Source organism: Mustela nigripes, chromosome 10, assembly GCF_022355385.1.
Source record: "Mustela nigripes isolate SB6536 chromosome 10, MUSNIG.SB6536, whole genome shotgun sequence".
In the NCBI taxonomy this organism is placed as follows: domain Eukaryota; kingdom Metazoa; phylum Chordata; class Mammalia; order Carnivora; family Mustelidae; genus Mustela; species Mustela nigripes.
Genome location: NC_081566.1, coordinates 65,042,457 through 65,108,449, shown reverse-complemented (window position 1 = coordinate 65,108,449; position 65,993 = coordinate 65,042,457). Strand labels below are relative to the sequence as shown.

Here is a 65,993-nt window from a genome sequence, read left to right as displayed (position 1 = left end):
CGGGGACACCGACTAGCGTGTTCAGAGGGAAGACGGAGGGGTGGTGCGGGAGTGGACGTGGGAGCGGGGAGCGTGGGCCGGTGCCCCCTCCCTGAGCTCGTCGATGACAGGAGGGACTCCAAGTTCTCTTCTTCAGGATGGTGGGGCTGTGAATGTGGCGGGGAGGGAGCCTGCCCGGGAGAGGCCCCCAGTTCCAACCAAGGGTGACCGCTGGACCCAAGATTCGAGGCACAGCGTGGGGTACGGGTGGCTGGGACTGGGTGAGGACAGGGACCAAAATGCAGGCTGCCCTGGAGGCGGCGGTTCGCCTCCTTCCTGCACCCCGTTACCTGGCCTCCGGGGACGGGCCTGGACCTGCACTTGCGTAGGGCCGGGTGCCGGAGGACGCAGGGCGCGCCCCCAGCGCCCGGCGGCGCCTCCGCCTCCACCTCCGCGTAAACATTGCCGGGGGCTTCGCCGGGGCTGCCGCGCCCCATGGCGTAGAAGGCGATGGCTTCGTCGGGCTCCTGGTAGATGGGGTTGGAGGGCTTGGGGGGCGGGGTCGGGCGGGGCCTCGGGGCCGGGGTCGTGTAGACTTCGGGGGGCAGCTGAGGCTTGGCGGGCACGGGAGGCTTGGGCCTGGGCGGCTGCGCAGACGCGGAGAGAAGGGCCGGGCAGGGGGTGGGGGCAGGGGGTGGGGGGCGGGGGGTGGGGTTGGGGGGAGGGGGCGTCAGAGCGACCCAGGCGGGGCGGAGGCTGCGGCTGCGGCGCCCGGGCCCCGCCCACCCCCGGGCCCCTCCCCTCCCGCAGGCCCCGCCCCCGAGCGGGACCCTTCCTTTGCCGCGCACCCCCTTCCCCTCCCTCGGCCCCTCCCGCCCAATACCTCCTTCTGCTCCCGGGTCCCCTCCTTCTGCGTGGGGGTCACGTTCTGCAACTTCTTGACGATCGGGCTGTACTGAGGGGGTGGGTCCTTGCTTCCAGGGTCTGACCCTTCCGTGCTCAGGGAAAGTCCTGCTGGCTCCGGCGTCTGATGGCACAGAACGAGGCCTCAGGGAATGGGTGCAGGACGGGTGGGGTGGGGGCGGCCGGGGGATCCAGGAGGACAGAGCAAGCTGGTGCTGCTGGAGGATGTGCTGGGGAGAGGCACAGAAATGTGGACTGGTGGGGCTCCTGGGTGAGGAGCAGGGGTGGAGAGGAGAACCGGGGACCAAGGTGGGGGGGGGGGGGGCGGTTCAAGCAGCTCTGCTCACAGCTGTGGCTAGCATTGGCCTTCAATTGCGCCAGGAACACAAGCCCGACCAGTCTCCATTTGTGCCTGTGGTTGTAAAAATGCAACAAGGCTTGACAAGCCTTTAGCCTAACAACGTTCTGCATGGGGACAGATGTCCCGACTGCCGTGCCCGTGTTTCGTTCTGCAGGAGCCAGAGGAGTACTTTGTGGGGGCTTAAGCTATATATTTTCAGGGCTGGGAGACTGCCTCCAGGAAGATGAACCTTACAGTGGGAGGGTGCCTTCCCACGGGAGCTGGGCTGGAGCCCAGGGTTTGGCTGTCTGCAGGCCCCGGCTTCCGGTCTGCTCACGCCACGGGGCTTTCCTTGTGCTTCAGTGACCCACCCGGTGCACGTCCACACCCCGAGCTGTGTGAGCACTGCAGGCTTCACGGAACCACAGAATTCTCCTTCCCTGCGCCTCCCGCTCCTGCCACCGCAGTCCGTTTATGACGAAAAAGCGGCACCCCACCCTGCTGCAGAGGCAGCCCCTTAGGAACCCTCCGGTCCCCCACGCCCCAGTGAGGTCTCGTGGCCTGCAGGCCGTGCTCCTTCCGCTGCCTCAACAACCTGACATCCGCACACTTCTCTGGGGGTCACTGCTGCCACTCCAGCCCAGGGTTCCCCAGTCCTCTCCTGCCGCATCTTGCCTTGCAACCCAGCCTTCACTCTGCGCCCAGAGTGCGCCGGAGAAATGCCCCCGGTGGCCCTTCGGTGGCTGCCTGTCCTTCAGGGGGACGTCCGAACTCCGGAGGAGTGCGGTGACAAGACCCCTGGGCACCTGATCTGACAGCTGGCCCCTGACTGCTCTGCCTCCAGACGTCCCTGCCCCCTGTTCCCACCGCTGGGGGATCTCTGTGTCCACAGTTCCTCGTGAAGGTCCATGCGAGACTTGTCCACAGGCGCGCTTCCTTGAACTGACGCAGGATCCCTCCCCACCGCGGAGGTCAGAGGTCAGCCGTCAGTGTCAGTGCAGGAAACCACCCACCCACCCCCGCACTGTCTGTGCTGGGCTTCCAGAAAGAACACCACATACTGCTGGTTTTTCTCCTTTCCCTCTGGCTGATCCTTCTCAATTTTCTTTGTAGGTTTGCCCTAGTTTCTGGACGCTCTAAATGCTGAAGACTTAGTATTCCTTTCTTTTCCAGCGACGCTTCCTCGCAGCCCTCCTGAAGGCTTTACAGTCAGTCCTTCTACATGCAGATGACCTCTGGCCCAGACCTCTGGCCCAGACCCCAGACCCACGTGTTTCAGCCTGGTCACTCCCTGTCTTCTTAGCACTGGACATATTACGGACAATCTGTTTCTCTGTCTTATCGCGGTCTCCGCACTAGAATGTAAGCTCCAGAAAGCAAGGCTGTTTTGGTCAGTTGTCTCTGCTGTGTCCCTGCGCCCAGACCGCCGGCTCGTGCATGGTTTTGGCACTGCCTGACCAGCCTCAGGGAGGCCCGCCCGGACCCGCTCCCTGGCCCGCGGGCCCAGTGGCGCTCACACTGCGTTTCCTCTCTCAGGCCCCTTGATTGCTCTTATCTGCCTTTGCTGCTGGTGAGCGAGCTCTGTGTGTTTGCCGCCCCGCGGTCCTGTCCATGGTCTAGTTCCAGGCCCTGCTGGGTGCTCAGTAGATAGTCCTTACTTGAAAACACAAATGGCCACATGTGCCTGTCCTGGTTCCTGGAGGACCCCTCCCCCAGCACGTATCCCTGTCGAAGGGATTCCTGAGGGCACAGGGTGGACAAGGGACCTATGGCTGGGTGGCAGGCCAGGATGAGAAGGCGGCTGTTGCAGCCGGGCTCCCTGGGGCTGGGGGCTGGGCGTACCTGGCGGAGGAGGGGCTCGGTGAGCGTCTCCCCGTAGGGGCTGAGCGGGCACGCTGTGTAGTGTCGCAGCAGGTCCTGGAGCCGCGCGTGGGCGCTGTCCTCGCCCAGCACCACGTGGCGCCCGTCCTGGAGCTGGGCCAGCAGGAAGTGGCGGCAGCGAGTCCGGCTCCTGGAGGGTGCCCGTGGGATCAGAGACCCTCGAGTGGAGCCAGGCTCTCCCTCCAAGCCGAAGCTCTGCCCCCGGGCCCCCCACGGGGAGGGGCATGGCCCCTGCTCCAGCCCCTCACCTGTAGGTTAGCACGAAGGTCACAGCGCTCTCACTGAACCGCACCAAGTAGCATCCCTCAGGCTTGGGCTCCAGCAGCCTCTCTGCCTCCCTGTGGGCAAGGAAGACTTCCAGCCTTGGGTCTGTGGCTCTGAGGAGGACCCCAAGCCCCAGCCAAGGGGCTCAAGTGGCAGAGGAGGGTGGGGATGGCAGAGAGGACCGGGTCTGCTGTCCCTGGCGGGGACTGGAGAGCGCGGTGGGGGGCAGGGGGCAGGGGTCCCACCCAGGAGCTCTCCCAGCCTGCAGCCTCCTCCTGGAGGGCAGCCTGGTGGAGGTGCCCTGGGGTGGTGATAGACTTGTAGGTTTCCGAAGTCACAGGCTGAGCTGGAAGAGGGGAATCTAAGCTGAGAAATACAGGAGGGACAGCCTGCCGGGGGAACGGGGAAGCGCAGAGGCCCGAGAGGGAGGGAGGCTGGGAGGCCTGGGAAGCCCTGAGGACTGCCGAGAGACAGGAATGGAAGCAGAAGCCCCAGAACGGGCGGGCCCGGGCCGTGGCCTCCGCAGGGACCTCGCCCAGGACAGACGGCTCCGAGACCGGCCTGGGAGCCTCCAGGACTCAGGGCTGGACTTGCAGCCTCCACACCCTATTGCTGGGCCCAGGGGCCCAGGGCTGGCCCTGCCCCTCTCTGGGCCCCTTTCCGCTGCTGTGACTCACGCCCGGGTGATGAAGCCGTGGAACCAGGCAGGGGCCGCCCCGTGCTGCAGAAGCCAGTGGGCCTGGGTCTTCTGGAACCAGGCCCGGGTCTCGGCCTGCAGGGACTGGCCTCCTTCCTCTGGGCCCTCCTCGGCCTTCCCAGCATCCTCTGGGCTGGAGGCAGCCCCCGGGGGTTGAGGAGGTGCCTGGAACGGGAAAATAGCCATGACTCGGGGGCTTCCTCCTGACGCCAGCCAGCTGCCGCCTCCTCGGCCTCACCCCTGCTCCCCATCCCAGTTGCCCATTTTAGGCTATAACTGCCCAGAAAGTGCTTCTCAGTGCTTAAAAGTGCTTAAAACCCCTTCTTCAGGGGCGCCTGGGTGGCTCAGTGGGTGAAGCCGCTGCCTTCGGCTCAGGTCATGATCTCAGGGTCCTGGGATCCAGCCCCGCATCGGGCTCTCTGCTCAGCGGGGAGCCTGCTTCCCTCTCTCTCTCTCTGCCTGCCTCTCTGCCTACTTGTGATCTCTGTCTGTCAAATGAATAAATAAAATCTTTAAAAAACAAAAAACAAAAAACCTTCTTCAGCTCCAACTGCTTTGGTTTCCAGAGAATTTCTGCCCACTTTCCTCTGGGCCTGAGGGCCTTTAACCCAGTAGCCGTGTGCTCTTAGCCTGAGCCTTCCAGAAGGACAGGAACTCCTTCCTGGCCTGCAGGTTGAGAGACGCGATGCTCCCTGTCACCCCAGAGGGCAGAATGAGGAGGACTCACCCTCCCACAGGAGGGGCTGGGCTGGATCCGAAGGAGGACTTCCTTGTGGCCGGCTGGGTGACAGGGACTGAGGCCCAGATGCACTGGGCCGGGAAGGCCACAGACAGCGATGCAGACACCTGCTTCTGGGACCTGGTACCCTGTACCTGGTCGCCTGCGGACTCAGCCCCAGTGCCGCAGGGACCGGAGGGACGCGACGGCGAAGGAAGATGCTCCCCACGCCCTCTCCCGCTCTCCTCCTGGCCCCAGCCCTGTGGGCAGCCCCGGCTCATGCCCGGGTCCCCCCTGTCGGCCTTGGTCCATTTGCCGATCCTCACCGGGTGGGGGATGGGAGCCGAGGAGGACGCTGTGCCGGCCGGGGTCCCGCTCACCGCAGTGTGGACAGCCGTGACCCTGGGGTTGGGCTGGTCCTCCTCAGCCTCTGGGGCCTGGAGCAAGGCCACTTCCCGGCAACCCCTGCGGGGCTGGAAGGTGCTGAAGGTTGGGGGAGGGGCTCTGCTGGTCCCTGTTCGGGCAAAGAGGACAGCTGGGGTCTCTCGGGTAGGGACTGCCTCTCCCCGAGGCTCCCGCGCCCCCACCCCGTCCCCTGCAGGCCTCTGACCAGGCACCTGGAGGAGAGGGACAGTCAGGAGAGGAGAAAGGCAGGGGGGAGCCCAAGGAGTCTCTCAAGGGGGAGCTGAGGAGGCCCTGGGTGGCCAGGGAGACAGGTGTTGGGGGGCAGAGAGTCCCCCCCGTGCGGGGTGGGGGGAGGGTGCATGACCTCTCTTTAGGGCCAAGATCTCTGCCTCCCGGGCCTCGCTCTCCTGTTTCCTCTCCTCAGGAAGCACTCAGCAGACCCAGCCACCTATGTCCCCAGGGCTGAGCAGCCTGCGCCCCAGAGAAGAGGCGGATCTGCGGGCACCCTGCCAGTCAGCCGGGCTGGCTCGGGCTGGGATGGGGCCTTCCCCTCCACGAAGTGGGAGCTCAGGCCTGGAGCCAGCAGGGGTGATGGGGTCTGGACATCCCTCCACCCTCGGTCTCCAACCTCACACTTACCTTGGGGGCATAGCTGGGTCAGGGGGAACTCCATGGGGCCCGGGCTGAGAACAGAGCCCCTGGGACTGGGCGCTTGCTTGCTTGTGTGTGTGTGTGTGTGAGTCTGTGTGCGTGCACGCGCGCGCTCTGAACAATGTGCACACTCAGCAACTCCTCTCTCTCACCCCGGCCCCCAAGGGCAGGAAATGTCGCCTTACCCACAGCCCCAGCCCTGGCAGAGGACCCACGTCATGGAAAGCCGTAAGACACTTGTCCCTCCCCCGGAAGCCAGACAGCTGAAGGTGGTGGTGGTGGAGGGGGGGTGGTATTTGTGTCAGTCTGTCTTTGGGTTTGGGGAAGTCCTGACTGCCATCTGACCTCGAGCCGTGCTGTTTCTCCCTCGGCTCCCTTGCTCTGGACCGGGACTCCCTTTTCTCTCTCTGCCTCCTTCCCTGTCTCTCCCTTAGCTTCTGCTCTAAGCAGGGGCCATAGGGGATGTCAGCCTCAAAAGGATAAGCCCCAGCAAGGTGCCTGGGTTTGGGGCTCCTGGGAGATTCCAACACAGAATTATGCTCTTAGGACACATGAGGAGTGAGGGGGGCAGGGCTGTAGCAGGGAGGGCGTGGGGCAGACTCTGGAAGGACTTTCTGAGGTCACATGAGATCTGTGAGATAAGGGGGTGGCTTCACCTTCAGCAGATAACGAAGCTGGGTTAAGGCAAAACCCCGCAATCCTGGGGGAAGGAGGGACAGTCCTGGGGGAAGCAGGTCGGGATCAGAAGCGACATTATTAGCAGTTACTGTAACATCGATGCTGACTTCTTTAAAGATTTCATTTATTCATTTGACAGACAGAGATCACAAGCAGGCAGAGAGGCAGGCAGAGAGAGAGGAGGAAGCAGGCTCCCCGCCGAGCAGGGAGCCGGTTGGGTTGCGGGGCTCGATCCCAGGACCCTGAGATCATGACCTGAGTTGAAGGCAGAGGTTTAACCCACCGAGCCGCCCGGGTGCCCCCAGCAGATCCTTCTTACGAGGGCCCAGCGGGCGGTGGGGCGGGTGGGGGCTGGTGCCGTGGGGCTGGGCTGGCGCGTCGCGCCCGCATGTGGGGAGCATTGGGCCCCCAGAGGAGGCAGTTGAGTGGAGTCAGGGAGGGCGAGCAGCGTGGAAGGAGGTAGGCGAAGGAGGTTCTAGAAGAGGCACCAGCGTTGCACACATGTGTAAGAAGGAACGGGCGTGGCGTGCGGGCTCCGGCAGGGGAATGCTGGCTGGGGCCGGGCTGGCTTGGGGGCTGCAGCAAAAGTCCCCGAACCTGGGCTATCCGCTGCCCTGCATCCTGGAGGGAGATGGACACCAGGCTTGCAGCCCGAAGAGCTCGGGGCAGGGGAGCGCTTCGCCCAGGGTCACAGCCGGCCACCCCGTCCATACCCCAGGGCCTTACCTCCCCAGTTGCCTGCTCCCTCTTCCTGAAACACTGTCACCTTCCCCTGGTCCCTGCCCCCAGGGGTTGGCGATGAGACAGAGAGGTGCCCACACGCCCTCCCCAAACCCCTCACTATATGTTCTGGAAACCAGCCCCCCATTGCCCGCCACATTGATGCACGTCATGATGATTGCAACAGATGCATTTCTCGCCTTTCACATGGACTCACTCCCACGGCTCTTCATCGGGAGGCCTGGGCCCAGGCCCGCAGCCCGGCGCATGGAGGGGACCCGGAGACCAGGCGCAGCTCACCCTCGCACCACAGCTCTGTGCAGATGCAGACCGGCCTCTCGTCCGATGGAGGTCGCTGGGACAGGCTTAGTCTCTCTGAGGCCGCGACTATTCCTTTACCTGTGTCTTCGCCCCTCTACCCTCCTGCCGGGGTCAGCCTGGGCCACCGTCCACCCCTCCAAGCTTCCGGTGCCCCATCGGGAAAATGGGGCGAGAAGACCCTCCAGAAGGGCGGCTGTGAGGGTTCCACCGGGAAGGGGGCGCCAAGCAGCCGAGGGGTGGTCTGACCCGGAGGAGTGGGTTGGTGTGGGTCCCTTTTGACCTGCCAGCTCCCGGCACCGTGAAGGGCACTGGTGACCTCTGTCTCCTCATGGCTGGGGCGAAGTCCAGACCGCACATCTACCCCTGGCTGGGCTTGTGGAGGCCGGGGTCTGGGAGCCCCTCAGCCCTACACACGGCCGGGCAGGGACCAGGAAGGGCTCGAGAACACGAGTGCTATGGTGCCTGGAGGGCTCAGTCGTTAAGCCTCTGCCTTCGGCTCAGGTCATGATCTCAGGGTCCTGGGATCAAGCCCTGCATCAGGCTCTCTGCTCAGCAGGGAGCCTGCTTCTCCCTCTCCCTCTGCCTGCTTCTCCCCCTGCTTGGGATCTCTCTCTGTCAAATAAACAAAATCTTAAAAAAAAAAAAAAAAAAAAGAGCCTGTGTGTTCGACCGCTGCTGCGGGGTCCCCCCCCCCCGACCCTGAGATGCTTTCCTTGAGGCTCCACTCGTGTTAGTGTGAATGGCCGTGAGGGAACACCGCAGACTGGGTCGGGGCAGGGTGGATCCCCACTACAGGAATTTATTTTCTCACTGTTCTGGAGTCTGGGATTCCAAGGTCAAGGTGCCAGCAGGACTGGTTTCTGCTGAGAACTCTCTTTTTGGCTCACAGATGGTCGCCTTCTTGCTGTGTCCTCACATGGCCCTTCCTCTGTGCTGCTGCAGGGCAGGCTGGGGCACATGCTGCAGGTCTCCTCCTCCTCCTACAAGGACCCCCGTCCTAGCCATCAGGACCCCACCTTTGTGACCTCATTGAGCCTTCATTACTTTTTTTTTTAAATTTTATTTGTCAGAGAGAGAGAGCACAAGCAGGGGGAGCGGCAGAGGGGGAAGCAGGCTCCCCACTGAGTAGGGAGCCTGACACAGGGCTCGATCCCAGGACCCTGAGATCATGACCAGAGCCGGCAGCAGACGCCCAGCCACTGAGCCACCCAAGCGCCCCCTCCCCGTAATTCCTTCTTTAAAGCCGCTCTCTCTCCAGACAGTCACACGGGGGGTCAGGGCTTTAACATCTGAGTTTTAAGGAGACATGATACAGCTCACACACCAAATGTCAAAGCCCGTCCTCTCCACTCAAAGAGCTCGAATCCTAAGGCAGGCGGAGTCCGCTTGGCAATTCAAAGCTGTTGTGCCCAGAGCCCCGTGCATCCTCTGGGAAGCTGCGGAGAGAGCTGTCCTGTGATGGGGGGGGGGGCCGGGCGGAGGCGAGGGCCGGAGTGCAGGGCGAGGGGCGTCTGGGTTGGGCCGTGATAAGAAGCCGCGGGTGAATATCCGTCCTCCCCAAGGCAATCTCTAGGCTCAGTGTGGTCCCCACCAAAGTTCCAACGGCCCTTGTCACAGAAGCAGAACAAACCTGAATGTGTGTGGAATCATGGAGAGGCAGAAGGGCCGGAACAGTCTCAAGAAAGGTCAAAGCCACAGGCATCGGGCTTCCTGGGCTTAAACCGAATCACAAATCAGTAGTTACCGAGGCAGGATGGCACTGGTATGAGACAGACCCACAGATGGACGGGACGGAAGAGAGAGCCCGAAACCACCCACCACGCATGGTCAGTCACTTCATGACCGAGGGGCCGAGAATACACAGGGGGGACGGGTGTTCCCTTCGGTAGATGATGTCGCGGAAACTGGACGGCCCCGTGCAGGAGAATGAGACCCAACTCCGATCTCACACCAGGAACAAAAATTAACTGAAAATAGGTTAAAGAGGGGCGCCTCGGCAGCTCGTCGGTGAAGCGGCTAAGGTCTGCTTTCGACTCAGGTCATGGCCTTGGGGTCCTGGGAGGGATCCCCGTGTCGGGCTCCCTGCTCGGTGGGGAGCCCGCTTCTCCCTCTCCCTCTGCTGCTCCCCATGCCCCTGCTTGTGCGCGCGCGCGCTCTCTCTCTCAAATAAATACAGTCTTTTAAAAAAATGGATGAAAGACCCAAGATTAACAGAACAGGACCCGAAAGCATCGAGCTCCCAGAAGAAAAGGAAGGTGGAAGCCCCTCGACATCAGTCGTGGTGATGACTTTACGGGTTTCACACCCAAAACAGAGGTGACAACAGCAAAAACAAACACGTGCGACTCCATCACGCTGAAAAGCTTCTGGACAGTCGGAAACCACCACCAACATTTTCAGGTAACCTACCGCATCGGAGAAAATAGTTGCAAATCCTATCTCCGGTAAAGGATTAAGCTCCAAAATACGTAAAGAAGTCGTAAAACACCATAGCAAAAAGCCCACAAACAACGTGATTCACAGAGGGGCAGAGGGTCTGGATGGACAACTTCCCAAAGAAGACAGTGTTGGCCGGCTGGTGCCAGGCAGGGCCTCCGGCTCCCGGAGCATCGGGGAAACGCCGCTGGAAACCGCTGGAGGGGGCGGCTGGCTCCGTGGATGTCTGGCCTTAGGCCTCCTGCGCGGCCGTGGACTTGGCCTTGGACTTGACTGATGAGTTGAGCGGAGGCTCAAAGTCAGCTCTTGGAAACTTCCCGGAGCACATTAGTATGTTCAGTTGACATTCAGTTCGGGTCTGGCTCCCAAGGCCGTGTTGCATCTCCAGGTCTCTGCCCTTAGCGGCTGTCCTGAGGTCGTCCGGGGCGTGTGTTGAAAACATGTTCGGTGCTGGAGCCCCTGCGTTTTAAGGGCTACAGGGTTAAGGAAGCCCCGAGGAGGGGAGACCCACAGGGAAACCAACCCAGGTAATTCCGATTGATGGGAATTAACTGGGTGGGGGTGGGGAGCGGGACACTCTGCCTGGAGCCAGGTTGCACAAGGCCAAGAAAGCCTTTGGAGGGGAGGTGGTCCCCGAGAGAGCAGGTTTGGGAGGTCTGGTGATGCTCAGCATGAAGGAGCACAGATGGGTGGGGGAGGGTGTGGGGCTCAGCGGTCCTCCGGGCAGGAGTGAGCCTGAAGGGCAGGCAGCCCCAGACACAATGCCCAGGGCACCTGCCGCCTGGGAGCCCCGGGGAGCTTCCAGCAGGGAAGCGGTGAGGTGGGACTAGACCCTGGCTCCCCACCTTGGCAGCTGTCCTGGGGCGCTGGCCCCCCCACGGCTCAGGGCGTGGCTTCTGCTCCTTGCTGTGACTCTGTCCCCCATGGCCGAGACTCTGGGGTGTGAATTCCACGTGTCACCGTGTGCTCAGGGTGGTTTGGTGTCGGGGCCGGGCGTTTGTACCCAGTGCCTTCCTGCCCTTTGGGGCTTTCTCGCAGTCCCCGCCCAGGGTCCCCCAGCACCGCTAGGGGCAGCCATCAGTCATTCGGCAGTGGGTCGCGGTGGGGAAACGCCAGGACAGCTCCGACGTTGAATCCCAGCTCTGCCGCTTATTTAGTTGTGGGACTTTCTCAGGCTCCCGTGTCCTGATCTGTCAGCCACAGCAGGACACATGACACACTGTTCCCTGAGTTGAGAGCGCGGGCCGCGCGCACGCATGTCGTCGGTGCTCCGTGCGTTTTAGGAACGGATGATCCCGGTGGACGACAACCACCACCAGCGCCTGTCACCCGCCTCTCGCCTCCCAGCCCCCACCCTGCCTTGTTTACTCAATCGCTGCTGCCGCGGGGCCTGGACTGCAAACTGCATTTCACACACGCCCCTGCTAGCGGGTCTCTGTTAGGTTCTGCCGAGGGATATTTGGGGCCGTGGGGCGCGAGGGGCCATCGGGGCACGACCGGGCTTCCTCCTGTTGGCTTCCTCTTCGCGGCGCTCCAGCTTCAGCCGCCACCCGGGAGCTGGACCCGCTCGGAGTTTCTGGCCTACTCGCTCTCCCAGCCTACAGGTGGGAGCATCTACCTGCCGCGATCGGGGTTACTTGGTGTGTTCCTTGTTGGCTTCCAGCACCCCCCACCCCATACCACTGAGGTCAACCCCTTATCTTCAGCCCCGTGTGTGGAAATACCCAGCGTGGTTTCCGTTTTCCCGAGGCCACTCCTGACCCCAGCGCCGCGGCTGGCCGGCAGCAGGTGCAGGACCAGAAGGGCCTCGGCCCAGATGTGGGGTCAGGGGATGGGTCCCACGTGGAGGCGAGTCCCAGGGGAGTCCCAGGCCACCGGCGGCGTGCTGGAAGGAATGGAAGAGTCCAGACGGATCGAAAGGAGCTCGGAGGGTCGGGATGGTGGGCAGGCGGCTCACGGCGAGAACTGGAAGGCCTCCCCTCCAGGGAAGAGGCAATGGAGAGACAGAGATGGCGACCAGGCATGGAGAAGACGCTGGCTCTCGGCCCCCGGCGGGGTGGGGGTTGAAGAGGCCGGACCCCCAGGAACGGGCTGTGTGATGTCGAGCTGGTGATTTGGCCGCTCAGATCACTGTTTTTATTTATTTATTTTTTAATTTTTAAAAAGATTTTATTTATTTATTTGACAGGCAGAGATCACAAGCAGGCAGAGAGGCAGGCAGAGAGAGGGGGAAGCAGGCTTCCCGCTGAGCCGAGAGCCCACTGCTCAGGACCCTGGGATCCTGACCTGAGCTGAAGGCACAGGCTTGACCCACCAAGCCCCCCGGACGCCCCTATAATGTCCTTTAACAAACACATGGAGAGGATGGCGGGAAGCAAACAGAGCCCCCCCCCCCCCCGCCCCCGCAGCCCCGGCTCCCAGCTGCGCACGAACACTTCCAGGCATCTGTCTGAGTTAGCCCAGGGAAACGCAAGACGGGGCTCCCGGATCGCTTGTCACCTGGGCTCTTCCCTCTGCCCTCACCGCGGCCACCCTTCCCTATGCTTCTGCTGCAGCTTCCAAGGGACACCGCGGTGAGGCTGCAAGGGTCGAGGGTGCCGGGCTGTCCCGCTCATGGAGCGCTCGGCCTTCAGGACGCGATTTCAGCCCCTGACCTTCCTTCACCGGGGACTCTCCCTTAGGTAAGGCTGCTTCCAAGGGGCCCCGCGCTTCCCGCGCCCCCGGTCTGGTCTTTCACACGGCCCCACCTTCTTTCCTCCTGTGTCAGGGGCGCCGCTGGCCGCACCCCGAGCTCCAGCTGCCCGTCTCTCTCTTTCCTCCGCCTGCCAGAGCGGAAGGGCCTGGTCTAGTTTTCTGGAGGGTCCTTCTTCCTAGTCTCAGGGTTTCTTCCCGCGTCTTCTGGGGACCCTCCAACCCCCCATCTCCCTGCACCTCTGCCTACTTGCCCCTCCTGCAGCTCGGCAGGACCAGCCTGACCCCCCCCCCCCCGAAGGCTGGGGACCCAAGAGGTCCCTTCATCCTCTGCCCCTTCATATCTGGAAGTGACCAAGCGGAAAGTGTCCCTGTTGTGGTCACAAGTGGAGGGGGAGGTAAGATGTCGGTGGGGGGGGGGGTGAGCGTCCAAGCTTCCACTGCGTGGGGAACAGGTTCTGGGCTCCCATCCCCCGCTGGTCTGCGCATCTCCCCTCCCCACCTCCCAGCACCCAGCCTTCCCCATTCTTCCCCATCCTGACAGCGGAGAAGGCCTCTGTGGTTCAGAGCCGCAGCCGCAGGGGGTCATTGCTGGGAGAGAGGCAGGAAGGACTATCTTGTGCCCTCTAAGGGATCCCCCGCTTCCTCCTAGGATTTCAGTCACCATCTTTGTGCTGCTGGTGAAGAAGCACTTCCTTCTTCCCAGGCCCCCCCCTTCTCTCCCCTCCTGTGGTGGGAGCCATGCAGGTGGGGGGGGAGTGGCTCCTGGCCTGCTCAGTGCTGGAAGCCCAACTGTTCCGATGTCCTGCCTTCCCAGGAACCGAATGAGGGGACATCTGATACCCAATATTGGGGGCCAAGATTCCTACAATACTGTTGCCCACGATTCTGGGCCAAGGGCTAGTGTCCTGGCTTTGGAGAAGGGCAAATACCCCCGAGTTAGGGCGGCGTGCTCCCCCCACTCCTCCCCACACCCACTCAGAACCCCCCCCCATCCCACAGCCACAGCAGGGACCTTGGAACTCTGCCATGCAGCCCCTCTGAGACCCCTACTCTGTCAGTCATCAGGGGTGGCTGAAGCCTTGTTCTCAAGCTCCGGACCGTGCCCCGCGGGCTCATCAAGAGCCGCCACCTACTCAGCTCTTTCTTCCTTTCCTCAGTCCGTCCCCATCCAGACCACCCTGCGTGTGGGACAGGCCGTGTGCAGGACTCTGCAGGTTAGGGGTATGGGTGGCGGGGAGAGGGCTTGAGCCCACTGCTGCTGTCGGGCCGTGTGCTCCGTGGGAGGCTGTGGGTGTCCCCGCGGGGCTCCTGTGTGGAGCGTCCTCCCTCCTAGTCCCCGGGAGGCCGTCAGAGACCAGCCCCCCCCGGGAGAGAACCTCCCGCGCTCCCGGCTCGCTACGCTGTGGTTCCACCAGCAACCATTGGGGGTCACTGTTGCCTCAGCGACCCGTGACGGGCAGGGTCAGGGCAGGGGTCCAGGGGACCGGGGGTCCTTGCCGCCCATCTTGACCCCGGCAGGGCAGGGCACAGGAGCTGTACGCGCTCGGGCAGACACGGTCTCCGCAGACTCTCCCCAGGCTCCGCGTGTGCGGCGGCGCGTGGCCACCTGGGAGCGCGGCCCCGAGGCCGGACCCGGAGAGGCCGGTACAGAACCCGAGCCCCGCCAGCCCTTCTGCCGCCGGCCTCCTCCCCGAGACTTCAGTCCTTTATCTGCTGCTCCTCCCCGCAAATGTCCCGCCGGCCTTGGCATCGGAGCCCGGAAAGAGACTCCGCTGGGCTCCTGCCGCATGCCCGGGGGCATCTCTGTTCCGGCGCACGGGGCGGCGGGGAGCGGACGCGCAGGCTCCGAGCGGACGCGCCTCCCTGCCCGGCTGCGGCTGGGGGCGTCCAGCGCCCACCGGGCATCAGGGCCCCTCCCCCGCTCTGTCCGCCCCCGGAACCGCGAGGGGCCCCCCAGAGATGAGGGCGGGGGGGGCGCGGCTCGGCCGCGGGGGGGCCTGCTTGAGCGGCAGATAACAGCGAGGTCGTCCTGCGCCACCGCCACGGGGCCGCTGGCAGGTCAGGTCCTGGCGGAGCTGCGGACAGCCGCGCTTATCCTGTATCCCCACCTCAGGGTCAAGTCCCCAAGGAGGAGGGAGGAAGTTCAGCCCGTGTTAGCACCAGATAGACAGAGAGGTAATGGGCTGCCCGGGGCCAGGGCACAAAGAGACCCGCATTTATTGTGTTTTCTCCAGCCTTCCCTTGAGAGGCAGGGGTGCCGCGCAGGACCGAGGGCAGGGAGGAAGCAAGGCTCTTGAAGCCCCAATCACCCAAGGGTAGGAGGGAGGTGGAGGGGAAGGGCCTGCGGGAAGGGGGGAAACTGCACCGAGGCATATGCCTGGGGACGAGGGAGGAGGAGCACCAATCTGGGGGGTTCCTGGGTTCAGCGAAGGAGAGGAAGGCGGCGGGGAAGCTACCCGGGTGGGCTGGGACCTCTGCTCATCCAGGTCTCTGGGTTCCCCCCACAGCACCTGGGGCAGAGGGGGGCCGTGAGACACCCACCCCCAGCATTCCAGACAAGGACAGGGAGGCCTGAAGCGGGCTGCTCTGCTGGTTTCCAGTGTGCGGAGGGCGCCACATGTCCACAGGAGGCTGGGGTTCTCTGGACCCCAAAGCTGAGGCTGGGGTTCTCTGGACCCCACCTTCCGGGTGGGTGAGCCCCGTCTGAGTAGGGCCCCCTCTCTGAGGGCCGGGGCCTCTCCTCCACTCGGGCTGGGACCTTGTTCACTTTCTCGTGGAGAACTCAGACTCCCGAAGAAATCTTGAAAGTCTCTGGACTCCTTAAGGGCGAGTCTGCTCTGAGCCCCCCACCCCATCTTTCCTCTCCCGCCCCCTGGTGCAGCCTGGGCACCCCCTGGCCTTTCTGACCATGGGATGGGGTGTGAGTGTCTGCACACTTCATGGCCACAAAGGTCAGGACCCTTCCTCTCCGCCAGTCATCCGGGGAATACGGTGCCCCTCAGTGCCCCGGACCCCCATTTTGGGGGTGGCAGCCTGAGGAAGCCTCTTCTGGGGTGGGCAGAGAGTCAGGTTTGACATCAGGCAGCAGCGCCCCGCGGGCCGCCCGGCACTCTGGACTGTAGTAGAAGGAAAAGAGACGGAAGGAGGGCCGCAGCTCGCCCCGGATGCTGTCCAGGATGTGGGTGAAGGCGGGTCGCAGGCGCGGGCTCTGCTGCCAACAGCGGCGCATCAGCTCCTGCCTGGTGGGGCGGGGACAGCATGAGAGCCGGCCGGCTGCTGCAAGGGGCCGTGGGAGCCTGCCTCTGGGAGGACCCCAGGAGAGTAAGCAGGGCTGCAGTGGGGAAGACTCCGCTGGGGACCGGCGGACAGGAGCGCATCAGAAGAGGCGGGCCAGAGTCATGGGGGCAGGGTGGGTAGACAGAGCAGGGATGAGGAAGGGGTGGGGTGGGGGGTGACTTACAGCTGAAGGGGACAGCTCTCCAGCTCCTCCAGGACCCCACCATCCATGACAAACTTGAGCACCTGCTCGTTGGATAAGCCCTGGTAGGGCTGTTCGGCCAAGGTCACGATCTCCCAGAGCACCACCCCGAAGGACCTGGAGGACATGCAGAAGGGCTTGAGCCCAGCACCTTGCACGCTGCTCAGCACATCCAGGCCTCATCCCGGACCCCACCTCCACATCCCCCAAACCCTCTGCTCCAGCCAGCCCCCACCAGACATCCGAGTGCGTGGTGAAGATTCCATCTTTGAGGGACTCGGGGGCCATCCAGCGCACGGGCAGCAGCCCCTTCCCACCCTTGCGGTAATAGTCAGTTTCGTACACGTCTCGAGTCATCCCAAAGTCTGGAAAGTGAGGGTGGACAGGGATGGGGGCAGCAGAAGCACATGCCAGCCCCTGGCCCAGGGGTACCTCTCCTGGCCTTCTCCCCCTCCATAGCTTCCAAGAATTCTGGAATGTGAGCGCTCAAAGAACCTGAGATCATCCCGCCCCAGGACCTCTGGCCTTGGACGGAGAGGCTGTGAGGGACAGGCTGTCGGGTGGGCCTGAGTCTCCCAGCCCAGCTTAGGGAGAGTCCCTGTGTTCCTCAGGCTGCCCCATGCCCGCCCAGCACCGTCTGTACCCCCAATCTTGACAGTGAAGTCCTGGGACACCATGCAGTTCCGGGCCGCCAGATCTCGGTGCACAAACTTGTTGGCAGCAAGGTAGGCCATGCCATCTGCAATCTCACCAGCCATCTGGATCATATCTCCCAGCGCTGGCCGTGGGAGCCCCGGGTTGTTCTAGGGCCAAGAGAGGGGGCTGATGAAGAAGGAACCTAGAGGTTGGACTCCTGCCCAACCATCTCCCCACAATTGTGCCCATGTCTTCTCTAACTCCCCAGCCCCGTGGCCAGGGTCTTCTGGGTCTCCACCTCTGACTCGGGCCGCAGAGATCGAAGATGGCTCTTGAGGTCCCCCCGGGTCATTAACTCCATGATGACCAGAGTTGGCTGGCCCTGGGACACCACACCCAGGAGACGTACCTGGGACGGACAAAGAGCCTGGTTGCTGGTCCACCCAACACCCTGACCCTTTACTCACCTGGCCAAAATGTTGCCCTACTGTGACCACCAGCTGACCTTGACACCAACCCTGACCCTAAACCCAACCATGACCGTAATCCTAATTCTAATCTGCCAATGATACTGACCCTAACCCATGACTTTGATCGTATCTGTCATTCCAATCTTCAGGATTCACCCAATTCTGACCTTGATCCCAATCATGACCCTCATAATGATCTAGACGCTCAATATTGAACCCCATTGATGACGGATCACAGCCCTAGCCATGATTCTGCCATGGCCCCACCATGACTCTAACCTAACCACTCTAACTCTAACCCTAACCATGACTTTTACCTCAGTCCCAACCTTGACCTTGATGGCACCCTGACCTCATCCTTGACCCTATCCTTCTTATCATGTGACTTTCACCGTAATTATGGACCCTACCCTGGCAGTGTCCCCGATCCTTCCTTACCACATGGTGACACTTGAATGCCTTCATGACAGAGGCTTCCTTGAGGAACTCGATGCGTTCTCGTGGACTGGCCAGCTCATTGACGGTCTTCAGGGCCACCGGTGTGGACTCCTCTCCGGCCTCCAGCCCTTGTGCCAGCCCCTCGTATACCATCCCAAAGGAGCCCTGACCCAGTTCCCGGATTATGGAGATCTGCTCCCGAGGCACCTCCCACTCATCAGGGACGTACACTGAGAGGAGGTGCGAGTCATGGGGCAGGAACACGGCCTCTGCCGCGCCCCCACCCGCCTCTCTCCTCTTCGGAAAGGCTTGGGTCCCAAGGCGGCCTTGTCTAAGAAAGTCTCCCGGAGCGTGCCCCTCCTCTCCCACACCCCTGTCCCGCCACTCCCGGACCTACTCTCAGAGGCGCTGAAGTACTCCGGATTCACAGAGGCATACAGGGTGCTGCTTCTGCAAGGGGGGTGGGGGGGGGTCAGGCTGGAAGGGTCCTCAGGAAGGAGCAATGTCAGAGAACGCGAACGAGGGTACTGCCAGGAGGACCGAAGCCCCTTCCTCCCGTCCTCCCGTCCCAGGCCAGGCCGTCCCTGGGGAGCCCCAGACAGTTTCCAAGCGGGTCTTTGTCGTAGGCCCGGGGTCTGGGATCTGACGGACTGCGGACAGGGAGGACAGGAGGAGGGCGGCTCCTGCCTCCTCCGCTCATCCTTAAAAGCCGGCCAATCAAAATTCTGCCTCCATTTCCCTCTTGTGTTCAGCCCCAGGGCATCTGGCACCAACCAACCCAGGGCACTTGGTGGGGTCTCCTGTCTCTTCCCCTGCTTCCTTGGCTGAGAACACGGTGACCAAATGAACACTCCCAGTGCGCCCAGACTGGGGAGTCCCCGGAGGGAAGACCTGCACTGGTAACATCAGGGAAACTTGGTCCCTCAGACTGAAAGGGGGTCTCCCCCATGCTGCCCTCAGGGGATGTTATTGCTTCTAAGGAATGTTCTCTTCCGGTCTCATATACCACCTTTCAGGGACCGACCCTGTCATGAGGGCTGGAGGCGGGGGGGGGGGGGGGGGGGGGAGGGGGGGATGGGAACCGGTGGGACCGGGCGTCGTCACCTCTTCCTGCCGTAGAAGAAACCAAGGGCAGCAAGAATGATGAGCAGCATGAGCCCCACGGGGGTGACAGTGAGAAGGACGTGCAGCCCCCCGGAGTCTTCCTCCTCTGGTGGTCAGAGGGCAGCAGATGGTAGGGTCAAAGATGGAGAAGTCAGAGGGTAGAGGACACTTCTGTTTTCACCGTGGGAAGTGAGAACAGGGACCCGGTGGAGTGGCCACCACGTTCCTGTGGTAGAAACCACAGGAGACGTGGCTGGGGACCCAGCTGGGGCTGTGGGGGTGCATGTCTGGGACCAAGGCCACCCCTACCTGGGCCGGGGACATAGAAAGCGATGCTTTCTGTCCAGGAGCCATTGCCTGCCAGCGAGGTGGCCCGGACTCTGGCAGAGTAGTTTCCAGGGGGGAGCAGGGCCAGCTGGACGCCCCCAAACTTGGCGTACCGCAGTCGGGACACACACAGCACGGTGGCCTCCTGAGGGCAGGGCAGAACAGCTGGCTGGGAACAGGGCGGACATGCCGTCTGGGTCCGGGTTTGGGGGTTCCCGCGGGTACCTACCTCTCCCAAGCGGCGGTACTTGATTTCGTATTTGAGGATGAGTCCGTTGGGGTCCGGTGGCTCCAGCCAGCGCAGGAGGACACTGCTTTTGCTGGCCGCCTCCCAGGCCACCTTCCCTGGGATGCCATCGGCTTCTCCTGCGGGAGAGGGCAGCAGCAGCCCCGCCCCTCAGCTTCACGTCCGGGCGCCTGGGGGCTAATCTCGAGGGTCCAGGAACCTCAGGGCTTGTGGGGACTGGGGACGTGGGGACGTGGAACGTTGGGGCACTACCTGGGTAGAGTCCCGCGGGTGGGGGCGGGGCGGGGGGAGAACCTACTGTGGGGCATGGTGCGCGCGAAGACGAAGGTGGCGGCGCTGCAGCCCACGGTGTGCGCCGCGTGGTTGCAGGCGTGGATGTCGATGCGATATTCCGTGAAGTGACGCAGGCCACTCAACACTGCGCGCTCCCGGGGCACTTTGTCCTCCTGGATCTCGAAATCCGAGGTGTTTCCCCCAAGCCGGAGGGTCCCGGCGGCCCGGCGCTGCCTCCCCGAGTCCCTGGGGAGGGCGCGAGTCAGAGCCGCGGCCGCGCCCCGGGACCGCCACCCCTCAATCCCGCCCGGCTCACCTGTGAGGGTTCTTATGGATGGACGTCACCTTCCAGGGGGATCTGGGGAGACCAGGGAGGGCTGCGTCAGGCCCCGCCCCCGCCCCCGCCCCGCCCCGCCCCCGCCCCGCCCCCGCCGCCCCCGCCAGGCCCACCAGGCCCGCCCCGCCCCCGCCCCCGGCGCCGGACGCACTTGGGGATGGTGATGGCGTTGTGCAGAAAGTTTTCGAACTTCTTCTGGAAGGAGGCCTCCTGCGCCTCCAGCGGCGGCAGGACCTGCCCGGGAGGGGGGTGCTGGCAGGGGCAGCAGCCGGGCTCCGTCTCGGCTTCCGGCTCCTCGTCTTCGCGGTCGAAGCGGGGGTCGCTGTGGCTGGTGGGCAGCCGCAAGCCTGGTGCGGCGCGGGGGAGAGGCGCGGTCAGACGGACAGCCCCCCGGCGCCGCCGCCCCGACCCTCCGGCCTGCGCCGCTGCCCTGCGCACCGCGGTGGCAGTAGTCGTTGAGGTAGAGGTCGCCGTCCTCCGCCAGACGCTGCCACAGCACCAGGTAGTAGGTGATGTTCCCGTTGCGCTGAGTCGGCGGCTTCCAGCGCACCAGCAGGTGGGAGGAGGAGTTGGACGTGGAGATGACGTCCTGGGGCACCGTGGGCGCTGGGGACGCAGGTAGGTGCGACTGAGGCGCCGCGGATTCCCCTTTCTGGTACTGTCTGGTACTGGCCCTTCTCTGGGGTCCAAGCCCTTCGCATTCTCCCAAGGAACCTCCCCTTCCTGGAACGCAGAATCCTGGCCTTCCCACAGCCCTGGAAGGCCCTTGAATTGGCTCAAGTATTCCCCCAGCCCTCTCCCACCCACAGCGTCTCTAGGACCGTAGGCCGATGCCCTCTGTTCTCTCCAGGACTCAAACATCTGGCTTCCCAGTCCCTAGGGGCCTGGTGTTGAAAGACCCAGCTTCCCTATTTCTGGTGCCTGGGTTCCCGCGTTCCCAACAGGGCTCAGGTATCCAGCTCCCACCCCCTTCAAAGTCTTCCGCATACCCGCCGGCAGGGTTCGGAGGTAGACGATGGGGCTCTGGGCTCCTTGGTGGGGGCTGTCCTCAGCGGTGGTCAGTGTGATGGCCCTTACAAACACTGCATATTGTGTCCAAGGCTTGAGGGGTGCAAGAGTCACCCCGGGTTCCTGGGTGCGGCTTAAGGGCAGCTCCACATCCAGCAGGTTCCAGCTCTGGGTCCCGCAGGCGTCTGGACCTATGTGCTCTGTGGCGTTCTGGAATGGGCTGAACACCCCATCCCTAGAGCTGAGGGGCGGCTCAGCCCCAGCCCAGTTTCTAGCACTCCCGCCCTTTCTGAACCACCATAAGAAGGTCACTGTCATTCTTCCAGTGTGTGTGAAGGCATCCCGCTCCTTGGGAGCACCCAGTGGGTGGGTGTGCTGAGAGCTGGGACTGGGCCAGGACCCACAGCAGGTCTGAGCCAGCAAAGCCACAGTCAGGCTGTGAGGCCATGATGCTAGGGGAGCTTCCTGAAGGACACTTAGGATTCTCTACCTTCTGAGCCCAGAGGCAGCTGGGTACAGCTGTGTGGACTGTGAGCCGCACGAGCCAGGCAGGGGGTGCTGTGCACACGTCCAGCCCACTTTAGTGTTCTTCGAAGTGTGATCTATGGACCAGGATTACCTGGGAGCTTGTTAGAAATGTGGATTCTCGGGCTCTCCCCATGACTAACTGACTCGGAATCTGTGGGGAGGGGGCCCAGGAGTCTGTATTTAGCAAACCCTCCAGCTCCCCATGCTGGGGACCGTCACCTCCCAATGAGGCCCAGGAGAGCCTTGGCCATTTGAGCCGGCCTGGCGCCATTGCCAGGCCCTCCTTCCTCCCCCAGGCCCTGTGCTAGTGGGAAACGAAGACCCCCCCCCATCTGAATCCACAGGAAGGCTTCCGAGCTAGGTGTCTCCCTCTTCTGTCGACTGTAGACATGGAAACACTCCCACGCCGCCCTCCCGGCCTGCCATCCCGAACCCACTTTTCTCCTCTAAGAATTCTTGTTTTGATTCCTAGCCATGCTTTTGGAGCGATCCTTCCTGTGGTCTAGCCACGGTCCCTCCTACTACGGTCAGTCCGCTCTCTCCAAAGCAAAACCAGCCCGTCCTCGGCTGTCCCGCCTCCCTCCCTTCCTTAGGTTTTAATGAAATGCTGGCAGAGCTCTGCATAAACCTGGCCAAATTAGTGGGTGCTCCCCAAACCGCTGCTGGGGCAGGAGCCTGTGGTCAGCACAGAACATTAACATAGTGAATTGAAGTTTAATTATCCGAGCCTTCCCAGCGGGGCGCCTCTCCTGGTCTCTCAGAAGTCCTGACTGTCCTCTCCATTTCACTGCTGAGGAGAAACTGAGGCACGGAGGGGTGAATAAGGTGAAGGGAGAGACAGGCGTGGGCCCTACAAGGGAGTGAGACTTAGGGGTCCTGGCTCCTTGCCTCTCTGCACCCCAGCGCTCTGTCCTCACCCCTCACCTGGCTGCATTTGGGAACAGATGGGCGGGACCAGGTCTGACCCCGCCCACAGAGGGGGGACTCTGGCCCCGCCCCTCTAGCCCCACCCCCGGCACTCACGACTCCTTGTAGTACACGATGAAGCTGAGCAGGTCGCGAGCCTCCAGCGGCTCGTAGCGCTCCCAGCGCAGCAAGATGCTGTCGGCCTGCGTCACGTTGGACACGAAGCGCAGGGTGCGAGTCTGGCCTGGGGGGGGCGAGGGGCCAACACCTGCTGTCAGCCGCGTCTGCCTCGGCCCGAGTCGCCTGCTCCGAGCCCCCACCCTGACCCGGCGGAGGCCACCCGCGGCGCGGCCCCCGAAGAGAACCTATCACGTCGTCCGGGGCAAACGCCCCCCACCCCCACCCCGGGGTCGTGTCTGGTGTGTTTCGGTGCGCGTGCGCGCGTCGGGGTTTCTGGGGGTCCTTAGCTGTGGGGTTGCGGTGTCGGGCCTCACAGGCGGCGCGGTCTCCATTGGTGCGGGGGTTGATCTCGGCCTTGTTTTGCCGTCCCCGAGTGCCGGTCACCTCCTCCAGGCGGTAGATGTGCTCCAAGCAGAGGCGAGGGTTGAAGGCGAAGTAGATCTTGCCCACGGGAATGGTGAGCCCCGCAGCCACCCAGGACCCCAGCTGTTGTAGGTTCTGGTTGTCCAGCACGTACAGAGTGTAGTTCCTGGGCGGGGGGGTGGGGGTGGGGGAGAGACCTTGCGCTGCAGGGGAGGTGGAGGCAAAGGGTGGGGAACCCGAGCGCCTTGTGGGCCCCTCCTGCAGGGGCTGAGCTGGGGGCACAGGAGAGAAGGGGCCCTCAGCCTGGGGCTATGTCTCTCCAGCTGGAGTGTGGGTACCCCTGGGGGTCCACAGCAGTTTAGGAGAGACATGAGAAACCACTCAGCTGGATGATAATGTAAAAATTCTCTGGGGGTGCCTGGGGGGCTCAGTGGGTTGAACGCCCTCTTGACTTTGGCTCCAGGTGGTGATCTCAAGGTCATGATCTCAGGCTGGTGATTTCAAAACCCCTCTAGAGCTCTACTCTGGTGTGAAGCCTCTCTCTTCCTCTGCTGGCCCCCAACTCCCGGCCCACGAACAGGTGCGTGCTCTCTCATTCTCTCTCTCTCTGTCTCTCTTGTAAATAAGTAAAATAAAACAAAACAAAATAAAATAAAACAGGGACGCCTGGGTGACTCAGTCAGTTAAGCATCTGCCTCTGGCTTAGGTTGTCATCCCAGGCAGGAAGTCTGCCTCTCCCTCTGCTTCTCTCTCTGTCTCTCGTGAATAAACAAACAAACAAACAAATAAATAAATAAAGTCTAAATAAATAAATAAAATAAAACAAAACATTCTCCGCGTTTTGAAAACTCCTAGCTATGCTATAGGTAGGTCTTGACTGGTAGGTGGCGGGGATGGGTTTCAAACCCAGGTGGTCTCGCTCTGCTGTTGAGAGCGTCAGAAAGCAGTGGTGACCTATGTGGAGTCTGATGTCACCATAAACGATATAGAATATATGTGTTCCCTGCACTGTTTTAAGTGCTTTGCACACAACAATGTAAGTAATATTCACAACAACCCTAAGAAAGAAGTAGTGTTAGGGGCGCCTGCGTGGCTCAGTGGGTTAAGCCTCTGCCTTTGGCTCAGGTCAGGATCTCAGGATCCTGGGGTCGAGCCCCATGTCTGGCTCTCTGCTCAGCAGGGAGCCTGCTTCCTCCTCTTTCTCTGCCTGCCTCTCTGCCTACTTGTGATCTCTGTCTGTCAGATAAATAAATAAAAAATCTTAAAAAAGAAAGAAAGAAAGAAGTAGTGTTATATTAAACCCATTTTACAGATGAGAAAATTGAGGACCACAGAAGTTAAGTAACCTACCCAGTGTCACACATACGCCACAGAGCTGACTCCAGAGCCCATGCTCTCTCCCCCTGTTTGGGGAATGTTAGGGAGGACATGTGATAGCGGGAGCTGGTCAGAGGCTGTTTCTGACCCCTTACCCATCCACCATGGCGTCCCCTCGGATTAGTTTGAGGTTCCTGAAAAAGCCCAGGGACACGAGGGCAAAGGAGTGCTTGATTTTGAGGAAGCCAGTGATGGTCTCGATGAGCCCCAGGCTTTGCTGTAGCTCCGGCTCTAGGTTATCTGGAACCGGGGAAGACAGGGCTGGAGCCGGGTTGGGGAGGTGTATGGCTGGCAGGGGGAGTGGGGGGGAAGGTGCTGATGGCAGGGGTAGCAGGGAGGGGGCCCTGAGGACTGGGACCAAGGGTGACAGAAAGCAGGGCTTTATCTGGGTCACTGTCAGGGGCATGGCCAGGGGCAGAGGTGTGCCCCGAGGAAGGTACTGACAGCCTTGGCGAAGGTTGACGATGAGGCTCCCCTCCACATGGGTGCAGCCCGCCAGGTCCTGTGCCACCTGGATGGAGTCGATGGTCTTGGTGCCCACCTTGCACTCTTTGGGGCACAGCCCCTCACACTTGTGGCAGAATATGCTAGCAGGGGCAAGCGGAGGTGTGGAGTGAGCCCCGGACCAGTGGGGACCCCCTCACTGATCCAAGAGTGCCCCCATGCCCTACACTCACCTGCTGCTGTTGCGGGTGAAGCCCGGGGGGCACTGGGCCAGGCAGCTGCCCTCGTGGATGCCGAAGGTGGAGGCGCGGCCGGGCACAGAGCGCAGGCTGGCACAGCGCTCTGCCGTGACACAGCGCCAGGACTCATGCTGGTAGGTGCCTGGAGGGCAGGCCCGGTGACAGGCACCCTGGAAGTAGAGGTGACGACAGGCCAGGCAGGCCCGGGGGTCCTCTGGTCGGCTGCAGCCCCCCAGGCATTCGGAGTGGCAGCACTCCCCCCAAGCTGTGCAGGCCAGCCCATGGGGACAGGGACACACTGTGGACAGAGTGCGGAGTTAGGCCTCCCCCCGACACCCCCGTCCCGGTGCCAACCCCTCCCCTGGGATAACACTGAAGGGTGGCATCCAGATTCCTCCAGTGCAGATGACAGTGGCTGCTGGCTTGCTTTTCCCCAGATGGGGCTCTTGAGGACCAGGATCATGGCCCCTCTCTGTGGCTTCCCATTGCCCACAGCACCTGGTGGGGGTTCAGAGCTCAGGATGGAGCAATGACCTTGTCTACCTGGACTGCTTCTTCCCAGCCTGCTGTCCTGTCTGGGCCCGGTGCTCAGCTCGTCACTGGGCATGGTGCCGGGGGAACCCGCCCCCTCTCCTGGGCAGTGAGGCCTGGGGCCGGTGGGCCTGTGAGTGTGTGTGCAGGGAGGGGGCACCCCCCCTCATCTCACCTGTCCACACCTCCACCCTCCCTGGCTCTGTGCCCTAGGTGGGGGCCACCCAAAGCGGCCGCCGTTGGGGGTGGGGGGTGGGGGCCCAAGGTGTGCGAAGTGTGCGGGTGGCAGCCTGCTGTCTGGGAGCGGGTGTGTGGTGGGGTCAGCGAGGGCGTGTTGATACTGTATATGAGAGGGGACGAGCAGCCACGGTGTTTACAGCCAACACAGGGGCATGGGCACGTGGGGCCCAGCGGACACAGAAGGGATCTGGTTACACTTCTGCTGTGACGCTGAGGCTTTGGGTGAGGGCTGGGGACGCCAGGTCTGGTCCTAGCTTCTGGAAGCTTTTCCTTTTCTCCCCTGTAACTTCTGTTTCCTCCTGTCGCTTCCCCCTTTGCGCTGCTTCCTTCCTTCCGTTTTCTCTCCAGGCCCCTGACTCGCTGAGGAAGACCCCACTGTGCTGTCCTCAGGGGGCTCCTCCTTTCCCCGCCCACCTGGCTCCCCTCCCCCCAAATACGGCCGGCCTGCCCTGCATCACCTGTGCTAGGACCCCTTTATCAGGAACCGAGAACCCCCGCCAGGGCCCAGGCACTGGCCTAATGCTGAGAGAATAGCCCATTGCCCCTAACGACCCCACGCTTACCTTACAGATGAGGGGACGAGCTCAGACACGCACCGCGAGCGAAGCCAGTAGGTTACACAGCTAAGACCGGACGGAGCCCAGGCCGTCTGGCCTTGTACTTAGCCGCTGCCCCGTGTGGCTTCCCTCCCCCATGCCCACCTCACACATGTCCTGTCCCCTCTCCCTGACTCCTGGCTGTTGTCCTGCACGGTCCCTTGATGACCTTGTGCCAACTCAGTTACTGAATTTTTCTGACCCATCCTGTGGCCGCCCAGCGCCCACCCCACCGGCCCTGCCCTCCCTGTGCGCCCACCCCCGCTGGTGTTCTGGGCTGGGGCTCACCTCTCTGGCAGTGGCTGGAGGTCCAGCACCTGTAGTCAGTGTGCCCGCCGAAGGTGGTCCTGGCGCAGGGCTGGCCGGTGGCACCCAGCACGCCGGGGCACACGTCCGCACACTCCTCACGCAGCTTGTTGCCCACGATGTGGTTGGCGCCAGGTGAGGGCTGCAGTAGGCCCCAGTCGATGGTGGAGAGGTGGCACAGCTCCTGGTTCTTCTCCACCCGCACGGCCCCGCGCAGCACAGCCCCCAGCGCCGGCAGCCCCACGTCCCGCAGGTGCGGCATCTCGTAGATGACCAGTGCGTAGCCCAGGAAGAGGCGGGCGCCGCGCACCACTGCCAGGTTGGGGAAGAGGTCCCGCAGGCTCTCCAGGCCATAGACGCGGAAGAGGAGTAGGTAGTCCGTGACCTGAGTGAGGCGCGGGAAGCTGAGGCCGCGGAAGTCCTCACCGGTGGCCGTGAACATGAGCAGGATCTGCAGATGGCCCTCCACCACGCTGCAGTTCTCCAGACGGCGCAGCTCGGCCACCTCCGAGCGGATGTCCAGGCTGGGACACACTGTAGGCACAGGCGGCAGCAGCCGTCAGTGCAGCTCGGGCCCGGCACCCCATCCTGCCTGGGGAAGATTTGGGGAAGGGGAGCCTCTCCGGGAGCAGGACATCGCCCGGGAGCAGGGCGCTGCTGTGGCCTCCTCCCCGGCTTCTGAGGCTCCCGGCAGCTTGAAGGGCCCACTGCCGCCCGGGTGCCCTCCTGGTCTATTCTGCCCTGGAGAGCCAAAGGGTCTTCTCAAAAAAGGTGGGCTCCCATTCCTCCACCTCTTTCAAGTTCATGTCCCCGCTGGCAAGGCCTCTGCGGCCTCTCTGACCCCATCCCCTGCTCTCTCTTCTTCAGCCACACTGACGTTTTTGCTGTTCCTCAAACAGGTCAGCCAAGCTTCTGCGCTGAGGCCTTTGCACCTTCTGTTCCCCATGACTAGAACACTGTTCCCTCTAGATGGTCCCTCACTTCCTTCAAGTCTCTGCTCAAATGTCCCCTCCTCAAGGAGGCCGTCTCTAACCCTCCTTTTAAATACCCCTTGCCCCCCGCTCCCTACTTTATTTTTCTCCTTAAATCTTTACACTGGCTAATATAGAATTTCCTTATTTTGTTTACGGTAAGCTCCAGAAGGGCAGGGATCTCGGAATGACTCATGGCTGTCTCCGTGGTGCCTGGGATAGTGCCTGGCACGAAGCCGGTGCTCGGGCAATGTCTGACCAACGAGCGGATTCCACGGCTGAGACCAGCGCCTCATTCCTCCCTTCCCAGCCTGGCCTGAGGGAGCCCCGTGTCTGCTCCCCGCACTGCTTTACGCTGGAAGGGACGTTCCAGCTCCCCGTCGCCGGAAGTTCAAACTTAAAATCCCTCAGGCTGACATGGCGCGGCGTTGACACACACAGGCCTACACGAGTTACGCCAGCCCCGGCGGGGTTCCTTGGCCTGGCCACACACTCAGCGCTCGTCCCACGAACCGCAGGTCCAGCCCGCCTCCTCCGATCCTGGCCTGAGTCACTCACTTCCCCCCCAAGGCTGGGCGGCACCGGCCCTGGCACCCACAGGTGCCATCCATGTTTCTGTCACCCTCTAGGGAGGGGGTGGGGCGCTGCTGGTCAGCACCGTGTCCCTGCACGGCGCTCAGTCCAGGGCTAGAGACACCCGGGACCATAGTTTGAATCCACGGACATTTGGTCCCCAAGTCCGCTCCTCTCCTGGGGACCGGGGTGTGTCCGCCTTCTTCTGACCCAGGCCCACTTTCGTCTCTCTCCCCGAGGCACCAAGGACCAGTCCCCGGAGCGGGCTGGGTACCTGGGCCCAAAGGGTGCTCTCACTTTGCTCCTTCGGCAGCAGGAGATGCAAGTCTGAATTCTTGATCTGCTCGGCCTTTCTCTCCTCAAGCCTGCTCGGCTGGCTAGCCTCTCCCTCTCCCTCGCTCCCTGCCTGGCTCTGGGCACTCTGCCACAGCCCACCCCCACTCCCCCACTCCCCCACCCCTGCCCAGCCCCCGCTGAGGAGGCGGCCCCCTGGGGCTTATATCACACCTTCTCCCTGTCATCCCTAAGGGTCTCCGTGCTTGGCTCTGCCCAGTTCCTGTGTGTGTGTCTGAGCACACACAGGTACACACGGGCGCGCGCACGCCTCCCCCGCCCAAGACAGAATGAGAAACACTTCTAGCTCTCCAGGCAAAGGCCAATCAGGGCCTACAAGGCGCCCACATGCCACTTTCCTCATGCCCCTGCCTCTCTAGGGCTCCCCTGATGGGAGTCATTTGGAAAAACAAATCCTCGACCTTCACAGATTAACCCCTGCCTGCCTCTCCTCAGGCCACGGCCCTGCACAGAGCTGCACTGGGAACAGGACATCTGGGTCCCCTGTGACCAAACAAGCAAACGCCACCCTCCGGGCCCCTCCCAGGGACGTGCCCCCTCCTGACAACCGTGCTCCTGGCTGGCATCCGTGGTAGCCTGTCCTGGTGCAGAGTGGAGGAGGGGAGGGGAGGGCTCTCTCTTCCTTGCCGGCAATGCCTTCCCACCGAGTGCTGTTCCGGGGGTGGGGGGGACCCCTGACCCCAACCCATTTGCAGCTTTCCTGTCTCCGACCTGCTCCTGGGAGCCCTTGGTCTGAGGGTGTCACGGACCTGCCATCTGGGCACACAGAGCCGGACCCTGAACCGTCTCAGTCCGGAAGGCGATGGTGGGGTTGGGGAAGGCCGCGCTCTTAATCCTTCCCCTTTGGAATCCTGCCGCTCAGCTTCTGTTCCCCTCCCCGGCCCCCACCAGGCTCCCCGCAACCCCCATGTGGGCCCCCTGGTCTAGATTGTCTTCCCCTCCCAAACTCTGCACACGGGAAGCCTCTGACCAGAAGGGCTAGTGTAAGGCATCCTCCATCCTAGTGTGGGGGCCCTGAGTGTGGGGGCCCATGGGACCAGGCCCTGGGCACTGGTCAGCTTTCCCTCCCAGTCCTCTGAGCCTCAGTTCCCCGTCTGCACAATGGGTTTGGTTAGTTCATGGTGCCCAGTTCTGACCTACCCATCCCATCCTGGTGCCTGTCGAGTTCAGTGGCCTTGGACATGAGCCCTAAGACTCTGCCTCCATCCTGCCATTCTCATTCAGGCATACTGGGATCAGGGTTTCATAAGTGGGAATGGAGGGCATCTCTTCATCTCTCTCTCAAGGTCCTTCTCGCATCCCAGGGAACTGAGAGGAAATGCTTATGTGGGAGAGTTAACTGCCCCTGCTGGTGGGAAGTCCTTCTGAGAGCTAACCACAGTCTCCATGTTGCAGGAGGTAAACACCTGTGTTCCGGCTGGACACTCAGTTGTCTGGCCTCTGGGCTTGCCGGGGGGTGTGGGAGGGGTGGAGATGGGGGTCCAGGAGACAGTGTTGGGCGACTCACCCTCTAGTGTGTCCAGGCCAGATCCCAAGGAGAGGAGGGTCAGGAGCAGGTGTGCTACCCATGCGCCCAGCCTGGGTACTGCCATTGTCCTAGCCCTGCCTCGTGCCCAGTCCCGGCTTCTGCAGACGGCTCCGGGGAGAAAAGGGGTCTGGCAAGCCCTAAGGGACACAGAGAGGCAGGCTTCAAGGGGGAGGGAAGCGTAGGGACCCACCGAGGGGGAATCCCACACAGAGATAGCAGGAGACGGAATGAGAGCCACGGGGACACAAAGACAGCCACAGCCAGCCACCGACAGCAGCCTGTGGCCCAGCCCCAGACAGAGACTCAGTCCGAACCAAGAGACAGAGAGATGAGGACGGAGACGCAGGCCGCAACGGAGCAGATGCGGAGAGGCCTCCAGAGGGAGAAGGGCTCGCAGGCTGCGAGCAAATGGCAGCCCAGGAGGCCTGCCAACCCGGAGCAAGAGTCGAACCGAAGCCTGGGGAGCTCGCCCGGGAGAGCGGCCCGGATCCTCGCGGCCGCGGGGCACCCGGGCGGGAGGAGCGGCAGGTGGCCGCAGAGACGCGCGCTATCTCCGGGCCACGGGGGCCGCGCCCAGCCCCCGCCCTCCCCGCCCCAGGGCCAAACGGATTGGCTTGCGGGGACCTCCGGCTCTCTCCGCCCTTCCCGCCAAGCCAAAATATTTAGCCTGACAACTGAGGGGGGACAGGTCTGTTGGGGGAAATAAGGCCAAAATACAGGGGGTGGTTGTCTGGGGACGAGCTCCCCTAGCGCCCCTGCGGACTCGCTCACGTGGGGCCGCGCTGCGGGCGGAGGAGGGGGGCCGTGGCCGGGGCTGCGCTGGGCTGGGCTGGGGGGGACATTCTGCGGCGGGAGCCCTGACACCCGCTGGGTGGCTCCTGGCAGGCGCCGGCGGGGCGAGCTTGCTGAACCCCGGCGGGACCGCGAACCGGTCCCGAACGCGCAGGCGGTTCGCCTCTCCCGGCCCCTCGCAGCCACCCGGGGGCCGCCACGCCCGCTTTCGCGCGAGGCTCGGTCCCAGCCAAGTCCCTCGGCCACAGCCAAGATCCTGGGCCTGCCTCTGTCCGGTCGCCTTCCCAAACCAGGCTGCCGGTCTGTCTGTCTGTCCGCGTCGGGGCAGCGGGCCCGGCGGAGAGTCCTCCGCACGCCTCTCTCTCTCTCTCTCTCTCTCTCTCTCTCTCGTCCTCTGGGCAGGGGTGGGCGCTCCGGGCGGCCCTCGCCTGCCCTCTCTGCCCGAGGGTCCCTGCTCCGGGACCCTTTGCTCGCCCTTACCGCCCCCTCCCCGGCCTAAGACGGTCGGGCTCCTGCAGCCGCCGCCGAGGCACGCGGCGTGGGAGGCGCTGGGGATCCCGGGGCTTCCCGGGGCGCGGCCTGCGAGGACCGACGGTGCCCAGCCCCACCGCGGCGGCTCGGGGTCCGAGGAGCTAAGAGCCGATCTATTCATTTCTCCGCGCGGAAGTCGATGCTCTCGCCAGGGCGGCGGTCGATGCCAGCCCAGCCCGGCGGGGCCCCAGCGGCCGGGGTCGGGGCGGTCGCGGGGCCCCGGGGCGCCGCTGGGAGCGGGCTGCAGAGCGCGCCCCCGCCCCGCGGAGCGCACACCCCTGCGCGCGGGCCTCTAGCGCCGCCCTGTGGTCCCTCCGGCGAGCGGACGCCTCGGCTGGCCCGGCCCTTCTCCCAATGTTTTGGGGCGACTCCTTTCTCCCGCTGTGTTTTCTTGCCCCAGGTCCGCGTTGGATCCTTTTGGGGTCCCTTCCCCTCTCCTCCTAGGGTTTGGAGACTGTTTCACCCCATTACCCCAAGTGACCTCGTACACTCCCTGAGGGGCGCGCGCCGCGAGGAGGGAGACTGGGGCTGGGGGCCGGCGGGGATGACCCCGATGGTGACCTTGCCCCCGCCCTGTCATCTCCGCGCCCCCTAAAGGCGGCTGCTTCCCGCTGCGGGAAATAATGCATCCCCTTCCCGCCCCCGCGCCCACCCCGGCAGACACCTCTAAGGCATCCCCTCTGGAGCGAGGGAGGGGGCTTGGGGGAGAAGGGGCGCGGGGTCCCCCGAAAGGGGTGGGGGCCGCGTTGGGGCTGAGACAGGCGGGGTGGGGGTGGAGCCAGAGGGGGCAGGGCGGGGCGGGGCGGGCCGCGGGCCCCGCCCCTTCCCGGCGGTCGGGTCTTTAGCGCGGCGGGCGCACGTGTCGGGGGAGGCCCGGCGGCCGCGGCTGGGAGCTCACGGACGGCTGCGGGGCCGGCGCGATGCTGCGGGGCGAACCGCGCGGGCAGCGGGGCGGACACGGCCGGGCGGCGGGGCCGGGCAGCCTGCTGGCCTGGCTGATGCTGGCGTCCGCGGGCGCCGCGCCCTGCCCCGATGTCTGCTGCCCTCACGGCCCCTCGGGGCTGCGCTGCTCCCGGCCTGGGGCCCTGCAGAGCCTCCGCCGCCTGCCGGCCGCAGAGAACCTGACGGAGCTGTGAGTGTCCGGCGGGCGCAGGGGAGCGGGCGCGGGGGGGCGCGGCAGCGGGGCGCGGGGGCAGGCGGGCGTAGCCGGGCCCCGAGGGCGCGCGCTCTCCTCTGGCCAGCGGGGTCCGGGGCGGGGCGTGAGACTGCACCTGGGCCTGCCTCTGCCCCCGTGGCTCCCCGACCGCCACGGCAGTGACCGTCTGGACGGTGCCTGGCGCAGCCGGGGCAAGGGAGCTGTCCGTGGACCCGGTTTGAGCCAGCCCCGCCGTCCCGAAGCAGCCTCTGGAGAGCAGACAGGAGGAGCCTGAGCTCTGGGTTGGCTAGCTGCGGGGAACCCCTCCGTTTGGCACCCCTACCGCCGCAGCCCCTTTCCAGGGGGAAGCCAGCCCCTACCCTGCTGCTGGCCATGACCAGGCAACACCAGCTCTGGCCTCTGGAACTGGGGATTGAACTGGAATAGGGAGGCGGTGGGGCGGAGGCACAGCGGGGCGGCTGAGCTCCCTCTTCCCGTTTGCACAGTCTCTTGTCCGCGATATCCCTTGATCTGGGGACTGAGGACGAGACTGCTGGCTTCTCTGCCCCCGCCCCATCTCCCTTTCCACCCTTATCCCCCTACTGGGGACAGAGAGCCAGGGCTCATGATGACAGACTCTCCTCTTTTCGGGGCCCCAACCTGGGAGAAATCGCCAGCATTTTGTAGTACTCTGACAACCTGCAGTCATTGGTTACAAAATACTGGAGTACTTGTTGGCAGCTGGGGAAACCTATGGGAGTATTCTGTGATAATTGGCCTAGAGGTACTCGAGCATCACAGGGCGATGCCTGGAAAATGCTTGAGTATTCTGTGTAGTTGATGGGACCAGCAAGACTTCTAGAAGAGGGGAGGGACTGCTAGAAAAATCCTTGTTCTGCGGCCTGGGGCTTAGAGGGTGAGCAAGGAGCTGGCCTCAGGCGCGACGGTGATGGGTTGGAAGGCGTCCGAGGTGGGAACCATCACTGTCTGGAAGTTACTCGAGCAGACTGTGATAATTGGCAGCGAGGTCCTCCCGTATCTCGTGGTAATTAACGGGAAGGTCCTCCATCTCTCTCTTTAATGGCCCTAGGGAGACCAGAAGGAGAGGAGATGGCCTTGTCTGGGTCTGGGCTAAGGCTCTGCAGGAGGGGAGGGGCTGCTGTGCCCAGTCCTGTCCCCTCAGCCCCCTGCACCTTCACTCCAGGGCCCAGGCTCCAGAATGTTCCCGTCATAGCTCTTGTCCCTGTTCCCTTACCCAGTGGGCCCAGCCCCCCTTGAGGTGGGGGCATGGGCAGGCTAGGCTGGGGACCAGGAGCCATGCAGGGTGGGGTGCTGAGCGGACCTGCTGGGCGAGGCAGCGGCCTGACCCCCAGCCTCCGCCTGCCCGTCCCCTCCTCCTCCCTCACCCGCAGAGCTAACGAGGAGATAATGGACTCGAAAAGACAGATTGATGATGAATCCAAACGAATGAGGCAGCTTTGAGTGTGCTGCCGGACAGCTTGGTCACGGCGGCTGCCGCCACCCCTCCCTGGTCCCTCCAGCTCTAGACTCGGTGAGCCGAGTTACAGGAGAGTGCTCCCTAGGACTGGGGGAAGGCTGCCTGGCTGGTGCAGCTGGGGTCCCCCCGCTGGGAAGTAGGGGGAGGGGGAGAGGTCACGCAGCTTGCGTCCCCCCCTTCCCCTGGTCCAGCCAGGGAAGGGGAGAAGCGTGAGGGGAGAGTTCTGAGAAGATGCAGTGAGTCAAAGGCCCCTGGCAAGTGTGCGTGTGTACATGTCTGTGTGTGCAAGGGGTGGGGGGGGTTCGCTGACGTGCCACAGCAGGGCACCCCAGTTCTCAGGAACTCCATGGCGTGCCAGATCCCGAAGCTGGGCAGGCCCCAGGGTGGCGGCAGCCTCCGTCCCTGCACACCTGTCCTTCTGTCCCAGCCCCGGCCTGGCTTTCTGTGGTGCTCTGTCCTGATCTCTTTGTGTCTCTCTGTCTCCCTGTCCTTATCTGTCTGTCCCCGGGCCTGTCTCTCTCTCTCTCTGCTAGTCTCTTCCTGCTCGTTGTCTCTTTCTCCGCGTCTCTGGTTCACCACCTGTGTTTTCATGCCCCCCTCGAGCCTTCCCATCATTGTCTTGCCCTGTGAGCCGCCTGTCTGTGCCTCTTCACCACCCCTGTCCCTTCTCCAGCCGCCCAATGCCCTTGTCCCCCTTCTCAGGTCCCTCTTGGGGCAGGGAGGGGCTCAAGGGGTCCTCTGACAGCCTCCGTGCCTCTTGTTTGCTCTGCTGAAGGGTGGGGGCAGTCGGAGCTGCTGCCTGAGCGTGGGGAGGGACTGTGGCTTTGAGGGAGGGGTGTGTGCGTGCGCACGCACGCGGGCACGTGGGTGAACGAGGGAGCAAGGGTGCAGCGGTGTGGTCAGCCCAGATGGGGAGTGTGTGTTTGGGAACACACAGATTCACATGCCCACGGGGTTCCCTCTGTGCTGTGGGGCCATAGTGAGCCTCGGTCTCTGTGAAGCGGGAGTCCCAGCGTGACCCCCATTTCTGAGCACGAAGAGGAGAGGCCTTGGGCAGGAAAGCAGACCCCTAAGCTGAGAATGGGGTTCTGTGTGTTTGTGAACGTGGGGCCACTGCTGTACACGAGAGACCGACGCATACCTGTGTCGGGCATGACAGTGGGAGCGTGCCGACAGGCCTGCCTCTGTGTCCATGCATGTACCAGGGCTCCTGTGGACACGCGCGAGGTGGTATGTGTGTGTGTGTGTGCCCGTGTGTGCACACACGAGGGGTGGAGTGTGTCTGCATGCTGGTGAGGACACATACACATGTGTGTCCATGTATCTGTATGTGCACGGGTCGCGTGTGACCGGTGCGTGTGTGCAGCTGTGCGTGTCTGAGTGCACGCACCTGCGTTTGCGGTGCCGAGGGAGGCAGGCAGGTGGGCGTGGGAACTTGAGGGTGGACCTGGGCCCCTGTGACCCTCACCCCCTCTCCCCACAGCCACATCGAGAACCAAGTGCATCTGCAGCGTCTGGAGGCCGTTCACCTGCGGGGCCTGGGGGAGCTTCGAGACCTGTGAGGGGCTGTCAGTGTGGGGTCCGCGCAGGGCCGGGGGACCAGTGACTCGGAGGCCGAGAGCGGAGGGACTGGAGGAGACCAGAAAGCTCAGGGGTCTCTGGGGTCCAAGGCAGCCGGGGAGCCTGTAGGGGGATGGGAGGTCCAGGGCTCACACTGGGGGTTGGGGGCTGGTGTGGGCGGAGGGGGGGGGCCCCGAGGAGCAAAGGGCCTGTGGGCTGACCCTGCTTCGCCCTCCCAGCACCATCGTGAAGAGTGGACTCCGCTCCGTGGCACCCGACGCCTTCCGTTTCACTCCTCGGCTCAGTCGCCTGTGAGTGGCCAGCCCTGGGCGGTGGGGGGGACCCCAGATGGGTGGCTGCTGGGATTGTGCCCCACACCCCAGCTGCTGTGAAGAAGGCCCCGACCTGGTCAGGGACGTGGCCTCACCCATTCCCCTGGGGCTTCTCCGCAGCTTCAGGGATGCTGGTGATCTGGGACCCCACCCCCTCACCCTACCACCCCCCTAAACCCCAAGCCCCACCCCCACCCCCATCAGCCGCGGCGTCCGTGTCCCTTGCTCCCACACTTCATGCCACAGGGATGCGTCTCAGGGGCGTCTGCCCCGTTTTTCTTCCCGGAGTTCAGACACACCTGTCCAAAGGACGTCAGGGGCAGGAGCGTGCCCCAAGTTCTGGCTGGGGACGCCACCTCCCACCCCCTCCTGGCCCCCGGGGGGAGCCTGGGAGCTGGGCCATCAGATCGGCCGCCAGTCACCCTACCCACCCCCGGGAGTCACAGCTGCCCCTCTGTAGGCGGCGGGCGGGGGCGGCAGCGGGCAGGGGATGGAGACTCTTGGAGTCCCTCGCAGCCCCTCTCTGGCCTCTGGGGCCAGCAGTTCAGTTCCTCCTTCTTACCATGGCAGACAGACAGACAGACAGCAGGGTCCTGGGGTCCTCTAAAGTCTTGGCTGTGTCTGGTGATGTTGCAACAGAGAAAAGGTGACGTTAGGCGCCTCCCTCATGACAAAGTGGGGCTTCGGTTAGGAATGCGAACCCGTGAGACGTCGCATACTCACGTCCCTGAGTCTTGGCAGCCAGCACGGCGAGAGGGAGCAGCAGCCCATTTTACAGATGAGGGCTCTGAGACTCCCGGAGGGGACATTGTACCGCCACACTGAGCTGTGTCTGGTGCTGGCCTGGGCATTCTGTCCGATCCCTGGGGGCCCCGGGGTCTCTGAGGCGGGGGCAGCTGCGGAAGTCCTCTGAGATCCGCGCCACCATCCCCTATTCCTCTGGCCCGTCTGGGCTCTGTGGGGAGGGGAGCACAGATGGAGGCCCTTCCCCCAGCTGGGGTCTCAGCACTTTGCCAGCTGGGGCCAGGGTAGGGGGGAGAGGAGAGCAGGCTGTTCCCTGAGACCCCCTCCCTGGGTTCTGGGGGGGTTAAGTGGAGTTAACTCTCGCGGTCCCAGCAAGAAGAAAGGGACTCCAAGAGCCTAACGTGTCCCCACCCCAGTGCCTCCTTGGCTGGTCCTAGTTGCCAGGGTTGGGGGGACTGGGGGGAGGGTGAGATGTCAGCTTCCCGTGGCTCCTCCCTCCCTCCCTCTCCCTGGGTCAGAGCAAGGTCGGTGGCTCAAGGCGGCCGTCTCTATCTCAACTCCCACAGGAATCTCTCCTTCAACGCTTTGGAGTCTCTCTCCTGGAAAGCCGTGCAGGGCCTCCCCCTGCAGGAGCTGTGAGTGTGGGCCTTCTTGGGGGGCCAGAGCTGTGTGTGCGTCGTGCGCGGGCGTGTGGATCTCTGCTTGTAGGGGCGGCGGTGGGTGGGGTTGCTCTTTGGGGACTCTGTCCACGCCCGTGACCCCATCCGAGACTGTTAGGCCCACTGGAGGGGCGTCCCGCCCTGGGGGCGGCCAGGTTGTGGGGGGAGAGCTGGGTGGCCAAGGCTGAATGCGCTGGGCGGGGGGGGGGGGGCGCACCATTCCCTATGCCGGGGTGCGCGGCTGCCCGTGTCGCCCGCACCCCACGCACACACCTGTCTTCCTGAGGAGCCTGCTGGAATCCATGTAGCCCCCAGCCGGCTCCTGGGCTTTCTGGATTCTATTTCTTGTAATAACGTCTTGTTCCTGGGGTGCTCAAGAGGCCCCTTGCCCCTGTCGCCCGTCCTTCACCTCCGGATCTGCCAGCCTGGGGTCTGCCCACACTCCCTTGTACCTGCTACTTCGTTCTCTGGGGCTCCATAAGCCTGACCCTGGCCCGGTCCCTGACTCTCTTGGTCCCCTGTACCCACAGGGTCCTGTTGGGGAACCCTCTGCACTGCACATGTGCCGTGCACTGGCTGCTGCGCTGGGAGGAGGAGGGACTGGGTGGCGTGCGCGGACAGAAGCTGCAGTGCCCCGGGCAGGGGCCGCTGGCCCTCTTGTCCAATGCCAGCTGCGGTAGGTGCCGAGGCTGCATAAGGGGTGGGGAGGAGCCACAGGCCTGCGGAGGGAGCCCTGCGCAGGAGCCTGGGGAACAGACACGGGCGAGAGCTGGGGGTGCTGAAGGTTGGGGGGCTCTGGGTGTCACCAGGAGGGGCTCAGGGCCACTGAGGCAGGTGGGGGAGGAGGCACCACCCTGGGGGAGGGCTCAGAGACCACTCCCTGATCTAACGTCCCTTGGCCATCCCCGGGCTGCCAGGCGTGCCCGTGCTGAAGGTCCAGATGCCCAACACCTCCGTGGACGTGGGGGATGATGTGTCGCTGCAGTGCCTGGTGGAGGGGCGGGACCTGGAGGGGGCCGGCTGGGTCCTGACTGAGCTGGAGGAGCTGGCCACAGTGACGGTGAGAAGCCCTTCGCTGCCCTGTCCCTCCACTCCCCCTCTCCCTGGGAGACGCTTGGACAGGACGCAGGGGACAAAGACAGGGAAAGAGAGACAGTGAGGAAGAAGCACGTAAGGGAGGGACAGATGCGCTTCGACCCACGGGGCTCAGGCTTGTTCTGTGGGGCCGGCAAACACCTGCCCTCACGATGGGCACTGGCCCAGCGGGGACCCCAGGAACATGGTGTCTGCTGCCGGAGAGACAGTCCCTGGACCCCCAGACCATCCCTCCCAATCACTGGTTTTCTAGGCAAGGGAACAGGCCTGGGGGTCTGAACGGCGCTTGTGGTCCTGCATCCAGGGCGTCCCCAGGGGTCTTCCCATCATCGTCTGGAGATGCTGGAAGCAGATCCTCTTGTGTGTGTGATGAGCTCGTTAGTAAAGAAAGTCCCGGTCCAGGTCCAGCTTTCTCACTAATGAGTTTTTGGACTGACTTTCGGAAAATCTGTCTACACTTTGGTTTTCTTACCTGTCAGCTGAGGAGGTGGACGTGATGACCTTTGATGTCTCCACTGCCTCTGGCCACGGCTGCTATCTCGGTCTTGCAGACGTGTCTTTGGCTCTTTGTGCTCAAGCGGGCGGTGGCAGCCCCGAGTAGCCCCAGCTGTCTCCGGCCTCGTTGACAAGGTCACCAGAGGCCAACAGAAGGTGACGCCCACCCAACGACCTGGCCCCCAGTGGGTGGACACACAGGGTCCACCCCCTTGGAGGAGCCAGGCCAGGGGTTCACTTTGGGAGGGGCTGTACCCCCAGGATGGCTGGAGGCCCTTGGGACAGTATTGAAGGAAGAGGAGCCACTGGGGCCAGGGAAGCAGGCGCAGTGGTGGTGGTGGGGGGGGCAGAGCCACCGAGCAGAGCCACAAGAGTGAGTGACGGAAAGGTGACAAGTAGAGTCAAGAGGTCGGCCGTGACCACCAGTGGGGAGACCTTAGCTCAGCTGTTTTGGGAAATTCCGGGGTTTTGCTTTTCTCTTTGGGAAGTTTCCATGTTTGCTATTACTTCTGTTTTCTAGCAACTTCCTATAGAAAAGTCACACCCAACTGGGTTGGGGGGGGGAGGGGCACCCGCAGGAGGCCGGAGGGTGGTGGAGCAGCTCATAGGGCTGATTCCATGGTCTGCCCAGCACCCACAGGGATTTGGGGGAGGGGGGCCCTCAGACAGAAGCTTGGAGCAGGGCCCGGCTTCCCCCTGGAGGAGGCTGGAACCGAGAGCCTGGTCAGGGTGAGGGAGCTGTTCCCCATCTTCAGCCTTCCACTCCAGGGGAGGTCCGGGGGAAACGTCTCCTCCCCCGGCACTGAGTCGAAGGGATTCCGCATTTCTGAAATTTCCAGACAAATGAGGCTGGTCCACCGCTCCATGGCCTTCCGTCATTGTGATGGAAGTAGCTTTCTAACACGTGAAAGGATCATTTTGTCTACCTGCGTGGCTTATAAGGCAAGAAAGCCATGGTTCAGCAAGATTAGGAATTGTCCCGAGGTCACGTAGCTGGCACGCGTTCCCCGTTTCCTAGGAAGACAACCTGAACCTGATCCAGTGTTCCCACGGTGATTCAGAGTCCCGTCACTGCCCAGTCACTGCCTCTAGCTTCAGGCTCTGCGTTTATCTGCCAGAGGGGGTCGGGGCGCTGTGGCCACTTCTGCCTGCTGCCCTGGTCTCTCTGGGCCTGAAACTGCCAGCACCACGCGCAGAGCAAGAATGACTCGTGCCTGTTGGGTCCTTGGCCTTCTGGACATCGGCCGAGCTGCTGGGACGGTGGTCCCCGTTCAGGGTAGTCCGCTCCTGTTTTGAGGCTACGGGTCATGTTCTTGATTTTTTCGGCTCATTAAATCAATGTTCCAGGAGGTAGTCTGCGCACGCGCTCTAAAGAAGGGCCCTTTCTCGGCTGTGTTCTGTCTTCTCCCTCCTCCCTTCCCCGTTGCCTCCACCCCTCCTCTCTTCTCCATCCGAGCCGGAGCCGCAGGGATGCCCCCAGGACAGCGGCTCTAGCCCCTGCCTCCATACCCAAGCCTGCGCCGCCCTTCCTCATTTACTCTTCTCTTTCCCGACCCAGCAATCTGGGGGCCCGCCATCCCTGGGGCTGACCCTGGCCAACGTCACCAGCGACCTCAATAGGAAGAATGTGACGTGCTGGGCAGAGAATGACATGGGCCGGGCCGAAGTCTCCGTGCAGGTCAACGTCTCCTGTGAGTCCCAGTGACCGCCCCCCCCCCCCCCCCCCCCCCACCCCGTCTTCCCTGGAAAGAGGCTCTGAGGGTCGGGGCTGGAGGATGGGGCTGGGATAGGTATCTATCTCCCGAGCGGCTCCCGCCCAGCTGTTTCCAGATTCCCATGAAAACCCGATCCTGTGGGGGAAGTCCCGAGGACTCGTCAAGGCCAGAGGGATGGGGATGGATTTCTTTCTGGCCCCCTGCCCAAGTCCTGCTACCTGAGGCCCTCGGCTCTGGCTGCCCAGCTGTTCTCACTGCGTTGCTCCCTGCCCGACCCGTCGGAGCCATTTTGCTGTCCCTCCGAGCTTGACAAGAGCAAATTCCCCTCCTGAGCGCTCCTCTAGGCTCACTGCCTAATTTCCCTAGTCTGCCAATAAATTACTTTATTTTTTTTTTTTTTGAAGACTTTATGTATTTATTTGACAGACAGAGAACACAAGTAGGCAGAGAGGCAGGCAGGGGAGGGGAGAGGGAAGCAGGCTCTCTGCTGAGCAGAGTCCGATGGGGGGCTCCATCCCAGGACCCTGGGATCATGACCTGAGCTGAAGGCAGAGGCTTAACCCACTGAGCCACCCAGATGCGCCTCAACAAATTACTTTAGATCATGTACGTTACACAACTTTTCTTCTTTAGTTGTAAAATCTAGCATAGATGTGTGAACACTGACACTTTATACAATCATTGTTCTTTGGCTCTTTCAAACACACGCACTCCCTTTCCGCACCCTTTTCCTCTGTACCGACCTGACTTCCGGGATAGCTGTTTCCTTGCTTTTAAAAAATAATTGTACCCACGTGTGCTCCCCTGTCAGTATGGCTTAGTTTTCCCTGTTCTTATACATTATAGAGACGGACCCTCCAGCAAGTTCTGTTCTGGGCTTAGTTTCTTCTATGCAACATTGTATTTGTAAGAGTCACCCCCCCACTCCCCCCATGCTGGGAGCATCTCTTGCTCATTGGGTCCTTCCCTGCTGAGTAGGGCCCCCAGGGCAACATCTGTGTATCTATTATCAAGAAGCTTTTGCTGGGGCGCCTGGGTGGCTCAGTGGGTTAAAGCATCTGCCTTTAGCTCAGGTCATGATCCCAGGGTCCTGGGATTGAGCCCTGCATCGGGCTCTCTGCTCAGCGGGGAGCCTGCTTCCCCCTCTCTCTCTCTGCCTCTCTGCCTGCTTGTGATCTCTGTCAAACAAATAAATAAAATCTTAAAAAAAAAAAAAAAAGAAGAAGAAGCTTTTGCTTTCCCCAGGTTGGGTCTATTTCAAACCCATATTTTTTTTCCAAAAGCATTTTTTTTCTTCAAGATTTTATTTATTTGTCAGAAAGCGAGAGAGAATGAGCAGCGGGCAGAGGCAGAGGGAGAAGCAGGTTGCCCACTGAGCGGGGAGCCTGATGCCCGATGCGGGGCTCGATCCCAAGACCCGGGGACCGTGACCTGAGCCGAAGGCAGGCGCCCCTTTTTGAAAGCGTTTTAACTACGTGTTTTTTGCTTGTTTGATGTTTCGGCCCTCTCCCCACTACTTAAGCTTAACTGCCCTTCATTTTTCTGGACCCTTATCCAAAAGACCACATGTTTCGTTTCCGTGGCCGGGACCCCGCTTGCTGGGGGCTGTCACTCCCGGCCACCTAAAAGCTCTCCAAGCCTGTGAGCTGTGTGCACCCGCTGCTCGGTTTACTTGCGATTTCCTGGCAGCTTTCCTCAGGAGCTCCCTCCCTGTGCACTTCGTCAGGCCGGTGGCCAGTTTCCCTTCGGCCGCCGCCTGATTTCTGGCTGTGCCCCGCCCCCCAACCCCCTGACTTGTCAGGTAGACGCCAGGTCCCCTCCGGCTGCTCCCTGACCTCCGGCTGTCCCTCTCTCTGGTCCGTAGTCCCCGCCAGCGTGCAGCTGCACAGGCCGGTGGAGCTCCACCACTGGTGCATCCCCTTCTCGGTGGACGGGCAGCCGGCGCCCGCCCTGCGCTGGCTCTTCAATGGCTCCGTGCTCAACGAGACCAGCTTCATCTTCACCGAGTTCCTGGAGCCCGCGGCCAACGAGACCGTGCGGCACGGGTGCCTGCGCCTCAACCAGCCCACCCACGTCAACAACGGCAACTACACGCTGCTGGCCACCAACCCGTCCGGCCAGGCGGCCGCCTCCGTCCTGGCCGCCTTCATGGACAACCCTTTCGAGTTCAACCCTGAGGACCCCATTCCCGGTGCAAGGGCCACCCCAAGCCCGGCACACGACCCTCCTCCCCGGGGCCCCTCGCTGCTGTGGTCCTGACCGCAGCTGGAGTGCCTGGTCCTGGGCGGAAAAGAGCCTGGGGTTCTGGAGTCCTGCTCTGCGCTGACGTCCCTGCCCTGCCTCCGCCGAGCCCTGGGAGCCCTGAAGCCCCGGGCTGCCCCCCCCCTCCCTGGGCTGGCCGAGGACAGGGCGGTGCACCAGCGCGTAGGTGCCGCGGGAGAAGGGCCCGGGGCCTCTCCTCCTTGAGGCCCGGCCGCCCCACCCCCTCCACCCCACGCCCCGTCCCAGGAAGGGATGAGTCCGGGGCGGGGGCAATGGGAGAGGGAAGCCTCACGGCTCTCCGGCCGCCATCTGACCGCTTTCTCTCCTCCCCCTACCGCAGTCTCCTTCTCGCCAGTGGGTGAGTAGCCCGGGCAAGAGGGCAGGCAGGTTCTGTCCGGTCCCTGAAGCCGAGGCCCGGGCAGGGGGCACAGCGGGGGTGGGGGTGGGAGCTGCTGCAGGAGACACCATGTGTGTTGAGCCCACTCTCCGCCCTGTGTCCCCACAGACACGAACAGCACCTCCGGAGACCCTGTGGAGAAGAAGGATGAAACCCCTTTCGGGGTAAGCGTGAGACGGGGGAGCTTGCCTCCGCCCGGGGATCGGGAGGCCGGGCTCGCGGCTTGGTGACAGTCATTTCTGGTCAGAGTCTGGCGGTCTGACCCGGAGGCCCGGGGCCCCAGGGGAGGAGGAGGCTGTTCGGGGGGCTCGGACACAGGACGGGGAGCTGTTTGTCTGGGGGCTCTCTGAGGGAGGGGGCGGAGCTCGGCTCTAAGTGCCCCCGCCCGCAGGTCTCCGTGGCGGTGGGCCTGGCCGTCTTTGCCTGCCTCTTCCTTTCCACGCTCTTCCTGGTGCTCAACAGATGTGGACAGAGGAACAAGTTCGGGGTTGGCCGTGAGTAGGGGTGCGGCAGCGGGCTGTGTGCACGTCCATCCTGCTGGCTTTGTTTGCCCCTGGCTCTCCCTGACCCCGGCCTCCGTGTGGGGGGCTTGGACACGGTGGAGAGTTAGGGGGTGTGTGTCAGGGTGGACGAGGGCCGGGCCGCGGCATGTGTGGGGGTGCGCGGGCCTGTCGGGCCGCGGTGGGGAGAGCGTCAGGAGGCGGCTGCTAATTGGCGGCTGGACTGTAGTCAAACACTAAGTGGGTCTGGGAGGTCTGAGCTCGGCGGGGGTGGGGGGGAGTTCTTTGGTGGCCCCACAGGGCCTGGGGTTGGACAGGAGCCAAACAGAGAGAGTGCCTCCCCTTCCCCTGCTGGCTTCCTCTCTCCCCTGCCTCACCCCTGCAGGGTCTGGGCTGGGGTTGCCTGGTGCCCTGCACCCCGACAGCGGCCAGCGTGTGCACCTGGGGTGTGACCCCTCCATAAGGCTGTGTCGTTCCCCCAGGCGCCGCCGTTCTGGCTCCAGAGGACGGATTGGCCATGTCTCTGCACTTTATGACTTTAGGGGGCAGCTCCTTGTCCCCCACTGAGGGCAAAGGTTCAGGGCTCCAAGGACACATCATCGAGAACCCACAGTACTTCAGTGATGCCTGTGAGGAGCTCTCCTGGGTCAAGGGGGGGGGGCTGGGTGTGCGTGTGCGTATGCGTGTGCGTATGCGTGTGCGTGTGCATGTGTGTAGAAGCCCCGTACCCTCTCCTTTGGCTGCCCCGGGCCCGAAGCAGCATCTCTCCCATTCCCCATCCCCATGTACACCACAGCACGGGACTTTGGGGAATGTACGAAGCCTTATGGTCAGCCCCTGCTGGCCCGTCCTTCTGGACGCGGCGGGGCTCCGGTCTGACCCCGCACACCCCCCCCGCAGGTGTTCATCACATCAAACGCCGGGACATCGTGCTCAAGTGGGAGCTGGGCGAGGGCGCCTTCGGGAAGGTCTTCCTTGCCGAGTGCCACAACCTGCTGCCAGAGCAGGACAAGATGCTGGTGGCTGTCAAGGTAAGACCCTGTCCCCGAGTTCCCACAGGCCTGAACCCCACGTCCCGGAGCATCATCGTTCTAGGGCCGGGAGCTCAGGCTGGGGCGTGGGCTGCGGGCTGCGGCCCTCGGGTGTACACAGGGGAGGGGCACCCCCCTCCTCCGCTCCCCACACTCAGTCCTGCGGGCCGGTGTCCAGGCGCTGAAGGAGGTGTCCGAGAGCGCGAGGCAGGACTTCCAGCGGGAGGCGCAGCTGCTGACCGTGCTGCAGCACCGGCACATCGTGCGCTTCTTCGGGGTCTGCACCGAGGGCCGCCCGCTGCTCATGGTCTTTGAGTACATGCGCCACGGCGACCTCAACCGCTTCCTCCGGTAGGAGCGCCCGTCCCGAGCCCCTTCCCTACAAGGGCACCCCGGTTGTCTGTCAGGCCGAGGGGCGACCCTCGACAGAGCAGGAAAGCCCACCCCTGTCCCCGAGGAGCTCCGAGGTGGACATGTGAATGCGGGGCTGTCTGCGCACGGGATGGGGCGGTGTGGGGGTGGCACAAGCAGAAGTCAGGGCACGACAGGCCGGCAGCTTGCAGGGGTGTGTTTGCATGCACAGGGGCGGGTGGGGGGTGCGCGGAAGCCAGGCCTGTGGGGGTGACAGCATAGAGAGCTACAGCGACAGCAACAGCCGGTCCCAGGGCTTCTGCCGCCTTCCAGGCGCTCTGCTCCTACCCGGAACCGTGGCTGTGCGCACACAAGTGTATCTGGACGAGAGCGTAGATAGAGGCCTTCTTCAGAGTCTCCAAGCGTACGTGGGACTTTATACCTGCAGAAAGTCACTAAAAATTCATTTCTTTGGCTTTGGACAGAACTACTCTGATATGTTTACTCATGTGTGCCATGGTTTTAATAGCTTCAAGAAATGTGCCCATTTCACAGATGAGGTGTAAGCGGCTTGCCCAGGGCACCCAGTGGGGAGTATGGCCCCAGGTGGAGCCCTGCTCTCAGTCCCTGACTGTGATGGTCACATGTGCCCTCTGTTGAGTCTTTGGATAAACACGCTCCCTTCCCCAGGATGGCGTGCGGTGACCTGTGAGGCGGGGAGGGGGAGGGCCGGGCTTGCACTCAGCTGTGACGTCCTAGCTGAGCCAAGAGCTTTCCTCCCTGGCCTCAGTTTCCCTGCCAGTCAGAGGGACAGTGGAGGGCTGTGGTTCTGGGTGAGAAAGCACTGTGTGTCTGTTCAGCTGATGGTCGTGATTTGGTTTCCAAACGCCCCCTTGGGAGTGAAGGGTCTTCCACTCCATCAGGCTTGGGGGAGACTCCAGAGCAGAAGCTTACCCTGTGGGCGAGGAGGGTGAGGAGCAGGAGGGAGGTGATGAGTGTGGAGGTGGATGGGCTCAGGAGACTGGAGTCAACGGGAGGCCGGCTAGGAGCTCCGGCTCACCAGACACCGTGTGGGCTCCGTGCAGAGTGCTGGGGACGCAGGCCAGGGACGGGCCACCATCTGGGGCCCCGGCTGTGGGAATAGTGGCTCTCAGTGCTGGGGGGAGCACAGGGAACCAAAGGAGAGAACCGTGAAGACTCCTAGATGAGTCTGGAAGACATTCCCTAGGAAGCCCGTCTGTTCTGCCTCTGGGCCTTTGTTCTTAGAGTTCGCGCTGCATGGTAAGCCAGGTCCCCCTCCTCACTTCATCCTCCTGTGTCTCTGACCCTTTTCAATGGCTTACTCCCCTCTTTTCTTCAGGGTTTGAGTCTCAGTTTAAATGTCTCTTCCTCCAAGAAGTCTCCCCTGATTTCTTCCATCCCTGGCCTGAGTGATCAGGTGCCCCTGTTGATCTCTATCCTACTCTCCACGGTAGCTGTGGTGACGGGCACACTGGGGTGTTTAGTAAGCCCCTGCCAGACAGAAGGAAGAAACAGATGAGGAGTAAGTTGGCCTGTGGGAAGGGGCAGTCCCGACAAAGCCATTGGCACGGGCTGGGGTCAGAAGAAGGACTATCTGGGGAATGGAGCTGAGTGACCAGGGACTGATCCTGAGTGGCGGCCGTGGGAGGTGGAAGGCGTCCTGGAGACCTTCGGCAGGAAGAAGAACCCCACGGGAGGCTGAATATTGACAGCAAAGTTGAGAGAGACTAGAAGACCCCCAGGTTTCAGGCTCGGAGCCTGAGGGGGGAAGCGTCCCTTCACAGAGGCAGGGGCAGACCTGGGGGTAGAGGGTGAGCATCTGTAGGGCCCTGTGCCAGGCGTCTGTGGGCACCAGATGCAGGCCCGTGGGCGGCTGGCTGCTGGGCTCCGAGTTCACAAGGGCTGCCTTGTGGGGGGGGGTGGCGTCCTGAACGTGGGAAGTGTGGGCCATGGTGGAGGCTCCGGAGGTGGGCACACCTGGCGACCCCCTCCCAAGCCCTCCGGACACCTGCCTCTCTGTTCCTTCTTCCATTCTCGGAGTCCTTCCCCCCACCCCCCGCCCACCCCAGCTCCCCGGTTCCTGGTCCTCAGCTTCCTGAGGGCTCTCCCCGCCTCCCAGCCCGCTCCCTCTCCCTCACTCTTCTCGGCAGGTCCCACGGGCCGGACGCCAAGTTGCTGGCTGGCGGGGAGGACGTGGCTCCGGGGCCCCTGGGCCTGGGGCAGCTGCTGGCCGTGGCGAGCCAGGTCGCGGCGGGGATGGTGTACCTGGCCAGTCTGCACTTCGTGCATCGGGACCTGGCCACGCGCAACTGTCTGGTGGGCCAAGGCCTCGTGGTCAAGATCGGGGACTTCGGCATGAGCAGGGACATCTACAGCACAGACTATTACCGCGTAAGGGTCTCTGGTGTCCCCCGCCTTGGGCGCCGGCGCACCCTTCTCTTCCTGGGCGCGTGGGGGCCCAGGCTGCCTGTCTCTGGACTCAAACCCCGTCTTACCGCCTGGGCCACACAGGAGGGTGTCTCCGCGCTCCGGGGAGGCACAGAGAGGACTCCCTCGCTTAGCCTCCGACCCCCAGAGCCCCTTCCATTCATCTTTAAGGACCCACGGGCTGGGGTGGGTGGGTAGCTACGGGGGCGCGGCGCCTCGCGGGGCTGGGGAGCGGGTGCGGGGCACAGCGGGGCGCACCCAGCCCCCGTGGTGACGCAGCGCCCTCCGCAGGTGGGGGGCCGCACCATGCTGCCCATCCGCTGGATGCCGCCGGAGAGCCTGCTCTACCGCAAGTTCACCACGGAGAGCGACGTGTGGAGCTTCGGCGTGGTGCTCTGGGAGATCTTCACCTACGGCAAGCAGCCCTGGTACCAGCTCTCCAACACCGAGGTCAGCGCCGCCAACGCCCCCGGCCCTGCCTGCCCGGTCCCTGTGCCCCCACCCTGCGGCCGCCCGCAAGCCCGGGGCCTCCTCCACACACACACCGCCCCCCCCCCCCCCAGTCCCTCCTCTCCTTGCCCTCTTCCCGCTCCCTCGGATTCCTGCCTCCTAGCCCGGGCCCAGCTGGCTCCTGGGGGAGCCTCAGAGCACTTTACAGATGGAGCCCAGACCCCCGTCCTCAGCTGTGTTTTATGGACGCAGCAGGCATCATCAGGGAGGAAGGGAGAGGCGTGGACGAGGGGCAGGCGCTGGAGGGCCTGACACTGCAGCAGGAAGGCTGGAGGTCAGACCGCAGGAAGGACAGGCCGCCCCCCTCCGCCCTCCGGCCGGGCTGGGCCAGAGCAGGCCCCAGGTGTTCTGCCTCCCAGAGCAGCCTCCCGCCCCCCTCCTTGGCCCGCAGCTGTCAGTCTCCATTTCTCCTAATGCAGTCCGCTCCCTGGAGGCTGTTGGGGCGGGGGAGAGGGTTATAGATTTTAATTTTCTCAAGCACGGAGAGAGGGAATGGAATTAGTGCTGCCCATAACCCAAGTCCTTTAATGGGGAGGGAGGGAGGGAGGGAGGGAGGCGGGGAGAGACTCCAGGCCACGCCACCCACCCCCCAGCCACCATCGCTCCTTCTGTGGCGCGCTTAGCTGCTCTAACAGTCCTTCCTGGAGTCTGACTCGGGTCTTTCCTGCTGCAGTTTCTGTTCAGAAGTGCTAGGTCCCCCCCGAAGGGTACCTACAGAAGCCAAAAGGAACTGGGGTTGCCCTCTACCTTAAATGGCCCGCCAGCCGGTCCCCAGGGCCTTTGCCTGCAGGCCCGCACTCCTTACCTCTGGCTCTCGGAGCTGGGAGCTCGAGCCCCTGCCCCTTCCTCACATCACCTGTCAGGTCTCCTGAGGGCCTGATTCCGGCCCAGCCTTCCCAGCCTACAAAGCCTTAACCCTTCCCGCTGCCTAGCGTCGGGTGGAAAGGAATCTTGGGGCTCCCTGCCTCCTTTTAGATTATTCGTAGCCAGGAGTCCCAGCCGTCTGTGGGACCCTCCTGGAGAGCCTCCGGGAGGCCAGGGCCGGGGTGGGGGGCGGCTGCGCTGGCCTCTGGCCCCTGCTCCAGCGCCCGTTGCCCTATTCTCTCTCCCTCCGGTGGCCCCAGGCGATTGAGTGCATCACGCAGGGGAGGGAGCTGGAGCGGCCCCGGGCCTGCCCCCCAGAGGTCTACGCCATTATGCGGGGTTGCTGGCAGCGGGAGCCCCAGCAGCGCCACAGCATCAAGGACGTGCACGCCCGGCTCCAAGCCTTGGCCCAGGCGCCTCCGGTCTACTTGGACGTCCTGGGCTAGGTGGCCAGCCCGGGGCCTGTGCAGCCCGAAGCCTGGGGTCTGCCCCCCGCATGACCCCTGCCACTGCCAGCAGCCCCAGGGTGACCTCAAAACTTCTAACTTCTAACTCACCCTCAGCATGCCAGAGGGGACAAGTGGGGTCTGGGGCGGCTGCTCCTGCTCCTCTGGGCAGGGTCTGTCATAGCAATTATATTTATTATCCCTTGGCCGCGTGTCTCTTGCCAGTTCTTGTGATGACGTCACTCTGGGGGTGGATTGAGCCTCAGGTGGGGACACTCCTCCTGCTGCTCGTTCCCGGTAGCTGTCGCCGCCAGCGGTGGCAAACCCTCCTGGGCCTGGGGCCACTGTGTCCGGGAGGTGGTGGAGTGGCCTCGGGGCGGGCTCCCCAAGCCCCCGGCCCGAATCGGCCGTGCTCAGGAAGGCTCTTGCTGGAGCAGGAGGGACAGAAGCTCGCCGTCGTGTGGACAGGAGGGAGGCATCGCTGGGGAGGGTCTTGCTCGTGTTTGTCCCCACGGAGCAGAGCAGGCGCGTGTAGACCATGATGGGAGAGAGGGAGATGGGCGTGCGCGTGCGTGACACGTGTGTGCGGGTGTGTGTGCAGGAGTGCGGCGGGGTGGGAAAGGAGCAGGGTGAAGCAACACTGAGGGAGGCAGGACACGTGTTGCTTCCCCTCGTCCCTCTTCCTGGCTCTGAGGGCTCTGAGCCCAGCCCCTGGGGGCCGGCGCCTGGGCAAAGCGGCTGTTTCCTGAGGACACAGGCCTCTCCCTGTCCCATTCTGCCCAAGGAGGAGGAGGGCTCTCCCTTCCTCTCTGCCCGTTGGAACACCACTGGCCTTACCGCGTGGCCCCAGGCTTCTGTAGGCTCCGAGGCTGGCGGAGGTCCTCCCCGCCCCGCCCCTGTCTTCCTCACCAGGAGCCCGGGAGGAGCGGCCCCCCCAACTCTGGGCCCAATCATCCGCTCAGCTCCCGCAATAACCCGCGCTCCCCATGGCTCCTCAGGGCTGATGTCGCGGCTGTCTCATGTCCCTGGGCGCCCAGCTCCCCGCCCCAGTGATTCAATCTGGGTCTTATCACCCCGAGGCCTAGCCCGATGGTGTCTGCCTCTTGTCCAGGCTGGTTAGTGCTAATGGAGGTCTGACCCAGGGCTGCAGGCTGATTGATGGGGTGGGGGGTCTGGTCCCTGAGGGCCAAGTTCACAGGCCCTCCGTCCTCTTCTGACCTGGGAGGGGTGAGGCGGTGCGGCCTCTCCCGGTGAGGGGGGCTTGCTGCAGGTGGAGGAAGGGGGAGGGGGACAAAGCGGCGGGAGAGACAGGGTCAGCGACCAGAGCCGACAGGTGGGGCCGCAAAGCCGCGGAGAGAGACGATGCAGAGACACGGGCCGGACCCACAGACGTGGAGACACGCAGAGAGACTGTGCGGGGGCTGTGGGGACAGAGGAGAGAGCATGACGGACACCGACGGACAGACGGGGGGGATGAGTGGTGGACACAGACACGGGCCTGCCGGGCAGCTGAGTCCGAGCGCGTCCCGGAGAGCCGCGCCGGAGTCCTCACCCGAGCTCCGTCTGTGGGCTCCGTCCTCCAGCCGCTCCTCAGGGCTGAGGAGGGGGCGGCGGACTGGGAGGCTCCGTGGGTGGAGGCTGGGGGGCCCCTCCCTGAGCAGGATTTGGGCCATCCCTGAAGCAGAGGGGACGCAGGTCAGGCAGTAGAAGGGAGCTGCCAGGGCAAGTGGACCCTGTCCAAGGTGGAGAGCGTCAGGGCATGAGAAGACCTCCAGCCCTCAGCCGGCGCTGTTGCTGGAGAAGCGGGGCAGGTAAGGTGAGGGCTTCTGGGAACCAAGTCCAGCCGGCGAGGGAAATGGTCTGCGACAGCGTGGGAGAGGGGACAGGAACAGGAGCTGCAGCCGGTCACTCAGACCCTTCAGGTGACCTGAGCCCAGGGCCTCGTCCCACTTGGTGAGGAGGGGGCTGGCTTGCCCCCACACGGCCAGTTTCATGGCATAAGAGCCCCCCTTCACTGGCGTGCAGGCGACCAGGTCTCACGGGCAGGCGCACACGCTCACGTGACACGGCCCCGACCCCTCGCTGTAGCTGTCGGGCTCCGCCGCGGTTATGGTGCCCCGCTCCACCCCACCCTCCCTGCTAATTACCGCGTGGCTGTGCCAAGTCCATTAGCTGCCCCCCGCCCCACGCACACCAGGGCTCAGCCCCAGCTGACAGGGGACCCTGAGGACCCTACAGGGAGCTCGGACAGGGACAACAGCTTGAGGCTGTGGGGAGCAGACATCTGGGTCCCCTAGACCCACTGTAAGCCCCACCCTGAGAAAAACCTGCGTGGACTGGAAGACGGGCTCAGAACTGGCGGCGGGCTCTGCACACAAGCTCAGTGTGGAGGGGAGCGCCCAGAACTCTCTTCTTAAGGAGGGTGTTGCCAGCTTCTCCCAGCTCCGGAGAGAGAAGCCAGTGGGACTCCCGCAGGGCCACCCCAGTGCGGAGATGGGCTCACTGAAGGACCCAGGGGTCCGAGCCCGCTGGACCCCCTCAGCCTTCGCAAGCAACCTCTGCCTCCTTCCTGCCGTGCTCCCGCAGGGGCTGGGTTCCTGACAGGAGACAGAGGAGCCGGGACTCTGTTCTGGTTTCCAGGAACAGTGTGGGCAGATGGCTGGGCAGCCTTGGCGGGGGGTGTCCTGACCTGCATCGCTATGAACCCCCAAGTTAAGGGAGACCCCAGAGAGTAGCCCAGACTCCGGAGGCCCTGGGTTGTCCGAGTCTCAGCTGGAGAGACCCTGTCTTGCCCAAGTCCTACAGGGGCCTTGGACAGGCTGCCCAGCAAAGGAGGGGACGGTGGTCCTTGGAGGAGGAGGACCCAGGAATCCCGACCTCTCAGCTGACCATCCCGGCCATGCAGCCCCCACTCCCAGAGGTTGCGAGCCTCAGCTCTGATCGAGTGTTTGGCCGCTCCAGCCCCGGGGCGGTGGGGAAAGAGGGACCTGGAGCCAGGAGGGAGAGAGGCAGGAGGAGCCCGTGGAGAGGCCGAGAGGGAGAGAGGGATGCGGAGTCCAGAGTCACGAAGAGAAATGCTGTGCCCCATCTGCATCGCGGGGAAGTAAAGGGACGGGGCCTGCGAGCGGGAGCAGAGCCCAGGCGGGGTTGTGCTGGAGCCCTGTCCCCCGTCAAGCCCATCCCCTGCGACATGGGGGCCCTTCCTCTTCCTCCAGGACCAGGCTCCCTGGAGATGAAGCTTCTAGACTCTGGAGCCAGAGTGACAGGTTCCGTGCTTGGCAGCTGTGTGATGGTGGACAAGGCCCTCAGCCTCTCTGTCGCGCCTTGTCCTTGGCTCCAGAATGGGGGGTGGGGGGGAGGAGTGGGGAGCAGTGACAGCCACTCACAGGGCCATTCGGAGGCTTCAGCAAGTCCTGTGTGTGTGTCCCTTCCAGCGGGGACTGGACGTTCCAGGCACAAGGCGGCCTCATTGCTCTGTCTCCTCCTTTGCGTGCCCTCCGTCCCGGCCTGGCCCTGGTCTTTGGGGGTGGGGCAGGACAGGCTGGCAGGAGCGGTGTGTGGGGACAGTGCTCACAGAAGAGGTGTCTTGCCTGGTCCCAACCAGCCCTCCAGCTGCAGAGCAGACTTGGCTGGTTGTGGGGCGTAGGAGGCGAGGAAGGGGCTTCATCCTCCCTCTGAACCCCTGTAGCCTGCAGGGCTGGGGAGGTAAAGGCCTGAGCAACCCCCACTGACTGACCCCGTCAACTCCCGTTCCTTGATTTTCCCCAGGGAAAACTCCCTTCTCCATCACCTCCTCCAGGCAGCCCTCCGGGATTAGACAGGGATCTGGGTACCCCAGTAGGGTGCTTCTGAGGTCACGAATCCTCACACACTCAAGCCAGGCCTCCAACGTATCCATCCGGGTGGCAGGAACATACTGCAGAGGCTTCCTGTGTCTCATCCCCGTGGCCTCCCGCTCCCGAGTGTCAGGAAGTCCTCTTTGCTGTCTACCCTCTTGCTTCCCACCTGGATCTGAAGGGGTTACTTGGCTCCAGGCGTGCCCACTGCAGGTCCCAGCTGCCTGGGCCTGTGGTCAGAGCTAATGCAGGCAAGAGTTGGAGGACAAGAGGGGATAAAGTTATTAGCATCTTCGTCTTTGAGGGATATCGATTGTCAGGTCTCCAGGCTCACTTGGCCTTATAACGGGGCTCACGGGGGTGTTGGGGGGACTCAGAAAAATCTCATGGAGCCCCCAGCCATATCCTGAGCGGGAGCTGAGGTGCCTGCGTCTTCCCTGAGGGAGACTCGTAGAGACACAGTGTAGGACTGTGCGGAGGAGACGACTGAGGGCCAGGAGCAGACTGGGCGACACGGGCTTTGCTTGCATGCGAGTGTGACGCAGAGAGAAAAAGAGCGACGGGGGGGTGGCGAAGTTGAGCTGGAGAGATTCAAGGGGGCCGCCCAGAGAGCAGGAGACAGGGCCCTCTCTGAAGCTCAAGGACAGGCCAGTCGGGGTCCCATGGCGGAGGCCAGGCCCCCTCCACGAACACTGGGATGTTCCGGGACACCTTGCTGCCTGGATCCGGGCAGCCTCCCCTGCTCCTGGGAACCAGGTGCCGCTGGCGTGGTGCTGGGTGGTGCCCCACGGGGGAGCCTGTCAGCCCCGTCTCACCCCCCGTGTGTCTGGTTTGGGGTTCACGTGGGACAGTCTCTGGGAGGAGGTGTGCGTGGATTTCGTTCTCCGCACACAGCTGTGCTCGCTCCTCTTCTCCAGGTGGAATCAGGAAGGATGGGAGCGGGGGAAGCGGCTCCGGGGTCTGGCTGCCCGCCTCGCCCAGGCTTTGCCGCCCTGGGCCGGCCCCCGGGGGGTGGGCGCTGGCACAGGTGTGGTGTGCTGGGGCCAGGACGCTCGCCCTCCCTTCCTTCCTTCCTCGGGACGCCTTCCTGCCTCTCTTCTTCCCTTTACCCTCGGAAGCCCGGAGGAGGGAGAGGGAGCGGCTGGTTGGGCCGGGGGTCAGACTCATTCCTTCTGCCCCAGAGGAACTGGCTTCCCCTGCGCTGGGCTGGGAGAGGAGGTAATTAATGACAGCGAGGCGGGGGGGGGGGGGGGGCATTCAGGGCTAATGTTGGTATTAATCAGGAGCTGGTCCCCAGCGAGGGATAGCGTTCAGCTGGGGCAGTGTGTGTGTGTGTGTGTGTGTGTCCACACGCACACTGAGAGTGAGGGTCTGGGGGGCACCAGGAGCCCTGGACTCATGCCGTCAGCCTCTCTCCCTCTCCATAGTGCCCCTCCCTTGTCCTTGCTTAGTGGAAGTTCCTCCTGCTATCTGTCCTCCGACCTCCTGCGGGCATCCTGATGGAGGGCCAGGATCCCTCCCCAAGTCCAAGTCCACCCCCTAAGCCCTCCCGCGCCCTTACTGCCGGCCAGTGCATTAGGTGATTCCTGAGGCTGCCGGCCCTGCTAATTGCCTCTCATACCTCTCTCATCACCAGGGCGGCCCCCCACCAATTCCATTAGCCCCCCCTCTCTCCCCTGATAGCCCCTAAATCAGCCCCAATTATTCACAGGAGGGGGTCTGGGCTGAGCTGTGATTACAGCTCCAGTGGGGGGGGTGAGGGACGGGAACTGGAGTGGGCAGGGCTGGGAGGGGTGAGGTGGTGGGGGCCGGCAGGGCAGGGACAGGGACGCCAGGCGAGAAGGTGGGCAACCAGGCTTGTAGCTCCTTTTCCAGGGTCCCTTGCCCACACCTGAAGACCCAGGAGGGTAAGGGAGGGGCCGGGTGGGCACGAGCCCTGTGGGTGGGCTGCGCCGGCCAGCGTCTTCAGCATCGCGGCCAAGCGCGGAGACAGGCTTGGGGAGCAGCGAGGAGGCTCTGACCTTCTGAGCTTTCCTTTTCTTCTTTTTTTTAAGATTTTATTTTTTTATTCAACACAGAGAGATCACAAGCAGGCAGAGAGGCAGGCAGAGAGAGAGGAGGAAGCAGGCTCCCCGATGAGCAGAAAGCCTGATGCGGGGCTCGATCCCAGGACCCTGAGATCATGACCTGAGCCAAAGGCAGAAGCTTAACCCACTGAACCACCCAGATGCCCCTGGGTTTTCCCTTGAGGCTCTCTCTGCCTGCCCCTGTCCTACCTGTGCTGGCCACCACGTGGGTTGTTTGGGGCCAGGGGCCCCTCCCTCCATCTGTCTGTGCATCTGGGCCGTGTGGGGCACCCAGCCTGCTGAGATGAGCTGTGTGCTCGGGGGGCCCAGAGCCCAGCCTGCTGCACCGCTGGCCGCCACATCAGGACCCTCTCTCCAGCCCTCTCCGACTCCCTGGACACAGCCGCCTCTAGGGCTCCTCCGCAAGGCCTTCCCCTCCCAGAGGGATGAGCACCCCCACTCTGCGTCCCCCATCGGTGCGGTGGCCTCCTCCCACTGTCCCTGCTTCCACTGTGCTCCCACAACGCACGGTCACTCTTTTAAAGCTAGAACAGGAGCGTGACCCTCTTCTGTCCAAAATCCCCTCGAGGCTCCCCATTTCCTAGACACTCCAGCCGCCCTAGCACAGCTGACAGGGCCCCGTGGGATCCGAGCCCTCCACTCCCCCGACAGCACACGGTCCCAGTCTCCTCGCTGGTCTCTGCACCTGGCACGTGCTCTGGCCTCAGCGCCTCTGTGGCCTGGAACGCCCTCCCTGCGGAGAGCTGTGTGGTCCCTCTTCCTCTCCTCTAGGTCCTCCCCTGGAGGTTCCCTGTTCAGCGAGGGCTTCCCTGACCCCCTTTCTAAAACCAGGACCCCCAGCACTCCATCCCCCTCTCCTGCGTCGACAGCCTGTTTGTGACAGCACAGAGGTCACGGGACGCATCACGATTTTACGGATTTGTCTTCTCCCCACCAGCCCCACAGTTAGGCCGCAAGCTCCATCTTTCCGTCCACGTCCAGGCAGAGGCTTTGCTCTGCTTTGTTCACAGCCGTCGTCCCCATGCCATGCAACAGTAGCGGCTCTACAAACCTTCGGTCCACGAATGAACGAACAATCGCGTCGCAACTAGCACGTGGGCTCTTGAGAACCGGGGACTTGACTTCTCGGCTAATGCAAGGTTCTAGACGAGTGCCGGGTTGTCAGTAGGGTCTGTCCCATAAAAGCGGCCGCCACCATCATCGTCAGCGTCGTCTCCTCTGCGTCCTGGGCCCAAGCGCAAGAGCCGGCTTGTTGAACGGAAGAATGGAGGAGGCGGGCGCTGGAGCCCGGGTTGTGGGTTCACGCCCCATGCGGGGTACAGAGACTGAAAAGAAGAAAAAGAAAAGAAAAAAGAACGCGGGCCTTGGACCCCTTGTCCGCTCTCGGGAGGCAGGAGGAGGTCCATCGGCCCGGCCGCAGGGCTGGGCCCAGAAGCTGAGGCGCAGGCGGCCCCGGGGCTTGGAGGCTCAGGGGCTCCGACCCCGCGCCGGCTCCGGATCCCGCGGGCGGTCTCGGCCGGTCCCCGTCCCCGAAACCCCCAGAGTCCCTGCTCCGCGGCGAGCCCGCCTCTCCCTCTGCCTCCCCCTCCGCGGCTCCCCCTGCTCACGCTCTCGCTCAGTCGCCCCCAAATGAATGCATTTTAAAAGCTTTTTGGGGGAAAACAAAAAAGGAACACGGGCTCGATGAGGCAAGTTTAAGGTTCACACGCGCGGGTGGGGAAGGAGGGAGAGGCCGGACAGGGTCCCAGAGAGCGCGCCAGGGCGCCGAACCGAACCTGGAGGGCGGGGAAGGCGGGCTCAGGTCCGAGCGGAGCGCAGGTCCCCCCCTGGCCCCTAGGAGGCGGTGCATCGGGAGCCTTTCCAGGCCCCTCTGGCCTCAGGGAAGCTCCTCCTCTATGGTCTTGGGCCTCCGGACGGAGCCGTGCGTCGGTCTCTGCTGCCCCCTGCTGGAGCCCTCCGGTCCGCCAGCCGCAGACGCGTCCCGCGCCGCTCCTCGCGCTCCGGAGCCGGCCCCGCGCTCCGCGCTCGCCCGTCTCGCGCGGGCAGGAGCCTCTCGGGCGGAGTCCGGGCGCCACACACGGCTTTGACCCCGGACCGGAAGCCGGGACGCCGCTCGGGTTCGTCCCGGGCAAGCCCACAGACCCCCCCGAAGGAGCCGCGGGGCAGGGGCGCCTGGCGGGCTCGGAGCGCGTGCCTGCCCGTCGCGGGGCCCCGGGTTCGAGCCGCACGCGGGGCCGCTCGCGGGGGACCGGGGCAGCGCGTCCGGGCGGACTCGGGCGCAGACGTTCCGAGCGGCTTCCCGCGCGGCCAGCGGGAGGCGGTGCGGCGGGCCTCGGTGACCCCCCAGGCGCCTGCGGGGAGCGAAGCCCGCCGCGAGCGAGCAGCGCACAGGCCGGCCGCGCGGACCCCGCGACCCCCGGTTCCGCGGCTGCAGGGCGGGGCGGGGCGGTCGCGCGCGGGGGGCGGGGCTGCGGCTCGACGTGCGAAGGTCACCGGGAGTTCGACGGCGCGGAAAACTAATTAGATTTATTTATTGTGGGGGCGCCGGGGGCTCGGTGGTTGGGCGTCTGCCTCCGCCTCGGGCCGCGATCCCGCAGTCCGGGGATCGAGCCCCCCGTCCGGCTCCCTGCTCGGCGGGGAGCCTGCTTCCCCCTCCGCCTCTCCCCTGCTTGTGCTGCCTCTCGCAGTCTGTCAAATGAATAAATAAAATCTTTCTTGGGCCGCTTGCGTGGCGCGGTGGGTTGGGCGACCGCCTTTGGCTCGGGTCGTGATCCTGGAGGCCTGGGATCGAGCCCCACGGCGGGCTCCCGGCTCCGTGCGGACTCCGCTTCTCCCCTCTCATTCCCCCTCTCACTCACTCTCTCTGTCAAATGAATACACAAATCTTGAAAATATATTTATTTTAGAGCGAGAACGCGGGGCGGGGGGTGGAGGGAGAGAGACTCCGGAGCAGACTCACGGCGGACGCGGGCTCCAGCCCCCCGCGCCGGGCCGGCCTGCGTGGAAATCAGGAGTCAGAGGCCGGGCGGAGCCACCCAGGCGCCTGGCGGGGCCGGGAGGTTTTGTGGAAATCATGGGACTGAGGCGTCCGGCCCGCTGGGTCCGTGGCGCGCGCAACCCGGCCTCGGGGTGGCGACGTGGAGCCCCGCTTCGCGGCGGAGCTTACTTTTGAAAAGCTACTCTGAAGTGGAGGATACACAGGGTCACCCACTGGTCCAAGTTCATCAAACTAAGACACCACACCAAGTGAACGCGCCAGCCAAAACCACAAACACTGGGAGTCCACTTCTGCCACCGGGAGTAGTAGAATCCATGGACACAGAAAGAGGGACAGACAGGAGTGGGGGCGGGGACGGGGACGGGGACGAGGAGGAGGAGGAGGAGTGGGGCGCTGCTGTTTCCTGGAGACAGAGTTCGAGTTTGGGGTGATGGAAACGTTATGGAGATGGATGGTGGTTGCACGGGGTGGAGGTACTTATGCCACCGAACTGCGCTCTTTAAAATGGTTAAAGTCGGGGCGCCTGGGGGGCTCAGGGGGTTAAGCCGCTGCCTTCGGCTCAGGTCATGATCTCAGGGTCCTGGGATCGAGTCCTGCATCGGGCTCTCTGCTCAGCGGGGAGCCTGCTTCCTCCTCTCTCTGCCTGCCTCTCTGCCTGCTTGTAATCTGTCTGTCAAATAAATAAAATCTTTAAAAAAAATAACTTGTTAAAATGGTTAAAGTGATAAATTTTGTTACATAGATTTTTTGTTACATATATTACATAGATTTTGGCATAATTAAAATTTTTTTAAAAGATTTTATTTATCTGACAGAGACAGCAAGAGAGGGAGCACAAGCAGGGGGAGCGGGAGAGGGAGAAGCAGACTCTTTGCGGAGCAGAGAGCCGGAAGCGGGGCTGGATCCCAGGACCCTGAGATCCTGACCTGAGCTGAAGGCAGAGGCTTCACCCACTGAGCTCCCTAGGCGCCCCGAACAGTACATTTTTAAGTGGATACGTGTTTTATTGTCAGTCATGCCTCAGTAAAGCTGATTCGAGAAATCTCCGAGGGTGTCCGGCCTTGCTCTTTCCGAACCATGGTGGCTTTTGGGGGGCAGGCGGTGCAACCCGGGGCGGGAGCGCAGACCACGGCCCGAACGCTGCGCGGCCGCGGGCACAGCCGCCTCTTCCTGGGACGCACCGAGCTCGCGCTAAGGATTCGCGGACGCGGTCCACGCCGAGGGCTAGCGAGGGGGCGAGCGAGCCGGCCGGGTCACCAAGGTGTCCCCGGCCTTCGAAGAGGGCGGCGCGGGAGCGCGCTGTGGCCGCCAGGTGGCGCCGGCGGAGGTCGGGCCCAGGTCGCGGCGCGCCCCCCGGGCTCCTCTGGCCGGAGCGGAGGAGGCGACCCTGGGCCGTGGCCCGCCTCAGGTCGCGCGGTCGCCGGGCCGCCGGGGAGGTGCCCGCCGCAGACCGGCTCTTTGGCTCCCGGCGCGGGCCCACTTTGCGGCCCGGAAGGCTGAGGCGCGGGAGGCGGAGCAAGCCGGGGCCCTGCGGCTGCTGGGGAACCACGAGGGTCCCGGTCCCGGGCCCCCCGCTCCGCTCCAGGGCAGGCCGCCACCCCAGCACCGCTCCCTCCAGCTCGCGGCGCCCCCACCGTCCCAACGCCTCCCCCCCTCCCGCCGTCCCTAGCCCCCTCCCCGGCGCCCCCAGCCCCGGGCCCCCCCGGAGCCCCCAGCGCCTCCCTCCCCCGGCATCTCCCTCCCCGGGAGCCCTCAGCCCCCCTCCCGCGCTCCCCCAGCCCGGGCGCCCGCCCGGGCGCCCCCTCCACACTTCCTGCCTCGCGGGGCCCGCCCCCTTCCTGCCCCGCCCCGCCCCGCGGGCCGCGCGCCCCGCCTCCCCGCCGTCCCGCCGCCCCGACGTCCCCTCCGGCCGCCCGGCGGTCCCCACCCCAGGCCGGCGACAGCCCGGGTCCAAGGCAGGTGAGTGACTGTGCGCCCCCGCGCGCCCCGCGTCCCCCCTGCCCCGGGGAAGGGCTGCGGACGGCGAGTTCTCCTGCGTGAGGGTGCGGGCAGCGGAGGGGCCAAGGGCACTGGGGTGGCCCTCTGGGGGGACAGCAAGTTAGTGGCATGCAGAAAAGGCCTCTTCCCGAGCCCCCCCGGAGCGACTTGTGGGGGCGGGGGGTGGCGTGCAGCCGGAGAGCGGGGCTCCAGGTCCTCTGCTAGGCTGCGGGGAGGCGTGAGTGGCCACGCAGGAGTTCGAATCTCCACTCTGCCCCTTCCCGGGATGTAGGTCCTCTGTGCCCCGCGGGTCTTTCTGAGAGGGGACGCCCACAGCACCGCGCCTGCCCTGGGGTCGCCGCAGGCTCAGCCAAAGGACAGCTTGTCTCCTCGGAGCGCAGGCCTGATCAGGGCTCCTGTCACTGCTGGGGTGGGGGCGGCTGACAGGAGACTTGACCCTGCAGGAGGGTGAGCCGCTGCTGGGATGCCGCTCCCTGGCACCCGAGGCTTCGCCAGTTGGGGGCACAAGAAGTTGGCCACAGGTCTCCCGCATCTGAATGGGCAGAAAGCCTTGGGCTGGCCGGGTCATAGGAGGTGGCAAGGCTGGGGTGCGGGAGGCCCGGGGTGGGGGCTACAGGACCACCCCGCAGCCCCACCCCGTCTCCTGCCTTCAACGCGGGATCCTCACTCTCCTGTCCTGACCTCTCATCAGCGGCCTCTCCCGGGGCTGGGCTATGACCCCGGTCCCTAGGGATGGGAACAGCTTGTGCCGGCCGGAGGTTCCCAGGCTCGGCCAGGCCACTGCCCCTGGAGGGATTGGGCAAGGGGTCAGCTCTCAGCCTGGCCTCAGCTGGGCCGGGCAGGGCCATGGCGTGGCGGGGGCTCTTCCCTGACCCCCGCCCACCCAGTCCACGCTCTAGTGCCCGTGTGTGCGTGTGTGAGGCAGCGCAGCGTGTGTGGGGTGGCTCTCCTGGCCGGTCCCCTGCAGCTCCTCTCCCGCTCCCAGAGCACCCCGAAGGGTACCGGCCTACTTGCCGCTGTGGCCGGGGGCTTGGGGCTACCTTCCCTTCGTGGAGGAGCTCAGGGGGAGGCCAGGCTCGCCTCTCTGGCCCCCTCTCTCCACCGGGAGGTGAAGCCCAGGGTTGGCCGCTGTTCCCTCCCCTACCCCATTCCTATCAGGCTTTCCCAGAAGAGGAAACTGGCTCTCTAGGCAGAGATAGAGGTCGCCGGGCTGCTGTCTGCCTGTCCCCCACCAGCTGCTGGGGAGGGTGCTAGAGTCAGGCAGGGCCTCCACCACTGCGCTCCCCAGCATCTCCTCAGAGTGGCCTGGGAAACTCTGAGAAAGAGACTCCCTGGACACTGGAGGGCCTGGCTGTCCGAGCCCCGAGCCCCGCCGTCCTAGCTCGGCAGGGGGGAGTGTGGGCGCCATGCCTGGGCCGGGCCTAGAGACGCCAGCAGAAGGAAGGGGAGACCAAGAAGGAGAGAGGACGAAGATGGGGATGAAAGAGACGGAAACAGGAGAGCGGACAGTGACAGCGCGAACGAGAGCCAGAGGCAAGAAAGGGCGGACTTAGGCAAAGAGCAGAGACAGAGAGAAAGAACAGAAGGGCTGGAGGCAGAGGCGCGGGAAGAGCAGAGGGAAGGCCACGGGAGGAGATGGGAAGGGTGAGCACAGGCTTCGGGGGCTGTCCCCAGTCCCCCTCCCAGTCCCCATCCCGGCTTTGCCCTGGCCTGGCTGTGTGACCTGGGGCTCGTGACGTCCCTTCTCTGGGGTATTTCTGAAGTGTGACAGTGCGCACTCTCCCGAGCGCGGGGGAGTGGGCAGAAACCAGCCGCAGCACACCTTCAGGGGGGCTGGGGACAGCTCTCCCGTGGGTGCCCAGACAGAGGTCTCCGGAGGGGACCAGTGCGTGCGAGGCTCTGGGACATGGGGCCTCCCCTGCCCCACATAGGGCCTCAGGGGCCGGTCCCTCTGACTGGATGGGAGTGTGTGGATGGCCAGGGGGTGGGGCCCAGTCCCGAGGCCTGTGGCACAGGACAGGGCTCCGGCCGGTGGGCCCAGCCCCTCCTCCCCAGGTGACTCAGGGCCATGCCGGACTGTGCTCTCATCGCTTAGGAACTTGGGGGCCCGCCGAGGACGCCTGCCTGAGGTCAGGAGGGCAGGTCTGGAGCCGCCTTTCCCTGCCGAAGGGTGGAGGCTCCTTATGAGCTGTTTCCGGTTTTGAGGGCCCAGTGCCACTGCCCCGTCGGGGTGAAGGCACGTCCCAGGGGCCAGGCATCCCTGCGGGCTGTGCTGGCCAGGGCCAAGGCCAGGGCCAAGGAAGGTGGAAAAGCGCCCTGGCCCCACAGAGCCCCATTCCCACGGAGAAGGCCAACCTTAATGAAAGTGCCACAGCCATGGTGGTCGGTGGGAGTCCCCAGCTCACTTGTGGCCTCGGAGCGGCACAGACAGAGGGCGCCCCAGCCTGTGGGGGGAGGCAGAGCACGAACCTGCAGTCCCAGTGCCGGCCTCAGACCGCACAGGACACCGGGGTCCCTCCTCTGGGGGCCTGTGGAGTCACGGTTTGGCCTGGGTCTGCCCCACGTGCCCCCAGAGGACTGACACGGGTGCTCAGCCTTTGGCTGGACTCGGAGGAAGTGTTGGTCCCGTCTGGTTTGGAGCCTGCCCTGGGTGGGGGGACTGGGGGGCTCGTCTGGGCTGAGGGGGCCTGCAGGCTGGTGCTCAGGCCGAGGGAGCGAGTATTTGCACCCCAGGGGGATGGCCAGCCAGCCGGTCTGGTTCCTGGGTACCCAGGAGCCGCAGAGGGCGTCAGACAGGAGCGGTGGCCAGAGAGGAGTGGTGCTTTCTGAGGGTATCTGGGGGTGCCAGGGAGTGGGACGGGAGGGTCTGGAAGGGGAGTCACCCCCCCCCGGCCTGTGTATCTGGGGGTTCCCCTCCACCCAGTGCTTTGTTCTTTGAGGCGGATTCTTTTTTTTTTTTTTTTAAGATTTTATTTATTTATTTGACAGACAGAGATCACAAGTAGGCAGAGAGGCAGGCAGAGAGAGGGGAAGGGAAGGAAGCAGGCCCCTGCTGAGCAGAGAGCCCTATGCGGGACTCGATCCCAGGACCCCAAGATCATGACCTGAGCCGAAGGCAGCGGCTTAACCCACTGAGCCACCCAGGCGCCCTTGAGGCGGATTCTAATCCTGGCATTGCTGCTGGCCCCCCCGGTGGCCCTGGGCAAGTCGCTTTCCCGAGGCCTCCCCGTGACTGAGGACAGCGGTCAGAGGGCTCCTGTAGGCCGTGGCCATGGCAGGGCCTGGCCTGGCGTTGGCACCGGCCTCTGGGAGGCACGCGATAGACGTTCGGTGAATCAGAATCCCCAGGTTTCCCTGTTTCCTGATGAGTAAACAGGTCCGGCTGAGGACCCTCTAGCTTCTGTTTCCTGAGCCACAGAGAACACAAGGCCGGCCCCTCACCCCTGCCCCCTTCCCGGCCAGCCTCTGGGAGCACACAGGCTTCCTGCCCCTCCATCCGGCAGACAAGCCTGGAGTGCTGGCGGCCTGGCTGGGTGTAGGCGGGGTTCTGCGCTTGCGCACACACGCGGATACTGAGCCCTGAGGGGGCAGACTGGGGTCTCACTGCTGGGTGAGGAGGACTAGGTGATCCTGTCTCCATGGCCAAGACAGGCTTGGAAAAAAGCACAGAGAAACAGACGGACAAGGCAGGTCAATCCGGGGCCAGGCCCCCGTGCCTAGGCTAAGACACATGGCTTGGTGAACTAATGCAGCACGCCTGAGGGTGGCTTCCCTTGTGCAGTGAACACACTGCACAACTGTGCTGTGCCTGGCAACCTGGAGGAAAGGAAGGAGAGGAGCCCCTGGGGGGCTCAGTTGGAAAGGAAGGAGAGAGGCAGAAAGACACAGACCAAGAAACTGATGGAGGAAGATGAAAAAGGCAGAAAGCAGAGAGGTTTGTTTTTGTTTTTTTTTTAAAGACTATTGTTTATTTGAGAGAGAAGCGGGGCACAGGAAGAGAGAGAAGGAGACCGAGGCCAACTCTGCACTGAGCGTGAACCTGACGTGGGGCTCCATCTCAGGACCCTAAGATCATGACCTGAGCCCAGTCGGGTGCTCCCTGACTGAGCCTCCTAGTTGCCCCAAAGCAGGGAGACTTTTTTTTTTTTTAATATTTTATTTATTTGACAGAGATCACAAGTAGGCAGAGAGCCAGGCAGAGAGAGGAGGAAGCAGGCTCCCTGCTGAGCAGAGAGCTCGATGAGGGGCTCCATCCCAGGACCCTGGGACCATGACCCGAGCCAAGTCAGAGGCTTTAACCCAGTGAGCCACCCAGGCGCCCCAGCAGGGAGACTTTGATGAGAAGCAAAACGAAAACAGAAAGAAGAGGCTGAGAGCCTAGAACCTGGGCGGGGGTGGGGTTCTTCTGTCCCTGTGCCCGCACATGTCCGCGGAGCGGCTTCTGGGCTGCGGCTCTGCTCCAGGGGACTTACCGGCACTAATGGTTCCTACCCCCATCGTACCCCGCGAGGTGTGGGGGCCGCTGTCCCATTGCACAGATGAGGGAATGGAGGCTCATGGGCCTCCATGAGGTCACACAGCTTGTAAGTGCTTACAGCCAGGCTGTAAGTACTGTGATCTCTGGACTCCCTGACGGGACAGGAGGGGGCAGAGAGACAGAGAGGGGAGGGGGCTGGGGCACCAGGGGTGGGGGTCAGGCTGGGAGCTGGGTCCGCTGTAGCCAGGCGTCCTGTCTCAGCCCCGGCCTTTGGCTTGAAGGCCTACCTGGCGGGCAGCCCATTGTTCTTCTGAGGGATCAGGTTTTGTGGGGGGCTGGGCCCCCTCCCACCCCCACTTCCCTTCTCTGTGTCAGCAGCTAAGGCCCCATTCCCGGATCATCCCGGGGGTTCTTCAGAAAAAAACAAGAAACAGCTTTTCTTGGAATTGATACCCAAATGGTATGACAGTGCCAAGGGCAGGGGAAGGGGGAGGGGGGGCGACGGTGAGTGTGAATCCAGCACGTGGGGGGTCTCAAAGCCCTTCATCTGTCAATTCCCATCTTGATCTGAGGGACAGCTCTGCAGCTTTCAGCTCCTCTGGTGGGGGGGCGGAGAGCTGTGATTCAGCGCCCAGCTCACAGGCTGCTGACCTCTGTTGACCCCCTCCTGGAGAAAGGTTGGGGAGGGGAGCTGGGCAGGGGGAGGTCCTCCCATTCTCGGCCTCCTATAGACACGGTCACTCTCCTGTCCGGCAGGAGCGCTGCCCCCCCCAAGACCCAGACTCCTTTCCCTCCTCCCAAGGGGGCTGGGGCAGCGGGAGGACAGGGGCTCCCCCCCCCCCAAGGAATCCGCCTGAGCAGAAGGAGGGCTGGGGCTGGGCTGCGTGTGGGCCTGGAGGCCCGCTGGGGCATGGCTGGGGGAGGCCACGCTCGGGCCTGGGGGCGCTTGGGGCCCAGCGGTGGGGGCGGCTGCTTCGTGTCTGGAGGTGGAGGAGAGAAGCTCCGCTGGTTCCGGACTGGGAGCGCATCCCGTTCCCACGGCTCTGGTGCGTCCCGGCAGCCCCCCTCCTCCCGTCCGCCCCCGCCCCCTC

General features: G+C 63.7%; 4 protein-coding genes and 1 long non-coding RNA gene across 10 annotated transcripts in view; 2 read left to right on the top strand and 3 right to left on the bottom strand.

Moving 5' to 3' along the window:
- The window catches only part of SH2D2A (SH2 domain containing 2A), a 7,935-nt gene extending 1,931 nt beyond the window's left edge, over positions 1-6,004 (bottom strand). Inside the window, exons 1-7 of the mRNA XM_059413624.1 lie at positions 5,827-6,004; positions 5,109-5,296; positions 4,045-4,229; positions 3,352-3,441; positions 3,065-3,233; positions 863-1,006; positions 330-626 (exon numbers count right to left, since the gene is read on the bottom strand). Coding sequence (XP_059269607.1) covers positions 330-626; positions 863-1,006; positions 3,065-3,233; positions 3,352-3,441; positions 4,045-4,229; positions 5,109-5,296; positions 5,827-5,860 — 1,107 coding nt within the window. The 5' untranslated portion in view covers positions 5,861-6,004. The remainder of the gene's footprint in view (positions 1-329; positions 627-862; positions 1,007-3,064; positions 3,234-3,351; positions 3,442-4,044; positions 4,230-5,108; positions 5,297-5,826) is intronic.
- Positions 6,005-14,863: 8,859 nt separating this feature from the next.
- On the bottom strand, positions 14,864-30,273 carry INSRR (insulin receptor related receptor). Of its 2 annotated transcripts, XM_059413620.1 has the most exons (22): positions 30,121-30,273; positions 26,698-27,249; positions 25,037-25,340; positions 24,804-24,946; positions 24,455-24,599; positions 22,934-23,148; positions 22,557-22,683; positions 20,987-21,225; positions 20,436-20,603; positions 20,149-20,344; positions 19,977-20,018; positions 19,686-19,906; positions 19,370-19,506; positions 19,123-19,285; positions 18,814-18,919; positions 18,107-18,159; positions 17,710-17,939; positions 17,100-17,210; positions 16,809-16,968; positions 16,401-16,530; positions 16,148-16,282; positions 14,864-15,926 (listed from the first exon to the last, which is right to left on the bottom strand). In XM_059413620.1, the coding sequence occupies exons 1-22, from the start codon at positions 30,203-30,205 to the stop codon at positions 15,686-15,688; spliced, it is 3,903 nt and encodes a 1,300-aa protein (XP_059269603.1). In that variant the 5' UTR covers positions 30,206-30,273; the 3' UTR covers positions 14,864-15,685. The 2 variants fall into 2 exon arrangements, with proteins under 2 accessions (XP_059269603.1, XP_059269605.1); XM_059413622.1 differs by lacking the exons at positions 14,864-15,926; positions 16,401-16,530 and having other exon boundaries at positions 16,160-16,282.
- A 2,084-nt stretch (positions 30,274-32,357) lies between these two features.
- Positions 32,358-49,605, top strand: NTRK1 (neurotrophic receptor tyrosine kinase 1). The gene is made up of 17 exons (XM_059413623.1): positions 32,358-32,596; positions 35,581-35,655; positions 35,897-35,968; positions 37,300-37,368; positions 37,923-38,068; positions 38,310-38,452; positions 40,541-40,673; positions 42,562-42,888; positions 43,300-43,317; positions 43,465-43,520; positions 43,748-43,850; positions 44,339-44,485; positions 44,757-44,887; positions 45,066-45,238; positions 47,410-47,650; positions 47,978-48,136; positions 49,321-49,605. The coding sequence occupies exons 1-17, from the start codon at positions 32,385-32,387 to the stop codon at positions 49,504-49,506; spliced, it is 2,391 nt and encodes a 796-aa protein (XP_059269606.1). The 5' UTR covers positions 32,358-32,384; the 3' UTR covers positions 49,507-49,605.
- A 6,727-nt stretch (positions 49,606-56,332) lies between these two features.
- LOC132026268 (uncharacterized) lies at positions 56,333-57,637 on the bottom strand. The gene is made up of 2 exons (XR_009406841.1): positions 57,205-57,637; positions 56,333-56,754 (listed from the first exon to the last, which is right to left on the bottom strand). It is a non-coding gene; the product is annotated as an uncharacterized LOC132026268 (long non-coding RNA).
- Positions 57,638-60,298: 2,661 nt separating this feature from the next.
- The window catches only part of PEAR1 (platelet endothelial aggregation receptor 1), a 19,064-nt gene continuing 13,369 nt past the window's right edge, over positions 60,299-65,993 (top strand). For 3 of the 5 annotated variants that reach the window (XM_059413617.1, XM_059413618.1, XM_059413614.1), the window contains exon 1: positions 60,299-60,386. The gene's annotated coding sequence lies outside the window, so the exon portion shown is untranslated. Of the gene's footprint in view, positions 60,387-60,779; positions 60,873-60,925; positions 60,947-65,993 lie in introns of those variants that run through there. The other 2 variants (XM_059413615.1, XM_059413616.1) reach the window with 2 other exon arrangements.

What these genes read in the sequence shown, in the direction of transcription:
- NTRK1 (XM_059413623.1), top strand. Translation starts at nt 32,385, where the DNA reads ATGCTGCGGGGCGAACCGCGCGGGCAGCGGGGCGGACACGGCCGGGCG. An exon ending in AGGAGCTGGCCACAGTGACG is followed by an intron (nt 38,453 to 40,540) that starts GTGAGAAGCCCT and finishes TTCCCGACCCAG; the next exon opens with CAATCTGGGGGCCCGCCATC. An exon ending in AGATGCTGGTGGCTGTCAAG is followed by an intron (nt 44,888 to 45,065) that starts GTAAGACCCTGT and finishes GCCGGTGTCCAG; the next exon opens with GCGCTGAAGGAGGTGTCCGA.
- INSRR (XM_059413620.1), bottom strand. Translation starts at nt 30,205, where the DNA reads ATGGCAGTACCCAGGCTGGGCGCATGGGTAGCACACCTGCTCCTGACC. An exon ending in CGTCAACCTTCGCCAAGGCT is followed by an intron (nt 24,600 to 24,803) that starts GTCAGTACCTTC and finishes CCCCGGTTCCAG; the next exon opens with ATAACCTAGAGCCGGAGCTA. An exon ending in TTCTTCTACGGCAGGAAGAG is followed by an intron (nt 18,160 to 18,813) that starts GTGACGACGCCC and finishes CCCCCCTTGCAG; the next exon opens with AAGCAGCACCCTGTATGCCT.